The sequence below is a fragment of the Pseudophryne corroboree genome, chromosome 6 (assembly GCF_028390025.1).
Source record: "Pseudophryne corroboree isolate aPseCor3 chromosome 6, aPseCor3.hap2, whole genome shotgun sequence".
In the NCBI taxonomy this organism is placed as follows: domain Eukaryota; kingdom Metazoa; phylum Chordata; class Amphibia; order Anura; family Myobatrachidae; genus Pseudophryne; species Pseudophryne corroboree.
In genome coordinates, this window is record NC_086449.1 from 23,276,045 (window position 1) to 23,348,133 (window position 72,089).

General features: G+C 46.1%; 1 protein-coding gene across 1 annotated transcript; it reads left to right on the forward strand.

Moving 5' to 3' along the window:
- Positions 1–5,878: 5,878 nt before the first annotated feature.
- LOC134935911 (vitelline membrane outer layer protein 1-like) lies at positions 5,879–51,713 on the forward strand. The gene is made up of 3 exons (XM_063930763.1): positions 5,879–6,237; positions 50,583–50,707; positions 51,123–51,713. The coding sequence occupies exons 1-3, from the start codon at positions 6,079–6,081 to the stop codon at positions 51,415–51,417; spliced, it is 579 nt and encodes a 192-aa protein (XP_063786833.1). The 5' UTR covers positions 5,879–6,078; the 3' UTR covers positions 51,418–51,713.
- Positions 51,714–72,089: the final 20,376 nt, after the last annotated feature.

The window sequence follows — 72,089 nt, forward strand, 5'->3', positions numbered from 1 at the left end:
GCTCACACTGCTTTATTGTGGGGACTGGGGACCAGCAGTATTATATAGGAGGAGAACAGTGCAGAGTTTTGCTGACCAGTGACCACCAGTATTATACGTTGTCTGCCTGAAAAACGCTCCATATCTGTGCTCAGTGTGCTGCATATATCTGTGCTCACACTGCTTTATTGTGGGGACTGGGGACCAGCAGTATTATATAGCAGGAGTACAGTGCAGAGTTTTGCTGACCAGTGACCACCAGTATTATACGTTGTCAGCCTGAAAAACGCTCCATATCTGTGCTCAGTGTGCTGCATATATCTGTGCTCACACTGCTTTATTGTGGGGACTGGGGACCAGCAGTATTATATAGGAGGAGTACAGTGCAAAGTTTTGCTGACCAGTGACCACCAGTATTATACGTTCTCTGCCTGAAAAACGCTCCATATCTGTGCTGCATTGTAGTATAAAGTAGGAGTACAGTGCATCATTTTGCTGACCACCAGTATATAATATATAGGAGTACGGTACAGAAGGCCACTGCTCTACCTACCTCTGTGTCGTCAAGTATACTATCCATCCATACCTGTGGTGCATTTCAGTTTTGCACAGTTTGCTGACCACCAGTATATAATATATAGCAGAACGGTACAGTAGGCCACTGCTCTACCTACCTCTGTGTCGTCAAGTATACTATCCATCCATACCTGTGGTGCATTTCAGTTTTGCACAGTTTGCTGACCACCAGTATATAATATATAGCAGTACGGTACAGTAGGCCACTGCTCTACCTTCCTCTGTGTCGTCAAGTATACTGTCCATCCATACCTGTGGTGCATTTAAGTTTTGCACAGTTTGCTGACCACCAGTATATAATATATAGCAGTATGGTACAGTAGGCCACTGCTCTACCTACCTCTGTGTCGTCAAGTATACTATCCATCCATACCTGTGGTGCATTTAAGTTTTGCACAGTTTTCTGACCACCAGTATATAATATATCGCATTACGGTACAGTAGGCCACTGCTCTACCTACCTCTGTGTCGTCAAGTATACTATCCATCCATACCTGTGGTGCATTTAAGTTTTGCACAGTTTGCTGACCACCAGTATATAATATATAGCAGTACGGTACAGTAGGCCACTGCTCTACCTACCTCTGTGTCGTCAAGTATACTATCCATCCATACCTGTGGTGCATTTAAGTTTTGCACAGCTTGCTGACCACCAGTATATAATATATAGCAGTACGGTACAGTAGGCCACTGCTCTACCTACCTCTGTGTCGTCAAGTATACTATCCATCCATACCTGTGGTGCATTTCAGTTTTGCACAGTTTTCTGACCACCAGTATATAATATATAGCATTACGGTACAGTAGGCCACTGCTCTACCTACCTCTGTGTCGTCAAGTATACTATCCATCCATACCTGTGGTGCATTTCAGTTGTGCGCAGTATATATAGTAGTAGGCCATTGCTATTGATACTGGCATATAATTCCACACATTTAAAAATGGAGAACAAAAATGTGGAGGGTAAAATAGGGAAAGATCAAGATCCACTTCCACCTCGTGCTGAAGCTGCTGCCACTAGTCATGGCCGAGACGATGAAATGCCATCAACGTCGTCTGCCAAGGCCGATGCCCAATGTCATAGTAGAGAGCATGTAAAATCCAAAAAACAAAAGTTCAGTAAAATGACCCAAAAATCTAATTAAAAGCGTCTGAGGAGAAGCATAAACTTGCCAATGTGCCATTTACGACACGGAGTGGCAAGGAACGACTGAGGCCCTGGCCTTTGTTCATGGCTAGTGGTTCAGCTTCACATGAGGATGGAAGCACTCATCCTCTCACTAGAAAACTGCAGTGCCACTCCTAGATGGGCCAGGTGTTTGTATCGGCCATTCGGGTTGCTTAGCTTAGTCACACAGCTACCTCATTGCGCCTCTTTTTTTCTTTGCTTCATGTGCTGTTTGGTGACTTTTTTGAAGTGCCATCCTGCCTGACACTGCAGTGCCACTCCTAGATGGGCTAGGTGTTTGTGTCGGCCACTTGGGTCGCTTAGCTTAGTCACACAGCTACCTCATTGCGCCTCTTTTTTTTTTTTTTTTGCATCATGTGCTGTTTGGGGACTATTTTTTTGAAGTGCCATCCTGTCTGACACTGCAGTGCCACTCCTAGATGGGCCAGGTGTTTGTGTCGGCCACTTGGGTCGCTTAGCTTAGTCACACAGCTACCTCATTGCGCCTCTTTTTTTCTTTGCTTCATGTGCTTTTTGGGGACTAATTTTTTGAAGTGCCATCCTGCCTGACACTGCAGTGCCACTCCTAGATGGGCCAGGTGTTTGTGTCGGCCACTTGTGTCGCTTAGCTTAGCCATCCAGCGACCTAGGTGCACCTCTTTTTTTCTTTGCATCATGTGCTGTTTGGGGACTATTTTTTTGAATCTGCCATCCTGTCTGACACTGCAGTGCCACTCCTAGATGGGCCAGGTGTTTGTGTCGGCCACTTGGGTCGCTTAGCTTAGTCACACAGCTACCTCATTGCGCCTCTTTTTTTCTTTGCTTCATGTGCTGTTTGGGGACTAATTTTTTGAAGTGCCATCCTGCCTGACACTGCAGTGCCACTCCTAGATGGGCCAGGTGTTTGTGTCGGCCACTTGTGTCGCTTAGCTTAGCCATCCTGCGACCTTGGTGCACCTCTTTTTTTCTTTGCATCATGTGCTGTTTGGGGACAATTTTTAAATCTGCCATCCTGTCTGACACTGCAGTGCCACTCCTAGATGGGCCAGGTGTTTGTGTCGGCCACTTGGGTCGCTTAGCTTAGTCACACAGCTACCTCATTGCGCCTCTTTTTTTCTTTGCTTCATGTGCTTTTTGGGGACTAATTTTTTGAAGTGCCATCCTGCCTGACACTGCAGTGCCACTCCTAGATGGGCCAGGTGTTTGTGTCGGCCACTTGTGTCGCTTAGCTTAGCCATCCAGCGACCTAGGTGCACCTCTTTTTTTCTTTGCATCATGTGCTGTTTGGGGACTATTTTTTTGAATCTGCCATCCTGTCTGACACTGCAGTGCCACTCCTAAATGGGCCAGGTGTTTGTGTCGGCCACTTGGGTCGCTTAGCTTAGTCACACAGCTACCTCATTGCGCCTCTTTTTTTCTTTGCTTCATGTGCTGTTTGGGGACTAATTTTTTGAAGTGCCATCCTGCCTGACACTGCAGTGCCACTCCTAGATGGGCCAGGTGTTTGTGTCGGCCACTTGTGTCGCTTAGCTTAGCCATCCTGCGACCTTGGTGCACCTCTTTTTTTCTTTGCATCATGTGCTGTTTGGGGACAATTTTTAAATCTGCCATCCTGTCTGACACTGCAGTGCCACTCCTAGATGGGCCAGGTGTTTGTGTCGGCCACTTGTATCGCTTAGCTTAGTCACACAGCGACTTCGGTGCGCCTCTTTTTTTCTTTGCATCATGTGCTGTTTGGAGACTATTTTTTTGAAGTGCCATCCTGTCTGACACTGCAGTGCCACTCCTAGATGGGCAGGGTGTTTGTGTCGGCCACTTGGGTCGCTTAGCTTAGTCACACAGCTACCTCATTGTGCCTCTTTTTTTCTTTGCATCATGTGCTGTTTGGGGACTATTTTTCTGAAGTGCCATCCTGTCTGACACTGCAGTGCCGCTCCTAGATGGGCCAGGTGTTTAGTCATCCAGTGACCTCGGTGCAAATTTTAGGACTAAAAATAATATTGTGAGGTGTGAGATGTTCAGAATAGACTGAAAATGAGTGGAAATTATGGTTATTGAGGTTAATAATACTATGGGATCAAAATGACCCCCAAATTCTATGATTTAAGCTGTTTTTGAGGGTTTTTTGTTAAAAAACACCCGAATCCGACAAAAAATTTTCAGGGAGGTTTTGCCAAAACGCATCCGAATCCAAAACACGGCTGCGTAACCGAATCCAAAACCAAAACACAAAACCAGAAAAATTTCCAGTGCACATCACTAATTTTAATACTCACCTCTCCGGAGTCCAGCGTCGAAGCTGCAGCCACAGCCGTGGTGGAAAAAAAATCCCTTCCATAATGGCCGCTGCTCATGTGCATACAAATTTTGTCTCCGGAACATGGAGGAAGCCATGTTTCCGGAGACCTGTGCATGCGCAGTAAATTCTGGCTCAGTGCTGGAGCCTATGGCGCTGTGGAGAGGAGGGGGCCCATCCGTAGTGTGCACATGTTCCCACTCCTCTCTTAAGACACCCCTGGCTCCTGCCATATACCAATCAGAGTGCTGACAGCCATTCACTCTGTGGCTGCAGGCTGGGAGAATGCTGCATATAGAGAATGATGCACTATGATTGGTGGACAGCTCCAGATATCCACCAATCAGCATGATGACATCCATTCACTCAGTGGCTGAAGGCTGAGAGTCATATAGAGAATGCTGCTCTCTGATTGGTGGACAGCTCCAGACATCCACCAATCAACATGCTGACAGCCATTCACTCATCCATGCACTCTGATTGGTGGACAGCTCCAGACATCCACCAATCAGCATGCTGACAGCCATTCACTGTCTGAGTTCAGGCTGGAAAGCAGGTAGAGAATGCTGCACTCTGATTGATGGACAGCTCCAGCCATCCACCAATCAGCATGCTGACAACCATTCACTCAGTGGCTGCAGACTGGGAATCAGATAGAGAATGCTCTACTCTGATTGGTAGAAAGCTCCAGCCATCCACCAATCAGCATGCTGACAGCCAATCACTGGCTTCAGGCAGGAAAGCAGGTAGAGAATGCTGCACTCTTATTGGTAGACAGCTCCAGCCATCCAACAATCAGCATGCAACAGCCATTCACTGTCTTGCTGCAGACAGGAAAGCAGGTAGATAATGCTGATTGGCTGCTGTGATTGAGTGTAAATCACAATCTGATTGGCTGGGCAGCATTCTCTGCCTGACTCCCAATAGAAGTTCCAGAGATACTGTACCAGCCTGGGGGATCAGATGAATTGTGGGGCCCTGGGCAGATGCCCAGTTTGCCTATTCATTAAGATGGCCCTGGTCATGGGAATTTAGCTAAAGGTCCATACAACCAGGAGAGGGAAGCCTACTTCTGATGGACCTCTTGTACTGACCATGGGTTTAGTGCATGTGCAAATACTAATTATGTTATTTGCAGCAACAAGCGTAAAATTAATGGGCGGCACTGGTTTCTGCTTGTAGGAGCACGGACCCGCGCATTAGCCCTACGAATTATTGCATTAGCATAAGGTAGTACATTATGCTTCTTCAGCTGCCCCTAACTGCAGCCACATTCTATAGGGTTTACTTTCAACCCTATAGAAACTCATCTCCGATATGTGTCCAGTGTCCAGCTACGAGTCACGGATATCATGCCATCACGGTCAGCGTAACAGTGCAGTACTGCAGGGAGGAGACACAACGTGGGGCAGCTGACTGTGCTGTTTGCCAGATGGCAGAGGGTCATAGGGGAGCCCCCACAAACCTCAATCTGGCACTGGACGCCATTCTCTTCTGTTTTGTAGTTTCAAGTTAACACTGAGAACATAATACTTGGTTCCAGGAATAAGTCACCCCTGGACTCCAATGAGATTTTCCGATTCTAAGTCTGTCCGAAGTAAGACCCAGGAACGCCATTATGGGTCACGTCAATGCTGAGAACTTCAAAACCAGCATTCCTCCTGAAGAACAGTACCGAGTGCACAGAGTCTGGATATCCAGAGGTATACTAGATTGTTCTGTCTGTCCAAGCTGTATACTGCATACTCACATCTGAATTACTGTATCAGCGTGAACTGTGCCAAGTTCACCTGACATGACCAGTGAGTTTCGTAAATTTACAACAAATAAGTCCTGGATTTTTCCCTTGGTTCTTTGAGGTTTCTGGCAGAAGGTAATGCTGGAGGAATGCTCTGTGTTCGCCTTTTGACCGAGTTTTTAATAATTAAGAGACTTTCTGCAACCTGCAGTGAATTTAACATAGTCTCCCAAGTCCTGGTGTATAGAGAGGGTCTCTCTGTGTGCTGCACCAGTTTCACTGCCAACACTGGAAGCTCCTCACTAACCTCTGCTGCAGAAGATGTCTCCCATCACATTACCGGTCATTTTACTCTCTCTCTTCTCAGTATCCCTTGGAGAACATGCCACCATCAGTGTCCCCAATGGGGGACCATGGGGAGAATGGGGGCCAGTGGAGTGGTGTCCCTGCGGATATCACGCAAAGGGGTTCTCTGTAAAGGTGAGTGGAAAAAAATTCTAGAGGAATTTTATCAATATTGTGTAAAACCTATAATTATTCCTAAACAATAGATGTGTACAGGGTTTATACAGGTGAAACTCAGAAAATTAGAATATCGTGCAAAAGTTCATATATTTCAGTAATTCAATTTAAACGGTGAAACTGGTATATTATATAGACTCATTACATGCAAAGTGAGATATATCAAGCCTTTATTTGTTATAATTTTAATGATTGTGGCTTACGGCTTAAGAAACCCCCAAATCCAAAATCTCAGAAAATTTGAATATTGTGAAAAGATTCAATATTGTTGGCTCAAAGTGTCTCACCCTAATCAGCTAATTAATCCAAACACCTGCAAAGGGTTCCTGAGCCTTTAAATGGTCTCTCAGTCTGGTTCTGTACAATTCGCAATCATGGGGAAGATTGCTGACCTGACAGTTGTGCAGAAAACCATCATTGACACCCTCCACAAGGAGGGAAAGCCTCAAAAGGAAATTGCAAAAGAAGTTGGATGTTCTCAAAGTGCTGTATCAAAGCACATTAATAGAAAGTTAATTGGAAAGGAAAAGTGTGGAAGAAAAAGGTGCACAAGCAGCAGGGATGACCAAAGCCTGGAGAGGATTGTCAGGAAAAGGCCATTCAAAAGTGTTGTGGAGCTTCACAAGGAGTGGACTGAGGCTTGAGTTAGTGCATCAAGAGCCAACACACACAGACGGATCCTGGACATGGGCTTTAAATTAGAGATGAGCGCCTGAAATTTTTCGGGTTTTGTGTTTTGGTTTTGGGTTCGGTTCCGCGGCCGTGTTTTGGGTTCGAACGCGTTTTGGCAAAACCTCACCGAATTATTTTTGTCGGATTCGGGTGTGTTTTGGATTCGGGTGTTTTTTTCAAAAAACCCTAAAAAACAGCTTAAATCATAGAATTTGGGGGTAATTTTGATCCCAAAGTATTATTAACCTCAAAAAACATAATTTACACTCATTTTCAGCCTATTCTGAACACATCACACCTCACAATATTATTTTTAGTCCTAAAATTTGCACCGAGGTCGCTGTGTGAGTAAGATAAGCGACCCTAGTGGCCGACACAAACACCGGGCCCATCTAGGAGTGGCACTGCAGTGTCACGCAGGATGTCCCTTCCAAAAAACCCTCCCCAAACAGCACATGACGCAAAGAAAAAAAGAGGCGCAATGAGGTAGCTGTGTGAGTAAGATTAGCGACCCTAGTGGCCGACACAAACACCGGGCCCATCTAGGAGTGGCACTGCAGTGTCACGCAGGATGGCCCTTCCAAAAAACCCTCCCCAAACAGCACATGACGCAAAGAAAAAAAGAGGCGCAATGAGGTAGCTGACTGTGTGAGTAAGATTAGCGACCCTAGTGGCCGACACAAACACCGGGCACATCTAGGAGTGGCACTGCAGTGTCACGCAGGATGTCCCTTCCAAAAAACCCTCCCCAAACAGCACATGACGCAAAGAAAAAAAGAGGCGCAATGAGGTAGCTGTGTGAGTAAGATTAGCGACCCTAGTGGCCGACACAAACACCGGGCCCATCTAGGAGTGGCACTGCAGTGTCACGCAGGATGTCCCTTCCAAAAAACCCTCCCCAATCAGCACATGATGCAAAGAAAAAGAAAAGAAAAAAGAGGTGCAAGATGGAATTATCCTTGGGCCCTCCCACCCACCCTTATGTTGTATAAACAAAACAGGACATGCACACTTTAACCAACCCATCATTTCAGTGACAGGGTCTGCCACACGACTGTGACTGATATGACGGGTTGGTTTGGACCCCCCCCAAAAAAGAAGCAATTAATCTCTCCTTGCACAAACTGGCTCTACAGAGGCAAGATGTCCACCTCATCTTCACCCTCCGATATATCACCGTGTACATCCCCCTCCTCACAGATTATCAATTCGTCCCCACTGGAATCCACCATCTCAGCTCCCTGTGTACTTTGTGGAGGCAATTGCTGCTGGTCAATGTCTCCGCGGAGGAATTGATTATAATTCATTTTAATGAACATCATCTTCTCCACATTTTCTGGATGTAACCTCGTACGCCGATTGCTGACAAGGTGAGCGGCGGCACTAAACACTCTTTCGGAGTACACACTTGTGGGAGGGCAACTTAGGTAGAATAAAGCCAGTTTGTGCAAGGGCCTCCAAATTGCCTCTTTTTCCTGCCAGTATAAGTACGGACTGTGTGACGTGCCTACTTGGATGCGGTCACTCATATAATCCTCCACCATTCTATCAATGTTGAGAGAATCATATGCAGTGACAGTAGACGACATGTCCGTAATCGTTGTCAGGTCCTTCAGTCCGGACCAGATGTCAGCATCAGCAGTCGCTCCAGACTGCCCTGCATCACCGCCAGCGGGTGGGCTCGGAATTCTGAGCCTTTTCCTCGCACCCCCAGTTGCGGGAGAATGTGAAGGAGGAGATGTTGACAGGTCGCGTTCCGCTTGACTTGACAATTTTGTCACCAGCAGGTCTTTCAACCCCAGCAGACCTGTGTCTGCCGGAAAGAGAGATCCAAGGTAGGCTTTAAATCTAGGATCGAGCACGGTGGCCAAAATGTAGTGCTCTGATTTCAACAGATTGACCACCCGTGAATCCTTGTTAAGCGAATTAAGGGCTGCATCCACAAGTCCCACATGCCTAGCGGAATCGCTCCGTGTTAGCTCCTTCTTCAATGCCTCCAGCTTCTTCTGCAAAAGCCTGATGAGGGGAATGACCTGACTCAGGCTGGCAGTGTCTGAACTGACTTCACGTGTGGCAAGTTCAAAGGGCATCAGAACCTTGCACAACGTTGAAATCATTCTCCACTGCACTTGAGACAGGTGCATTCCACCTACTATATCGTGCTCAATTGTATAGGCTTGAATGGCCTTTTGCTGCTCCTCCAACCTCTGAAGCATATAGAGGGTTGAATTCCACCTCGTTACCACTTCTTGCTTCAGATGATGGCAGGGCAGGTTCAGTAGTTTTTGGTGGTGCTCCAGTTTTCTGTACGTGGTGCCTGTACGCCGAAAGTGTCCCGCAATTCTTCTGGCCACCGACAGCATCTCTTGCACGCCCCTGTCGTTTTTTAAAAAATTCTGCACCACCAAATTCAAGGTATGTGCAAAACATGGGACGTGCTGGAATTGGCCCAGATTTAATGCACACACAATATTGCTGGCGTTGTCCGATGCCACAAATCCACAGGAGAGTCCAATTGGGGTAAGCCATTCCGCGATGATCTTCCTCAGTTGCCGTAAGAGGTTTTCAGCTGTGTGCGTATTCTGGAAAGCGGTGATACAAAGCGTAGCCTGCCTAGGAAAGAGTTGGCGTTTGCGAGATGCTGCTACTGGTGCCGCCGCTGCTGTTCTTGCGGCGGGAGTCCATACATCTACCCAGTGGGCTGTCACAGTCATATAGTCCTGACCCTGCCCTGCTCCACTTGTCCACATGTCCGTGGTTAAGTGGACATTGGGTACAGCTGCATTTTTTAGGACACTGGTGACTCTTTTTCTGAGGTCTGTGTACATTTTCGGTATCGCCTGCCTAGAGAAATGGAACCTAGATGGTATTTGGTACCGGGGACACAGTACCTCCAACAAGTCTCTAGTTGGCTCTGCAGTAATGATGGATACCGGAACCACGTTTCTCACCACCCAGGATGCCAAGGCCTCAGTTATCCGCTTTGCAGTAGGATGACTGCTGTGATATTTCATCTTCCTCGCAAAGGACTGTTGAACAGTCAATTGCTTACTGGAAGTAGTACAAGTGGGCTTACGACTTCCCCTCTGGGATGACCATCGACTCCCAGCGGCAACAACAGCAGCGCCAGCAGCAGTAGGCGTTACACGCAAGGATGCATCGGAGGAATCCCAGGCAGGAGAGGACTCGTCAGACTTGCCAGTGACATGGCCTGCAGGACTATTGGCATTCCTGGGGAAGGAGGAAATTGACACTGAGGGAGTTGGTGGGGTGGTTTGCGTGAGCTTGGTTACAAGAGGAAGGGATTTACTGGTCAGTGGACTGCTTCCGCTGTCACCCAAAGTTTTTGAACTTGTCACTGACTTATTATGAATGCGCTGCAGGTGACGTATAAGGGAGGATGTTCCGAGGTGGTTAACGTCCTTACCCCTACTTATTACAGCTTGACAAAGGGAACACACGGCTTGACACCTGTTGTCCGCATTTCTGGTGAAATACCTCCACACCGAAGAGCTGATTTTTTTGGTATTTTCACCTGGCATGTCAACGGCCATATTCCTCCCACGGACAACAGGTGTCTCCCCGGGTGCCTGACTTAAACAAACCACCTCACCATCAGAATCCTCCTGGTCAATTTCCTCCCCAGCGCCAGCAACACCCATATCCTCCTCATCCTGGTGTACTTCAACACTGACATCTTCAATCTGACTATCAGGAACTGGACTGCGGGTGCTCCTTCCAGCACTTGCAGGGGGCGTGCAAATGGTGGAAGGCGCATGCTCTTCACCTCCAGTGTTGGGAAGGTCAGGCATCGCAACCGACACAATTGGACTCTCCTTGTGGATTTGGGATTTCGAAGAACGCACAGTTCTTTGCGGTGCTTTTGCCAGCTTGAGTCTTTTCAGTTTTCTAGCGAGAGGCTGAGTGCTTCCATCCTCATGTGAAGCTGAACCACTAGCCATGAACATAGGCCAGGGCCTCAGCCGTTCCTTGCCACTCCGTGTGGTAAATGGCATATTGGCAAGTTTACGCTTCTCCTCCGACAATTTTATTTTAGGTTTTGGAGTCCTTTTTTTTCTGATATTTGGTGTTTTGGATTTGACATGCTCTGTACTATAACATTGGGCATCGGCCTTGGCAGACGACGTTGCTGGCATTTCATCGTCTCGGCCATGACTAGTGGCAGCAGCTTCAGCACGAGGTGGAAGTGGATCTTGATCTTTCCCTAATTTTGGAACCTCAACTTTTTTGTTCTCCATATTTTATAGGCAGAACTAAAAGGCACCTCAGGTAAACAATGGAGATGGATGGATTGGATACTAGTATTGGATACCTGCCGACTGCCGACACAGAGGTAGCCACAGCCGTGAACTACCGCACTGTACACTGGTTGATAAAGAGATAGTAGTATACTCGTAACAACTAGTATGACACTATGACGACGGTATAAAGAATGAAAAAAAAACCATGGTTAGGTGGTATATATTATAATAATAATACAATTATGGATGGACGGACTGCCTGCCGACTGCCGACACAGAGGTAGCCACAGCCGTGAACTACCGCACTGTACACTGGTTGATAAAGAGATAGTAGTATACTCGTAACAACTAGTATGACACTATGACGACGGTATAAAGAATGAAAAAAAAACCACGGTTAGGTGGTATATATTATAATAATAATACAATTATGGATGGACGGACTGCCTGCCGACTGCCGACACAGAGGTAGCCACAGCCGTGAACTACCGCACTGTACACTGGTTGATAAAGAGATAGTAGTATACTCGTAACAACTAGTATGACACTATGACGACGGTATAAAGAATGAAAAAAAAACCACGGTTAGGTGGTATATATTATAATAATAATACAATTATGGATGGACGGACTGCCTGCCGACTGCCGACACAGAGGTAGCCACAGCCGTGAACTACCGCACTGTACACTGGTTGATAAAGAGATAGTAGTATACTCGTAACAACTAGTATGACACTATGACGACGGTATAAAGAATGAAAAAAAAACCACGGTTAGGTGGTATATATTATAATAATAATACAATTATGGATGGACGGACTGCCTGCCGACTGCCGACACAGAGGTAGCCACAGCCGTGAACTACCGCACTGTACACTGGTTGATAAAGAGATAGTAGTATACTCGTAACAACTAGTATGACACTATGACGACGGTATAAAGAATGAAAAAAAAACCACGGTTAGGTGGTATATATTATAATAATAATACAATTATGGATGGACGGACTGCCTGCCGACTGCCGACACAGAGGTAGCCACAGCCGTGAACTACCGCACTGTACACTGGTTGATAAAGAGATAGTAGTATACTCGTAACAACTAGTATGACACTATGACGACGGTATAAAGAATGAAAAAAAAACCACGGTTAGGTGGTATATATTATAATAATAATACAATTATGGATGGACGGACTGCCTGCCGACTGCCGACACAGAGGTAGCCACAGCCGTGAACTACCGCACTGTACACTGGTTGATAAAGAGATAGTAGTATACTCGTAACAACTAGTATGACACTATGACGACGGTATAAAGAATGAAAAAAAAACCACGGTTAGGTGGTATATATTATAATAATAATACAATTATGGATGGACGGACTGCCTGCCGACTGCCGACACAGAGGTAGCCACAGCCGTGAACTACCGCACTGTACACTGGTTGATAAAGAGATAGTAGTATACTCGTAACAACTAGTATGACACTATGACGACGGTATAAAGAATGAAAAAAAAACCACGGTTAGGTGGTATATATTATAATAATAATACAATTATGGATGGACGGACTGCCTGCCGACTGCCGACACAGAGGTAGCCACAGCCGTGAACTACCGCACTGTACACTGGTTGATAAAGAGATAGTAGTATACTCGTAACAACTAGTATGACACTATGACGACGGTATAAAGAATGAAAAAAAAACCACGGTTAGGTGGTATATATTATAATAATAATACAATTATGGATGGACGGACTGCCTGCCAACTGCCGACACAGAGGTAGCCACAGCCGTGAACTACCGCACTGTACACTGGTTGATAAAGAGATAGTAGTATACTCGTAACAACTAGTATGACACTATGACGACGGTATAAAGAAAGAAAAAAAAATACCACGGTTAGGTGGTATATATTGTAATACAATTATGGATGGACGGACTGCCTGCCGAGTTCCGACTGCCGACACAGAGGTAGCCACAGCCGTGAACTACCGCACTGTACTGTGTCTGCTGCTAATATAGACTGGTTGATAAAGAGATAGTATACAATACATACAACAATATACTACTATACTGGTGGTCAGGCACTGGTCACCACTAGTCACACTGGCAGTGGCACTCCTGCAGCAAAAGTGTGCACTGTTTAATTTTAAATTAATATAATATTATGTACTCCTGGGGGCTCCTGCTATAACAACCTGCAGTGCTCCCCAGTCTCCCCCACAATTATTATAAGCTTTGCCTTTTATACATTGATGTGCAGCACACTGGGCTGAGCTGAGTGCACACAGACTGAGTCACACTGTGTGACTGGCTGCTGCTGTGTATCGTTTTTTTTCAGGCAGAGAACGGATATAGCAGAGAACGGATATATTAAAATAAATAAAAGTTAACTAACAACAACTGCACTGGTCACTGTGGTAAACTCTGTCTGACTCTGCACAATCTCTCTCTCTCTTCTAATCTAATTTCTAATGGAGAGGACGCCAGCCACGTCCTCTCCCTATCAATCTCAATGCACGTGTGAAAATGGCGGCGACGCGCGGCTCCTTATATAGAATCCGAGTCTCGCGAGAATCCGACAGCGTCATGATGACGTTCGGGCGCGCTCGGGTTAACCGAGCAAGGCGGGAGGATCCGAGTCTGCTCGGACCCGTGAAAAAAACATGAAGTTCGTGCGGGTTCGGTTTCAGAGAAACCGAACCCGCTCATCTCTACTTTAAATATCGTATTACTCTTGTCAAGCTGCTCATGAACAACAAACAACATCAGAAGCGTCTTACTGGGCTAAAGAAAAATAGAACTGGTCTGTTGCTCAGTGGTCCAAAGTCCCCTTTTCTGATGAGAGCAAATATTGCATCTCATTTGGAAATCAAGGTCCCAGAGTATGGAGGAAGATTGGAGAGGCACACAATCCAAAATACTTACAGTATAGTCCAGTGTGAAGTTTCCACAGTCTGTGTTTATTTGGGGAGCCATGTCATCTGTTGGTGATGGTCCACTGTGCTTTATTAAGTCCAGAGTCAATGCAGCTGTCTACCAGGACATTTTAGAGCACTTCATGCTTCCTTCAGCAGACAATCTTTATGGAGATGCTGACTTCATTTTCCAGCAGGACTTGGCACCTGCCCACACTGACAGAAGTACTAAAACCTGGTTCAATGACCATGGGATTACTGTGATGAATTGGCCAGCAAACTCGCCTAACCTGAACCCCATAGAGAATCTGTGGGGTATTGCCAAGAGAAAGATCAGGGACATGAGATCGAACAATGCAGAAGAGCTGAAGGCCGCTATTGAAGCATCCGGGTCTTCCATAACACCTCAGCAGTGCCACAGGCTGATAGAATCCATGCAACGCCGTATTGAGGCAGTAATTCATGCAAAAGGGGCCCAAACCAAGCACTGAGTACACATGCATGATTATACTTTTCAGAGGGCTGACAGTTCTGTATTTAAAATCCTTTTTTTATTGATTTTATGTAATATTCTAATTTTCTGAGATTTTGGATTTGGGGTTTTCTTAAGCTGTAAACTGCAATGCTCAAAATTATAACACACTGTATAAAGGCTTGAAATATCTCACTTTGTATGTAATGAGTCTATATAAAACAGTATATAATTTTCACCTTTTAAGTTGAATTACTGAAATAAATGAACTTTGGCACGATATTCTAATTTTCTGAGTTTCACCTGTACTGTACTTTTAATTTATACTGGTACACCCGCACACCTACCCTACTCCCACCTGTACTACTCACACTGGTACACCCTCACACCTCCCCTACTCACACCTGTACTACTCACACTGGTACACCCTCACACCTATCCTACTCCCACCTGTACTACTCACACTGGTACACCCTCACACCTACCCTACTCCCACCTGTACTACTCACACTGGTACACCCTCCCACCTACCCTACTCCCACCTGTACTACTCACACTGGTACACCCTCACACCTACCCTACTCCCACCTGTACTACTCACACTGGTACACACTCACACCTCCCCTACTCCCACCTGTACTACTCACACTGGTACACCCTCACACCTATCCTACTCCCACCTGTACTACTCACACTGGTACACCCTCACACCTACCCTACTCCCACCTGTACTACTCAAACTGGTACACCCTCATACCTACCGTATTCCCACATATACTACTCAGACTGGTACACTCTCATACCTACCCTACTCCCACCTGTAGTACTCACACTAATACACCGTCATACCTCCCCTACTCCCACCTGTACTACTCACACTAATACACCCTCACACCTCCCCTACTCTCACCTTTACTACTTACACTAATGCCCCCTCACACCTACCCTACTCCAACTTGTACTACTCATACTGGTACACCCTCACACCTCCCCTACTCCCACTGATACTACTCACACTGGTACACCCTCACACATACCCTACTACCACCTGTACTACTCACATTGGTACACCATCACACCTACCCAACTCCCACCTGTACTACTCACACTGGTACACCCTCACACCTATCCTACTCCCACTTTTACTACTCAACTGGTACACCCTCACACCTACCCAACTCCCACATATAGCAATCATACTAGTACACTCTCACACTTACCCTACTCCCACCTGTACTACTCACACTGTTACACACTCACACCTACCCTACTCCCACATGTACTACTCACAGTGGTACACCCTCAATCCTACCCTATTCCCACCTGTACTACTCACACTGGTACACCATCACACCTCCGCTACACCAACCTGTACTACTCACACTGGTACACCCTCACACCTTCCCTACTCCAACTTTTACTACTCACACTGGTACACCAATACACCTCCCCTACTCCCACCTGTACTACTCACACTGGTACACCCTCACACCTATCCTACTTCCACCTGTACTACTCACACTGGTACACCCTCACACTCCCCCTACTCCAACCTGTACTACTCACATTGGTACACCCTCACACCTACCCTACTCCCACATATACTACTCACACTGGTACACTCTCACACCTACCCTACTCCCACCTGTACTACTCACACTGTACACTCTCACACCTACCCTACTCCCACATGTACTAATCACACTGGTACACCCTCACACCTCCCCTACTCCAACCTGTACTGCTCACACCGGTACACAATAATACCTCCCCTACTCCCACCTGTACTTCTCACACTAAAACACCCTCACACCTACCCTACTCCCACCTGTACTACTCACACTAATACACCCTCACACCAACCCTACTCCCTCCTGTACTACTCACTCTAATGCACCCTCACACCTACTCTACTCCCATCTGTACTATTCACACTGGTTCACCCTCACACCTACCCTACTCCCAACTATACTACCCATACTGGTACACCCTCACACCTCCCCTGCTCCCACCTGTACCACTCACACTAATACACCCTCACACCTCCCCGTCTCCCACCTGTACTACTCACACTAATACACCCTCACACCTCCCCTACTCCCACCTGTACTACTCACTCTAATACACCCTCACACCTACCCTACTCCCACCTGTACTACTCACACTGGTTCACCCTCACACCTACCCTATTCCCACCTGTACTACCCACACTGGTACACCCTCATACCTCCCCTACTCCCACCTGTACTACTTACACTGGTACACCCTCAAACATTCCCTACTCCCACCTGTACTACTCAAACTAATACACCCTCACACCTACCCTACTCCCACCTGTACTACTCACACTGGCACACCCTCACACCTACCCTACTTCCACCTGTACTACCCATACTGGAACACCATCATACGTCCCCTACTCCCACCTGTACTACTCACACTTGTACACCCTGACACCTGCCCTACACCAACCTGTATAACTCACACTGGTACACCAATTAACCTCCCCTACTCCCACCTGTAATACTAACACTGGTACACCCTCACACCTGCCCTACACCCACCTGTACTACTCACACTGGTACACCCTCACACCTCCCCTACTCCAACCTGTACTACTCATACTGGTACACCATCACACCTACCCTACTCCCACCTGTACTACTCAAACTGTTACACCCTCATACCTACCCTACTCCCACATATACTACTCACACTGGTACACTCTCCAACCTACCCTACTCCCATATATACTACTCACACTGGTACACCCTCACACCTACCCTACTACCATCTGTACTACTCACATTGGTACATACTCACACTTCCCCTACTACCACTTGTACTACTTAAACTGGTACACCCTCACACCTACCCTACTCCCACATGTACTACTCACAGTGGTACACCATCACATCTCCGCTACTCCAACCTGTACTACTCATACTCCAACCTGTATTTCTCACACTGGTACACCAATTAACCTCCCCTACTCCCACCTGTAATACTCACACTGGTACACCCTCACACCTCCCCTACTCCAACCTGTACAGCTCACACTGGTACACCATCACACCTAACCTACTCCCACCTGTACTACTCAAACTGGTGCACCCTCATACATACCCTACTTCCACATATACTACTCACACTGGTACACTCTCACACCTACCCTACTCCCACCTGTACTACTCACACTGGTACACTCTCACACCAACCCTACTCCAACCTGTACTACTCACACTGGCACACCCTCACACCTACCCTACTTCCACCTGTACTACTCACACCGGTACACCCTCACACCTCCCTTACTCCCACCTGTACTTCTCACACTAATACACTTTCACAACTACCCTTCTCCCACCTGTACTACTCACACTGGTACACCCTCACACCTCCCCTACTCCCACCTGTACTACTCACACTGGTGCACCCTCACACCTAACCTACTACCACCTGTACTACTCACACTAAAACACCCTAACACCTCCCCTACTCCCACCTGTACTACTCACACTAATGCACCCTCACACCTACCCAACTCCCACCTGTACTACTCACACTAATACACCCTCACACCTACCTTACTCCCACCTGTACTACTCACACTGGCACACCCTCACACCTACCCTACTTCCATCTGTACTACCCATACTAGTACACCATCATACCTCCTCTACTCCCACCTGTACTACTCACACTGGTACACCTTCACACCTCCCCTATTCCAACCTGTACTACTCACACTGGTACACCCTCACACCTACCCTACTCCAAACTGTATTACTCACACTGGTACACCAATTAACCTCCCCTACTCCAACCTGTAATACTCACACTGGTACACCCTCACACCTACCCTACTCCCACCTGTACTACTCACACTAATGCACCCTCACACCTACCCTACTCCCACCTGCACTACTCACACTAATACACCCTCACACCTACCCTACTCCCACCTGTAATACTCACACTGGCACACCCTCACACCTACCCTACTCCCACATAAACTACTCACCCTGATACACTCTCACACCTACCCTACTCCCACCTTTGCTACTCACACTGGTACACCCTCACACCTACCCTACTCCCACCTGTACTACTCACACTGGTACACCCTCACACCTACCCTACTCCCACCTGTACTACTCACACTGGTACACCCTCACACCTACCCTACTCCCACATGTACTACTCACAGTGGTACACCCTCACTCCTACTCTATTCCCACCTGTACTATTCACACTGGTACACCCTCACACCTCTGCTACTCCAACCTGTACTACTCACACTGGTACACCCTCACACCTGCCCTACTCCTACCTATACTACTCACACTGGTACACCCTGACTCCTGCCCTACTCCAACCTGTATTACTCACACTGGTACACCAATTAACCTCCCCTACTCCCACCTGTACTACTCACACTGGTACACCCTCACACCTGCCCTACTCCTACCTATACTACTCACACTGGTACACCCTGACTCCTGCCCTACTCCAACCTGTATTACTGACACTGGTACACCAATTAACCTCCCCTACTCCCACCTGTAATACTCACACTGGTAAACCCTCACACCTACCCTACTCCCACCAGTACTACTCACACTGGAACACCCTCACACCTCCCCTACTCCAACCTGTACTACTCACACTGGTACACCATCACACCTACCCTACTCCCACCTATACTACTCAATCTGGTACACCCTCATGCCTACCCTACTCCCACATAAACTACTCACCCTGATACACCCTCACACCTACCCTTCTCCCACCTTTGCTACTCACACTGGTACACCCTCACACCTACCCTACTACCACCTGTACTACTCACATTGGTACACACTCACACTTCCTCTATTCCCACCTGTACTACTCACACTGGTACACACTCACACCTACTCTACTACCACATGTACTACTCACAGTGGTACAACCTCATTCCTACCCTATTCCCACCTGTACTATTCACACTGGTACACCCTCACACCTCCGCTACTCCAACCTGTACTACTCACACTGGTACACCCTCACACCTGCCCTACTCCAACCTGTATTACTCACACTGGTACACCAATTAACCTCCCCTACTCCCACCTGTAATACTCACACTGGTACACCCTCACACCTACCCTACTCCCACCTGTACTTCTCACACTAATGCACCCTCACACCTACCCAACTCCCACCTGTACTACTCACACTAATACACCCTCACACCTACCCTACTCCCACATAAACTACTCACCCTGATACACTCTCACACCTACCCTACTCCCACCTTTGCTACTCACACTGGTACACCCTCACACCTACCCTACTCCCACCTGTACTACTCACACTGGTACACCCTCACACCTACCCTACTCCCACCTGTACTACTCACACTGGTACACCCTCACACCTACCCTACTCCCACATGTACTACTCACAGTGGTACACCCTCACTCCTACTCTATTCCCACCTGTACTATTCACACTGGTACACCCTCACACCTCTGCTACTCCAACCTGTACTACTCACACTGGTACACCCTCACACCTGCCCTACTCCTACCTATACTACTCACACTGGTACACCCTGACTCCTGCCCTACTCCAACCTGTATTACTCACACTGGTACACCAATTAACCTCACCTACTCCCACCTGTACTACTCACACTGGTACACCCTCACACCTGCCCTACTCCTACCTATACTACTCACACTGGTACACCCTGACTCCTGCCCTACTCCAACCTGTATTACTCACACTGGTACACCAATTAACCTCCCCTACTCCCACCTGTAATACTCACACTGGTAAACCCTCACACCTACCCTACTCCCACCTGTACTACTCACACTGGAACACCCTCACACCTCCCTTACTCCAACCTGTACTACTCACACTGGTACACCATCACACCTACCCTACTCCCACCTATACTACTCAATCTGGTACACCCTCATGCCTACCCTACTCCCACATAAACTACTCACCCTGATACACCCTCACACCTACCCTACTCCCACCTTTGCTACTCACACTGGTACACCCTCACACCTACCCTACTACCACCTGTACTACTCACATTGGTACACACTCACACTTCCCCTATTCCCACCTGTACTACTCACACTGGTACACACTCACACCTACTCTACTACCACATGTACTACTCACAGTGGTACAACCTCATTCCTACCCTATTCCCACCTGTACTATTCACACTGGTACACCCTCACACCTCCGCTACTCCAACCTGTACTACTCACACTGGTACACCCTCACACCTGCCCTACTCCAACCTGTATTACTCACACTTGTACACCAATTAACCTAACCGACTCCCACCTGTACTACTCTCACTGGTACACCCTCACACCTCCCCTACTCCAACCTGTACTTCTCAAACTAGTACACTCTCATACCTACCAAACTCCCACATTTACTACTCACACTGGTACACTCACACATCTACCCTACTCCCACCTGTACTACTCACACTGGTACACAATTACACCTACCCTACTCCCACCTGTACTACCTATACTGGTACACCCTCACACCTCCCCTGTTCCCACCTGTACTACTCACACTAATACACCCGCACACCTCCCCTACTTCAACCTGTACTATTCACACTAATGCCCCCTCACACCTACCCTACTCCAACCTGTACTACTCACACTAATACACCCTCACACCTCCCCTACTCCCACCTGTACTACTCCCACTGGAACACCCTCACACCTACCTTATTCCCACCTGTAGTACTCACACTGGTACACCCTCATACCTACCCTACTCCCACCTGTACTACTCACAATTTTACACCCTCACACCTCCCCTACTCCAACCTGTACTACTCACAATGGTACAACAATACACCTCCCCTACTCCCACCTGTGCTATTCATACTAGTACACCTCACACCTACCCTACTCCCACCTGTACTACTCACACTGGTACACCCTCACACCTACCCTACTCCCAGCTGTACTACTCACACTGGTACACCCTCACACCTACCCTACTCCCTCCTGTACTACTCACACTGGTACACCCTCACACCTACCCTACTCCCTCCTGTACTACTCACACTGGTACATCCTCACACCTAACCTATTCCCACCTGTACTACTCACACTGGTACACCATCACACCTACCCTACTCCCACCTTTACCACTTACACTGGTACACCCTCACACCTACGAAACTCCCAACTATATATCTCACACTGGTATATCCTCACACCTCTCCTACTCCCAACTATACTACTCACAGTGGTACACCCTCACACCTTCCCTACTCCCACCTGTACTACTCCGACTGGTACACTCTCACACTTCCCCTACTCCCACCTGTACTACTCACACTAGTACACCCTCACACCAACCCTACTCCCACATGTACTTCTCACAGTGGTACCCCCTCACACCTCCGCTACTCCCATCTGTACTACTCACACTGGTACACCCTCACACCTACCCTACTCCCACCTTTACTACTCACACTGGTACACCATCACACCTACCCTACTACCACCTGTACTACTCACACTGGTACACCCTCACACCTACCCTACTCCCACCTTTACTACTCACACTGGTACACCATCACACCTCCCCTACTCCCACCTGTAATACTCAAACTGGTATAGCCTCATAACTACCCTACTCCCACATACACTATTCACACTGGTACACCCTCACAACTCCCCTGTTACCACCTGTACTTCTCATACTTTTTACACCCTCACCCCTCCCCTACTGCCACCTGTACTACTCACACTAATACACCCTCACACCTCCACTACTCTCACCTTTACTACTCACACTAATGCCCCCTCATACCTACCCTACTCCAACCTGTACTACTCACACTGGAACACCCTCACACCTACCTTACTCCCACCTGTACTACTCATACTGGTACACCCTCACACCTCTCCTACTCCCATCTGTACTACTTCCACTGGTACAGCCTCACACCTCCCCTACTCCAATCTGTACTACTCACACTGGTACACCAATACACCTCCCCTACTCCCACCTGTACTATTCACACTGGTACACCTTCATACCTCCCCTACTCCCACCTGTACTACTCGCACTGGTACATCCTCACACCTACCCTATTCCCACCTGTACTACTCACACTGGTACACTATCACACCTACCCTACTCCCACCTTTACCACTTTCACTGGTACACCCTCACACCTACCCTACTCCCACCTGTACTACTCACACTGGTACACCCTTACACCTTCCCTACTCCAACCTGTACTACTCACACTGGTACACCCTCACACCTGCCCTACTCCAACCTGTATTACTCACACTGCTACACCAATTAACCTCCCCTACTCCCACCTGTACTACTCACACTGGTACACTCTCACACCTACCCTACTTCCACATGTACTACTCACACTGGTACACCCTCACACCTACCCTACTACCACCTGTACTAATCACATTGGTACACACTCACACTTCCCCTACTCCCACCTGTACTACTCACACTGGTACACCCTCACACCTACCCTACTCCCACATGTACTACTCACACTAGTACACCCTCACTCCTACCCTATTCCCACCTGTACTACTCACAATGGTACACCCTCACACCTCCGCTACTACAAACCTGTACTACTCACACTAGTACACCCTCAAACCTCCCCTACTCCCACCTGTACTACCCATACTGGTACACCCTCACACCTCCCCTACTCCAACCTGTACTACTCACACTCGTACACCATCACACCTACCTTACTCCCACCTGTACTACTCAAACTGGTACACCCTCATACCTACCCTATTCCCACATATACTATTCAGACTGGTACACTCTCATACCTACCCTACTCCCACCTGTAGTACTCACACTAATACACCGTCACACCTCCCCTACTCCCACCTGTACTACTCACACTAATACACCCTCACACCTCCCCTACTCTCACCTGTACTACTCACACTAATGCCCCCTCACACCTACCCTACTCCAACTTGTACTACTCATACTGGTACACCCTCACACCTCCCCTACTCCCACCGATACTACTCACACTGGTACACCCTCACACATACCCTACTACCACCTGTACTACTCACATTGGTACACCATCACACCTACCCAACTCCCACCTGTACTACTCACACTGGTACACCCTCACACCTATCCTACTCCCACCTGTACTACTCAACTGGTACACCCTCACACCTACCCAACTCCCACATATAGTACTCATACTAGTACACTCTCACACTTACCCTACTCCCACCTGTACTACTCACACTGTTACACACTCACACCTACCCTACTCCCACATGTACTACTCACAGTGGTACACCCTCAATCCTACCCTATTCCCACCTGTACTACTCACACTGGTACACCATCACACCTCCGCTACACCAACCTGTACTACTCACGCTGGTACACCCTCACACCTTCCCTACTCCAACTTTTACTACTCACACTGGTACACCAATACAACTCCCCTACTCCCACCTGTACTACTCACACTGGTACACCCTCACACCTATCCTACTACAACCTGTACTACTCACACTGGTACACCCTCACACTTCCCCTACTCCAACCTGTACTACTCACATTGGTACACCCTCACACCTACCCTACTCCCACATATACTACTCACACTGGTACACTCTCACACCTACCCTACTCCCACCTGTACTACTCACACTGTACACTCTCACACCTACCCTACTCCCACATGTACTACTCACACTGGTACACCCTCACACCTCCCCTACTCCAACCTGTATTACTAACACTGGTACACAATAATACCTCCCCTACTCCCACCTGTACTTCTCACACTAAAACACCCTCACACCTACCCTACTCCCACCTGTACTACTCACACTAATACACCCTCACACCAACCCTACTCCCTCCTGTACTACTCACTCTAATGCACCATCACACCTACTCTACTCCCACCTGTACTATTCACACTGGTTCACCCTCACACCTACCCTACTCCCAACTATACTACTCATACTGGTACACCCTCACACCTCCCCTGCTCCCACCTGTACCACTCACACTAATACACCCTCACACCTCCCCTTCTCCCACCTGTACTACTCACACTAATACACCCTCACACCTCCCCTACTCCCACCTGTACTACTCACTCTAATACACCCTCACACCTACCCTACTCCCACCTGTACTACTCACACTGGTTCACCCTCACACCTACCCTATTCCCACCTGTACTACCCACACTGGTACACCCTCATACCTCCCCTACTCCAACCTGTACTACTTACACTGGTACACCCTCATACATTCCCTACTCCCACCTGTACTACTCAAACTAATACACCCTCACACCTACCCTACTCCCACCTGTACTACTCACACTGGCACACCCTCACACCTACCCTACTTCCACCTGTGCTACCCATACTGGAACACCATCATACGTCCCCTACTCCCACCTGTACTACTCACACTGGTACACCCTGACACCTGCCCTACTCCAACCTGTATAAATCACACTGGTACACCAATTAACCTCCCCTACTCCCACCTGTAATACTAACACTGGTACACCCTCACACCTACCCTACACCCACCTGTACTACTCACACTGGTACACCCTCACACCTCCCCTACTCCAACCTGTACTACTCACACTGGTACACCATCACACCTACCCTACTCCCACCTGTACTACTCAAACTGTTACACCCTCATACCTACCCTACTCCCACATATACTACTCACACTTTTACACTCTCCAACCTACCCTACTCCCATCTATACTACTCATACTGGTACACCCTCACACCTACCCTACTACCATCTGTACTACTCACATTGGTACATACTCACACTTCCCCTACTCCCACTTGTACTACTTAAACTGGTACACCCTCACACCTACCCTACTCCCACATGTACTACTCACAGTGGTACACCATCACATCTCCGCTACTCCAACCTGTACTACTCATACTCCAACCTGTATTTCTCACACTGGTACACCAATTAACCTCCCCTACTCCCACCTGTAATACTCACACTTGTACACCCTCACACCTCCCCTACTCCAACCTGTACAGCTCACACTGGTACACCATCACACCTAACCTACTCCCACCTGTACTACTCAAACTGGTGCACCCTCATACCTACCCTACTTCCACATATACTACTCACACTGGTACACTCTCACACCTACCCTACTCCCACCTGTACTACTCACACTGGTACACTCTCACACCAACCCTACTCCAACCTGTACTACTCACACTGGCACACCCTCACACCAACCCTACTTCCACCTGTACTACTCACACCGGTACACCCTCACACCTCACTTACTCCCACCTGTACTTCTCACACTAATACACTTTCACAACTACCCTTCTCCCACCTGTACTACTCACACTGGTACACCCTCACACCTCCCCTACTCCCACCTGTACTACTCACACTGGTGCACCCTCACACCTAACCTACTACCACCTGTACTACTCACACTAAAACACCTTCACACCTCCCCTACTCCCACCTGTACTACTTACACTAATGCACCCTCACACCTACCCAACTCCCACCTGTACTACTCACACTAATACACCCTCACACCTACCCTACTCCCACCTGTACTACTCACACTGGCACACCCTCACACCTACCCTACTTCCATCTGTACTACCCATACTAGTACACCATCATACCTCCTCTACTCCCACCTGTACTACTCACACTGGTACACCTTCACACCTCCCCTATTCCAACCTGTACTACTCACACTGGTACACCCTCACACCTGCCCTACTTCAACCTGTATTACTCACACTGGTACACCAATTAACCTCCCCTACTCCCACCTGTAATACTCACACTGGTACACCCTCACACCTACCCTACTCCCACCTGTACTACTCACACTAATGCACCCTCACACCTACCCTACTCCCACCTGTACTACTCACACTGGCACACCCTCACACCTACCCTACTCCCACATAAACTACTCACCCTGATACACTCTCACACCTACCCTACTCCCACCTTTGCTACTCACACTGGTACACCCTCACACCTACCCTACTCCCACCTGTACTACTCACACTGGTACACCCTCACACCTACCCTACTCCCACCTGTACTACTCTCACTGGTACACCCTCACACCTACCCTACTCCCACATGTACTACTCACAGTGGTACACCCTCACTCCTACTCTATTCCCACCTGTACTATTCACACTGGTACACCCTCACACCTCTGCTACTCCAACCTGTACTACTCACACTGGTACACCCTCACACCTGCCCTACTCCTACCTATACTACTCACACTGGTACACCCTGGCTCCTGCCCTACTCCAACCTATATTACTCACACTGGTACACCAATTAACCTCCCCTACTCCCACCTGTACTACTCACACTGGTACACCCTCACACCTGCCCTACTCCTACCTATACTACTCACACTGGTACACCCTGATTCCTGCCCTACTCCAACCTGTATTACTCACACTGGTACACCAATTAACCTCCCCTACTCCCACCTGTAATACTCACACTGGAAAAACCTCACACCTACCCTACTCCCACCTGTACTACTCACACTGGAACACCCTCACACCTCCCCTACTCCAACCTGTACTACTCACACTGGTACACCATCACACCTACCCTACTCCCACCTACACTACTCAATCTGGTACACCCTCATGCCTACCCTACTCCCACATAAACTACTCACCCTGATACACCCTCACACCTACCCTACTCCCACCTTTGCTACTCACACTGGTACACCCTCACACCTACCCTACTACCACCTGTACTACTCACATTGGTACACACTCGCACTTCCCCTATTCCCACCTGTACTACTCACACTGGTACACACTCACACCAACTCTACTACCACATGTACTACTCACAGTGGTACAACCTCATTCCTACCCTATTCCCACCTGTACTATTCACACTGGTACACCCTCACACCTCCGCTACTCCAACCTGTACTACTCACACTGGTACACCCTCACACCTGCCCTACTCCAACCTGTATTACTCACACTTGTACACCAATTAACCTAACCGACTCCCACCTGTACTACTCACACTGGTACACCCTCACACCTCCCCTACTCCAACCTGTACTTCTCAAACTAGTACACTCTCATACCTACCAAACTCCCACATATACTACTCACACTGGTACACTCTCACACCTACCCTACTCCCACCTGTACTACTCACACTGGTACACAATTACACCTACCCTACTCCCACCTGTACTACCTATACTGGTACACCCTCACACCTCACCTGTTCCCACCTGTACTACTCACACTAATACACCCGCACACCTCCCCTACGTCAACCTGTACTACTCACACTAATGCCCCCTCACACCTACCCTACTCCAACCTGTACTACTTACACTGGTACACCCTCACAACTACCCTACTCCCACCTGTTCTACCCACACTGGTACACCCTCATACCTCCCCTACTCCCACCTGTACTACTCACACTGGTACTCCCTCATACCTCCCCTGCTGCCACCTGTACTACTCACACTAATACACCCTCACACCTCCCCTACTCCCACCTGTACTACTCCCACTGGAACACCCTCACACCTACATTATTCCCACCTGTAGTACTCACACTGGTACACCCTCATACCTACCCTACTCCCACCTGTACTACTCACACTTTTACACCCTCAAACCTCCCCTACTCCAACCTGTACTACTCACAATGGTACAACAATACACCTCCCCTACTCCCACCTGTGCTATTCATACTAGTACACCTAACACCTACTCTACTCCCACCTGTACTACTCACACTGGTACATCCTCACACCTAACCTATTCCCTCCTGTACTACTCACACTGGTACACCATCACACCTACCCTACTCCCACCTTTACCACTTACGCTGGTACACCCTCACACCTACGAAACTCCCAACTATATTACTCACACTGGTATATCCTCACACCTCTCCTACTCCCAACTATACTACTCACAGTGGTACACCCTCACACCTTCCCTACTCCCACCTGTACTACTCCGACTGGTACACTCTCACACTTCCCTTACTCCCACCTGTACTACTCACACTAGTACACCCTCACACCTACCCTACTCCCACCTGTACTACTCACACTTGTACACCCTCACACCTACCCTACTCCCACCTTTACTACTCACACTGGTACACCATCACACCTACCCTACTCCCACCTGTAATACTCAAACTGGTATAGCCTCATAACTACCCTACTCCCACATATACTATTCACACTGGTACACCCTCACAACTCCCCTGTTCCCACCTGTACTTCTCATACTTTTTACACCATCACCCCTCCCCTACTCTCACCTTTACTACTCACACTAATGCCCCCTCACACCTACCCTACTCCCACCTGTACTACTCATACTGGTACACCCTCACACCTCCACTACTCTCACCTTTACTACTCACACTAATGCCCCCTCACACCTACCCTACTCCCACCTGTACTACTTCCACTGGTACACCAATACACCTCCCCTACTCCCACCTGTACTATTCACACTGGTACACCTTCATACCTCCCCTACTCCCACCTGTACTACTCGCACTGGTACACCCTCACACCAACCCTACTCCCACCTTTACCACTTTCACTGGTACACCCTCACATCTACGCTACTCCTAACTCTACCACTCACACTGTTAGATCCTCACACCTCTCCTACTCCCACCTGTACTTCTCACAGTGGTACACCCTCACACCTCCCCTACTCCCACCTGTACTACTCACACTGGTACACCCTCACACCTCCCCTACTCCCACCTGTACTACTCACACTGGTACACCCTCACACCTACCCTACTCCCACCTGTACTACTCACACTGGTACACCCTCACACCTACCCTACTACCACCTGTACTACTCACATTGGTACACACTAACACTTCCCCTACTCCCACCTGTACTACTCACACTGGTACACCCTCACACCTCCCTTACTCCCATCTGTACTACTCACACTGGTACAACCTCATACCTCCTCTACTCCCAACTGTACTACTCACACTGGTACATCCTCATACCTCCTCTACTCCCACCTGTACTACCCACACTGGTACACCCTTACACCTACCCTACTCCCACCTGTACTACTCACACTGGTACAACCTCATACCTCCTCTACTCCCAACTGTACTACTCACACTGGTACATCCTCACATCTACCCTACGCCCACCTGAATCACTCACACTGGTACACCCTCACACCTCCCCTACTCCCACCTGTACTACTCACACTGGTACATCCTCACACCTACCCTACTCCCACATGTACTACTCGCACTGGTACACTATCACACCTACCCTACTCCCACCTTTACCACTTTCACTGGTACACCCTCACACCTACGCTACTCCTAACTCTACCACTCACACTGTTAGATCCTCACACCTCTCCTACTCCCACCTGTACTTCTCACAGTGGTACACCCTCACACCTACCCTACTCCCACCTGTACTTCCCAGACTGGTACTCTCTCACACTTCCCCTACTCCCACCTGTACTACTCACACTGGTACACCCTCACACCTACCCTACTCCCACCTGTACTACTCACACTGGTACACCCTCACACCTACCCTACTACCACCTGTACTACTCACATTGGTACACACTAACACTTCCCCTACTCCCACCTGTACTACTCACACTGGTACACCCTCACACCTACCCTACTCCCACATGTACTACTCACAGTGGTACACCCTCACTCCTACCCTATTCCCACCTGTACTATTCACACTGGTACACCCTCACACCTATACTACTCCCATCTGCACTACTCACACTGGTACACCCTCACACCTCCGCTACTCCAACCTGTACTACTCACACTGGTACACCCTCACACCTGCCCTACTCCAACCTGTATTACTCGCACTGGTACACCAATTAACCTACCCTACTCCCACCTGTACTACTCACACTGGTACACCCTCACACCTCCCCTACTCCAACCTGTACTACTCAAACTAGTACACTCTCATACCTACCAAACTCCCACATATACTACTCACACTGGTGCACTCTCACACCTTCCCTACTCCTACCTGTACTACTCACACTGGTACACAATTACACCTACCCTACTATTACCTGTACTACCTATACTGCTACACCCTCACATCTCCCCTACTCTCACCTGTACTACTCACACTAATGCCCCCTCACACCTACCCTACTCCAACCTGTACTACTCACACTGGTACACCCTCACACCTCTCCTACTCCCACCTGTTCTACCCACACTGATACACCTTTATACCTCCCCTACTCCCACCTGTACTACTCACACTGGTACACCCTCATACCTCCCCTGCTGCCACCTGTACTACTCACACTAATACACCCTCACACCTCCCCTCTCCCACCTGTACTACTCACACTGGTACATCCTCACACCTAACTGTCACTGGCCTAGACTGAGGGTGTTGTGAACTCGGGGATTCTTCCGATGGTTGGGAAGAGGAACCACAACTGAGCCGGAAAAGGGGAGGCCTAATATAGGACTTCCTCATATTGGACGCTGACAGTGGAGTTTGATGAAATACTGAAGAGTCTTATTGCAGGGAAAAAACAACTTAAAGTCAAATGATAAACGGAATAAATGTGGGAAATGTCCAGACCCACTGAGGGGTTTAATGAGCAGGATCAGAGATGCTGGTAACTGAGGAAACTGTGGGTGATGTTCAAAAGTCACTGATAACTTATAAAGGCACAAATGGATATAGAACTTTTGAGCGGTGACAGAGACGCTGATGATGTGAAGAACTAGAGTGCAGGGGTTTTAAACGCTGTTGTTTTGTAGAACTTGAGAACGGTGACTGAGACGCTGATGATGTGAGGAACTGAAGTGCAGGGGTTTTAGACGCTGTTATTCTGTAGAACTTGAGAACGGTGACTGAGACGCTGATGATGTGAGGAACTGAAGTGCAGGGGCTTTAGACGCTGTTATTCTGTAGAACTTGTGAATGGTGACTTAGACGCTGATGATGTGAGGAACTGAAGTGCAGGGGTTTTTTACGCTGTTATTCTGTGGAACTGGAGAACGGTGGTTAAGGCCCGCAGCCACGCTGATTCCTAGGAGTACTGGTGACTGGACCGTGGAGAGATATACCGGCCACTGAGTACACTGGAACTGGTGCAGCGAACTGACAGACTGGAAATGCCGGAGACACTGGAGTACAATTGCAGAGATCCTTGCCAGGAACGAGAGCGCTGGCATCTACGTCTGGGTAAGACGATACTCAGGCATTGAGGCTCCGTCCGGCGTCAGACTTTGAATTCCCCGCCACCGCTGGATTGGCGGAGCAGTCAGATGACGTCACCCGCCCCCCATCCACGTGAAGCTGGGTGTCATGGCGGCGCCCATGCCCCAGAGAACCGCCGGGAGCCGCGCCAGACAGACGCCGGAGCCCGTGGCCCACCGAAGGCAGAGACTGCAACACCGACCAGCAGACACGCAGGGGTAAGCACGGCGAACGCCGCCTCTGGTGTGTGACAGTACCCCCTCCTCCAGGAGTAGCCCCTGGACACTTTCCAGGTTTTGTTGGATGTCTGGAATGGAACATCCGCACCAGTCGGGGAGCCGTATCTTCAGTAGCTTTGACCCAGCTCCTTTCCTCGGGGCCAAAACCTTTCCATTCCACCAAATACTGTAGCTTCTTGTGAAGATAGCGAGAATCAAGAATAGCTTTGATCTCAAAGTCCGTACCCTCTTCAGCCTCTGCAGAGATTGGCCTTGGGGACTTGGAATGAAACCGGTTCAAAACAAGAGGGCGAAGAAGAGAGACATGGATTGAATTTGGTATCCGGAGATGGGAAGGCAATCCCAATTTGCAGACAACCGGATTCAAAACTTGTAACACGGGATAAGGACCAATGAACCTTGGAGCGAACTTCATAGTGGGCACCTTTAAACGAAGATTGCGGGTAGAGAGCCATACCCTGTCACCAACCTTGTATTGAGGAGCTGCCCGTCGCTTCCTATCCACAAAGAACTTGTAGCGACCGGAAACTCTCTTGAGATTGGCATGGACTCGACTCCAGATTTGACCAAAATGCCAAAGAGTAGAGGCTGCAGCTGGAACTTCTTCGGGAGGGCAAATGGGTAATTAAGGAACTTGGGGATGAAATCCGTAATTAATGAAAAATGGAGATTCACCAGTCGAGGAGTGATATAAATGATTGTGGGCAAACTCGGCCCAAGGCAACAACTCCATCCAATTATCTTGTGAGGGTGAGAGGTAAACACGGAGAAAAGTCTTTAGATCTTGATTGACGCGTTCGGTTTGCCCATTGGTCTGTGGATGGTAAGCAGATGAAAACTTGAGTTTTATTTGTAGGGCCGTGCAGAGGGCTCTCCAGAATCTCGCCGTAAACTGTACACCTCGATCCGAGACTATTTCCAGAGTCAACCCGTGCAGGCGGAAGTGTTCCCGAATGAATAACAAAGCCAACTTAGAAGCTGATGGTAATCCGGTCAACGGAACAAAATGTGCCATCTTAGAGAATCGGTCGATAATCACCCAGATGGTGTTATGACCCTTAAAGAGAGGCAGTTCAGTAACAAAATCCATAGAGATATGAGTCCAAGGCCTCTTAGGAATGGACAATGGGTGCAACAACCCCTCAGGAGGCAGACGAAGAATTTTGTGCTGAGAACATTGAGGACACGAGTTGACATATTCTTGAACGTCCTTCTTCATAGTGTCCCACCAGTAAGATCTTCGTAGAAATTCACACATCTTTTGAACTCCCGGATGGCCAGAAAACTTGGAAATGTGAGCCCACTGCAACAATCTTGGTCGAAATTTAGCTGGCACGGACATTCTTCCAGGAGGAGGACCCAACGCAGTGGGAGCCGCAGAAATAGAGACAGGACTGAGGATCAACGCCTTTTCAACGGAATTCTCCTCATCCGAAGCCATTAAGGAACGGGATAGAGCATCCGCCTTGGTGTTAAGAGTTCAGCCCGGTACTTAATGACAAATGAAAATCGAGCAAAGAAAAGCGCCCATCTTGCTTGACGGGGATTCAAGCACTCGGCCGTCTTAAGATACAGTAAATTCTTGTGATCCGTGAAAATCGTAATTAGGTGTTTAGCCCCCTCCAAAAGATATCTCCATTCTTCTAAGGCAGATTTTATTGCCAACAGCTCTTTGTCTCCAATGGTGTAATTTAATTCAGCAGGGGAGAACTTGCGAGAATGGAAACCACATGGATGTAACTTCCCATCTGAAGCATACTGCAAAAGTACGGCACCTATGCCTACCGTAGAAGCATCCACCTCCAGAGAGAATGGTTTTAGAAAGTCTGGTTGCTGAAGCACCGGAGCGGTCATAAAGGCTGCCTTCAACTGGGTGAACGCTGCTACAGCTTCAGAGGACCAATGGCTTGGGTCAGCCCCTTTTTTGGTTAGGGCAGTAATAGGCGCCACAATAGTAGAGAAACCCCTTATGAATTTCCGGTAGTAATTTGCGAACCCTAGAAACCGTTGTACTGCTTTCAAGGAAAAAGGCTGAGTCCAGTCCCGAATAGCAGAAAGTTTCTCCTGATCCATACGCAACTCCGTGCCTGAAATAATGTAGCCCAGAAATGGAATAGAGGAGACGTCAAAGGTGCTCTTGGAAATCTTGCCGTAAAGATGGTTCTCTCGTAACCGAAGGAGTACCTCCTTAACTTGTATTCTGTGCTCAGTGAGGTTCTTCGAAAATATCAGGATATCATCCAAATATACCACCACATTTAGGTATAACATGTCCCGAAAGACTTCATTAATGAATCCCTGAAAAACAGCGGGGGCGTTGCTGAGGCCAAACGGCATTACCAGGTACTCATAATGCCCGTCCCTAGTATTGAAGGCCGTCTTCCATTCATCTCCTTGCGGGATACGTATCAAGTTATAAGCTCCCCTTAAGTCGAGCTTAGTGAAGACTCGAGCCCCGCGAACTCTATCGAAAAGCTCCGTGACGAGCGGCAGAGGATACTTGTTCTTAATGGTGACTTCATTTAGACCACGATAATCGATACATGGCCTCAGGCCTCCGTCTTTCTTCTTCACAAAGAAGAAGCCTGCTCCCGCTGGGGAAGTAGAGGGGCGGATGAATCCCTTCTGCAGATTAGACTTGATATATTCTGACATGGCTTGAGTCTCAGGTACTGACAAAGGATAGGTACGACCTCGAGGTGGCATTTTCCCCGGAATGAGCTCAATAGGACAGTCCCAAGGTCTATGCGGTGGTAACTTATCGGCCGCCTGTTCCGAGAAAACATCTGTAAACTCCCGATAAGCCTCTGGGATAAGCTCTACATCCGACTTGGACGATGCACGAAGCGGGTAGACAGGAGTAAGACAATTCGAATGACAGAATGAACTCCAAGAAATTATCTGTGTCGACCTCCAGTCGACGTGAGGGTTGTGTAACTTGAGCCAGGGAAGACCAAGGACGAGATCGTGAGACATCTCCTGAATCACAAGAAACTCCAGATGTTCTTGGTGCAAAGCTCCCACTTCAGCTTGATTGGCATTGTATGAGTTGTAATCAGAGCATTAGGAATTTGGGTACCATTAATAGCAGTTATCGTAATAGGTCGTTCGACCGACTGTAACTTCAAACCCAGATTCTGGGCACAAGAAAGGGAAATAAAATTCCCCGCAGCTCCTGAATCCAACAGAGCCTTAACGGTTTTGACTTCAGACTCAGAAAACAGAGATACAGAAAGCAGACAGTCCACTGCCGGAGAAGATTGAGAAACAACCCCTAGCTTAACTTCTCCAGAACAAGCTAGGACTGCCCGTTTCCCGGGCGAGACTTGCAAGACTTGAGGAAATGATCCGCGGCTCCACAGTAGAGGCAAAGTCTACCCTCACGCCGACGCTGACGCTCCTCTGGGGACAGCCGAGACCGATTAATCTGCATGGGTTCGTCTGGACTGGAATTAACTGTTTGCTTAGAAGGAAGAGATCGGAGTCTCAACCGATCTGACCGACTACGTTCACCACCTCGTTCCTGCATACGAAGATCCACCTTTACACAGAGTGAGATCAACTGTTCCAAGGAATCTGGGAGATCTCTAGTAATCAATTCGTCTTTTAAACGATCCGAAAGCCCGTTCCAAAAAGCAGCCCGAAGGGCATCATTATTCCAGCTCAGTTCAGAAGCTATAGTTTGAAAGTGAATTACATACTGTCCCACTGTACGAGAGCCTTGTCGAACTCGGAGCAAGTCAGCTGAGGCAGCAGTCGTCCGGCCAGGCTCGTCAAAGATCCTTTGGAACGACGTAATGAAGTTGGTATAACTAGAGACTAACGGATCTGATCACTCCCACAACGGTGACACCCACTCCAACGCTGAACCCTCAAGCAAAGAGATAATGTATGCCACTTTAGACCGATCAGTAGGGAAGTTATGTGAGAGGAGTTCGAAGTGTACCTCACACTGATTGAGGAATCCACGGCAATTTTTCGGATTCCCGTTATAACGAGGAGGAGTGGGAAGCTGAAGGCGTGACCTGGTTCCAGACAAGGAGGTAACATTGCCAGATACAACCACTGGAGCGGATACTGGAACTGGAGCTGAGACCACTGAAGCCAGCGAAGTCTGGATTTGATCCAGCCGGCCAGATAACTCCTGGAGATAATGCATCACTTGATTTTGCGCTGCTTCCTGACTCTGTACTCGGGAAACCAGGTCCTGCATGGCGCTTGCCTCTGGGTTCCGATTCCCCGGGTCCATGGGGCCTGAGTATACTGTCACTGGCCTAGACTGAGGGTGTTGTGAACTCGGGGATTCTTCCGATGGTTGGGAAGAGGAACCACAACTGAGCCGGAAAAGGGGAGGCCTAATATAGGACTTCCTCATATAGGACGCTGACAGTGGAGTTTGATGAAATACTGAAGAGTTTTATTGCAGGGAAAAAACAACTTAAAGTCAAATGATAAACGGAATAAATGTGGGAAATGTCCAGACCCACTGAGGGGTTTAATGAGCAGGATCAGAGATGCTGGTAACTGAGGAAACTGTGGGTGATGTTCAAAAGTCACTGATAACTTATAAAGGCACAAATGGATATAGAACTTTTGAGCGGAGACAGAGACGCTGATGATGTGAAGAACTAGAGTGCAGGGGTTTTAGACGCTGTTGTTTTGTAGAACTTGAGAACGGTGACTGAGATGCTGATAATATGAGGAACTGAAGTGCAGGGGCTTTAGACGCTGTTATTCTGTAGAACTTGTGAACGGTGACTGAGACGCTGATGATGTGAGGAACTGAAGTGCAGGGGTTTTTGACGCTGTTATTCTGTGGAACTGGAGAACGGTGGTTAAGGCCCGCAGCCACGCTGATTCCTAGGAGTACTGGTGACTGGACCGCGGAGAGATATACCGGCCGCTGAGTACACTGGAACTGGTGCAGCGAACTGACAGACTGGAAATGCCGGAGACACTGGAGTACAATTGCAGAGATCCTTGCTGGGAACGAGAGCGCTGGCATCTATGTCTGGGTAAGACGATACTCAAGCACTGAGGCTCCGTCCGGCGTTAGACTTTGAATTCCCCGCCACCGCTGGATTGGCGGAGCAGTCAGATGACGTCACCCGCCCCCCATCCACGTGAAGCCGGGTGTCATGGCGGCGCCCATGCCCCGGAGAACCGCCGGGAGCCACGCCAGCCAGACGCCGGAGCCCGTGGCCGACCGAAGGCAGAGACCGCAACACCGACCAGCCGGCACGCAGGGGTAAGCGCGGCGAACGCCGCCTCTGGTGTGTGACACTAACCTATTCCCACCTGTACTACTCACACTGGTACACCATCACACCTAACCTATTCCCACCTTTACCACTTACACTGGTACGCCCTCACACCTAAGCTACTCCCAACTATATTACTCACACTGGTATATCTTCACACCTCTCCTACTCCCACCTATACTACTCATACTGGTACACCCTCACACCTCCGCTACTCCAACCTGTACTACTCACACTGGTACACCCTCACACCTGCCTTACTCCAACCTGTATTACTCACACAGGTACACCAACTAACCTCACCTACTCCCACCTGTAATGCTCACACTGGTACACCCTCACACCTACCCTACTCCCACATGTACTACTCACAGTGGTACACCCTCACACCTACCCTACTACCACCTGTACTACACACACTGGTACACCCTCACACCTCCCCTACTCCAACCTGTACTACTCACACTGGTATACCCTCATACCTACCCTACTCCCACATATACTATTCACACTGGTACACCCTCACACCTCCCTTGTTCCCACCTGTACTACTCACACTGGTACACCCTCACACCTCCCTTGTTCCCACCTTTACTACTCAAACTAATACACCCTCACACCTCCCCTACTCTCACCTTTACTACTCACACTGGTACACACACGTACCCGACTCCCACCTTTACCACTTACACTGGTACACCCTCTCACCTACGCTACTCCCAACTCTACTACTCACACTGGTATATCCTCACACCTCTCCTATTCCCACCTATACTACTCACAGTGGAACACCCTCATACCTTCCCTACTCTCACCTGTACTTCTCAGACTGGTACTCTCTCACACTTCCCCTACTCCCACCTGTACTACTCACACTGGTACACCCTCACACCTACCCTACTACCACCTGTACTACTCACATTGGTACACACTCACACTTCCCCTACTCCCACCTGTACTACTCACAGTGGTACACCCTCACACCTACCCTACAACCACATGTACTACTCAAAGTGGTACATCCTCACTCCTACCCTATTCCCACCAGTACCATTCACACTGGTACACCCTCACACTTCCGCTACTCCAACCTGTACTACTCACACTGGTACACCCTCACACCTGCCCTACTCCAACCAGTATTACTCACACTGGTAAGACAAATTAACCTACCCTACTCCCACCTGTACTACTGACACTGGTACACCCTCACACCTCCCCTACTCTCACCTGTACTACTCACACTAATGCCCCCTCACACCTACCCTACTCCAACCTGTACTACTCACACTGGTACACCCTCACACCTACCCTACTCCCACCTGTTCTACCCACACTGGTACATCCTCATACCTCCCCTACTCCCACCTGTACTACTCACACTGGTACACCCTCATACCTCCCCTGCTGCCACCTGTACTACTCACACTAATACACCCTCACACCTCCCCTACTCCCACCTATACTATTCACACTGGAACACCCTCACACCTACCTTATTCCCACCTGTAGTACTCACACTGGTACACCCTCATACCTACCCTACTCCCACCTGTACTACTCACACTGTTACACCCTTACACCTCCCCTACTCCCACTGGTACACCCTCACACCTCCCCTACTCCAACCTGTACTACTCACAATGGTACACCAATACACCTCCCCTACTTCCACCTGTGCTATTCATACTGGTACACTCTCACACCTACCCTACTCCCACCTGTACTACTCACATTGATACATCCTCACACCTAACCTATTCCCACCTGTACTACTCACACTGGTACACCATCACACCTACCCTACTACCACCTTTACCACTTACACTGGTACACCCTCACACCTACGCTACTCCCAACTATATTACTCACACTGGTATATCCTCACACCTCTCCTACTCCCACCTATACTACTCACAGTGGTACAACCTCACACCTCCGCTACTATTACCTATACTACTCACACTGGTACACCCTCACACCTCCCCTAGTCCCAAACATACTACTCACACTGGTACACCCTCACACCTATCCTACTCCCACCTGTACAACTCACACTAATACACCGTCACACCTCCCCTACTCCCACCTGTACTACTCACACTGGTACACCCTCACACCTCTGCTACTATCACCTATACTACTCACACTGGTAGACCCTCACACCTCCCCTACTCTCACCAATACTATTGACACTGGTACACCCTCACACCTCCCCTATTCTCACTTATATTACTCACACTGGTACACCCTCACACCTCCCCTACTCTCACCTATATTACTCACACTGGTACACCCTCACACTTATCCTACTCCCACCTGTACTACTCACACTGGTACACCCTCACACCTACCCTACTCCCACATGTACTACTCACAGTGGTACACCCTCACTCCTACCCTATTCCCACCTGTACTACTCACACTGGTACACCCTCAAACCTCCGCTACTCCAACCTGTACTACTCACACTGGTACACCCTCACACCTGCCCTACTCCAACCTGTATTACTCACACTGGTACACCAACTAACCTCCCCTACTCCCACCTGTAATACTCACACTGGTACACCCTCACACCTACCCTACTCCCACCTGTACTACTCACACTGGTACACCCTCACACCTACTCTACTCCCACCTGTACTACTCAAACTGGTATACCCTCATACCTACCCTACTCCCACATATACTATTAACACTGGTACACCCTCACACCTACCCTGCTCCCACCTGTACTACTCACACTTTTTACACCCTCACACCTCCCCTACTCCCACCTGTACTACTCACACTAATACACCCTCACACCTACCCTACTCCCGCCTGTACTACTCACACTGGTACACCATCACACCTACCCTACTCCCACCTGTACTACTCACACTGGTACACCCTCACACCTCCCCTACTACCACCTGTACTACTCACACTGGTACACCCTCACACCTCCCCTACTCCCACCTGTACTACTCACACTGGTACACCCTCACACCTATCCTACTCTCACCTGTACTACTCACACTGGTACACACTCACACCTACCCTACTCCCACCTGTACTACTCACACTGGTACCCCCTCACACCTACCCTACTCCCACCTGTACTACTCACACTAGTACACCCTCACACCTCCCCTACTCCCACCTGTACTACTCACACTAATACACCCTCACACCTACCCTACTCCCACCTGTACTACTCACACTGGTACACCCTCACACCTCCCCTACTCCCACCTGTTCTACTCACACTGGTACACCCTCACACCTATCCTACTCTCACCTGTACTACTCACACTGGTACACACTCACACCTACCCTACTCCTACCTGTACTACTCACACTGGTACACCCTCACACCTACCCTACTCCCACCTGTACTACTCACACTGGTACACCCTCACACCTCCCCTACTCCCACCTGTACTACTCACACTGGTACACCCTCACACCTATCCTACTCTCACCTGTACTACTCACACTGGTACACACTCACACCTACCCTACTCCTACCTGTACTACTCACACTGGTACCCCCTCACACCTACCCTACTCCCACCTGTACTACTCACACTGGTACACCCTCACACCTCCCCTACTCCCACCTGTACTACTCACACTGGTACACCCTCACACCTATCCTACTCTCACCTGTACTACTCACACTGGTACACACTCACACCTACCCTACTCCCACCTGTACTACTCACACTGGTACCCCCTCACACCTACCCTACTCCCACCTGTACTACTCACACTGGTACACCCTCACACCTCCCCTACTCCCACCTGTACTACTCACACTAATACACCCTCACACCTACCCTACTCCCACCTGTACTACTCACACTGGTACACACTCACACCTACCCTACTCCCACCTGTACTACTCCCACTGGTACACCCTCACACCTCCCCTACTCCCACCTGTACTACTCACACTAATACACCCTCACACCTACCCTACTCCCACCTGTACTACTCAGACTGGTACACCCTCACACCTATCCTACTCTCACCTGTACTACTCACACTGGTACACACTCACACCTACCCTACTCCCACCTGTACTACTCACACTGGTACACCCTCACACCAGTGACGTGCGGTGAGGTCAGGGCCTGGGGAGGCACTGCAGCCAAACACACCCCCCCCCCCAGAAAAAAAAAGTGCAGTCCCCCCCACACCACTAAAACCAGCACCAGGCAGAACCAGCCAGGGGGGATAATGCCATAGCAGGGGAGACACTCAGTGTGGGGTCCCCCTGCCATGCCATTAAACATCCCCCAAACCAGTCAGCCCAGGGCTGGAATTCCTCGGAAAGTGGGGCCCCCCAAAAATCTAAATGGGGTCCCCCCTCCCGAGCAACAACCAGCACTGGGCTGATAGCCCAGTGCTATACCCCGCACCCCTGGTGGCGGTGGGTGCGGGGTTCATTGTATGTTCTGTTCTTTACAGGTGGCCTACAGATCCCAGCAAGCCTGCCCCAGCATGCTGGCACTTGGAGAACCACAAGTGCCAGCATGCCCGGACATAAAGGGCCCGCTGGCACCTGTAGTCCACCTGCAAAGAATAGTAATATTGTTCTTTACAGGTGGCCTACAGGTCCCAGGAAGCCTGCCCCAGCATGCTGGCACTTGGAGAACCACAAGTGCCAGCATGACCGGACATAAAGGGCCCGCTGGCACCTGTAGTCCACCTGTAAAGAAAATATTGAAAAAAAACCACGACACATTCTTTAAAAAATCCTTTATTAAACGGGGTCTTCACCTGGGGGCGGCGGCCTTTAAGCTCTTTTGCATGGCCGCCGCCTTCCCAGGGCTTCCGGCGTCTTCACCTGGGGGGGCGCCACCTCCCCAGGGCTTCTGGGGTCTTGCTCCGGCGTCTTCACCTGGTGGGCGGCGGCTGCAAAGCTCTTTTGCATAGCCGCCGCCCATCCAGGACTTCCACGACGTCTTCACCTGGGAGGCGGCGGCAATTAAGCTCTTTTGCATGGCCGCCGCCCATCCAGGACTTCCACGGCGTTTTCAGTCTTCAGGAGCTCTTCTCCGCTCCTCCTCCGCCGTCGGACTGACAGCCGCTGCCTCGCGCTGACTTATATAAGTCAGCGGGAGGGGGCGGGGCGATGACGCGGCAAGCCATGATTGGCTCGCGGCGGCCATCTTGAATTTCAAAAATGACGCTGAGGCGCCATTTTTGAAATGGGTACCGCTTCCGCTGCCAAACTCTGCACAAGGGGCCTGAATGCTGCGTCCCGCCGCCGCTACCCGCCGCCCGCCTCTCCGCCGCCAGCACCTCCGCCACCTGGCCCGCCGCATCCCGCACCTCCGCCGCCCGCACCTCCGCTGGTACCGATGCCCACACAGTGATTGATAGCGGATCCAGTGACGGATCCGCTGGCCAATCACTGTGGCTTCACTCACAGGGACGTGCTTTCATAGGTTGAAAGCACGTCCCTGTAGGAAAGCGGCACCGCTAATGGTGCCGCTTTCCCATGTTATTTCAATGGGCTTTTCCTGCCCATTGCTAGGCCCCGCCCGCGCCCGCCCCCCGCTCCCCATACCTTTCCCAATCACTACGGGAGGCACCACGATCGGTGCCTCCCAAACTGATTTTCACACATTAATGATAGGTAAAATAATAAAGAAGATACTTATGTGTCATAAGTATCTTCTTTGTATTATTTTACTCATTAATGACAGGGGAGGCACTGCCTCCCCTGCCTCCCCTGACTGCACGTCCCTGTCTCACACCTCTCCTACTCCCACCTGTACTACTCACACTGGTACACCCTCACACCTTTCCTACTCCCACCTGTACTACTCACATTGGTACACCCTCACACCTACCATACTCCCACCTGTACTACAATAAAGAAATCATGTCAGTGACCATTATACAGCAGAGAGAGCATTCTGGAGACCACTATACAACACATAGGGCATTGTGGAGACCAATGTGCAATATAGAGCTCAGTTTACTGAACACCATATGATACAGAGTATTCCACTGATTGCTATAAAATACAGACATCTATATATTGACAAGTATACAATACAGATAGCATTGCAGTGACCAATACATTACAGAGAATAGTCTACTGACATCTACACAATGCAGTTACCAAAATGTAATGCAGGGAACATTCTGGAGACAACTATCCACTATCAGGGTTGGACTGGTCCACAGGGGTACAGGAGAAACCCTTGGTGGGCCCCACTGCCTGGGGGCCCACCTCCTGTAGGGAACATGTTCCAGATTGTGCACTAGAAATATACATTATACATATGTTACCTTATACTGCACAGGACTGTGGTGTCTTTTCTACAGTACATTACTCTTATTAATCTGGTACATTGGGGGTAATTCCAAGTTGATCGCAGCAGGATTTTTGATAGCAATTGGGCAAAACCATGTGCACTGCAGGGGAGGCAGATATAACATGTGCAGAGAGAGTTAGATTTGGGTGTGGTGTGTTCAATCTGCAATCTAATTTGCAGTGTAAAAATAAAGCAGCCAGTATTTACCCTGCACAGAAATAAAATAACCCACCCAAATCTAACTCTCTCTGCAAATGTTATATCTGCCTCCCCTGCAGTGCACATGGTTTTGCCCAATTGCTATCAAAAATCCTGCTGCAATCAACTTGGAATTACCCCCATTATCATGTATGCACTAGCAGTATTTACTATATGTATTTATCAAGGAGGCCAGCCCATGCACACTCTAATGGGTAGCCAAACCTCTGTGCTGGCTGGCCTCACCTCATCTGAAACTGGCCACACCCCTAAGCATGGGCGCCTACCACTGCATTTCCCCGGTGTGCCCTTTATTCCCCAGTCCGACAATGTCCACTATTCAATACAGAGAGCATTCTAGGGACCACTATACAATACAGAGATGAGTATGGTGACCAGTATACAATACAGAGATTTGATTAGTGACCATTATACAAAACAGAGATTTGTCTAGTGACCACTGTAGAACATAGATCTGTCTAATGACTATCATACAATACAGAGAGCATTCCTCTGATGAGAATACATTACAGATATCAGTATAGTGACTACTGTCCAATAATAAGAAGCATTTTGGTGACACTACAATACAGAGAGCATTCTGGTTAACCAAATATAGCACAGCAAACATTATAGTGACAAATTTACGATGCAGAGAAAATTATCATGACTTCAGCACAATAAAGAGAGTGACATACAGAGCCAAACCTGTTCTGATGGCCACATTCCAGTGTAGATCAACAATTCTCTGGTAGCTGTACGTGCAGCCTTCACAAATCTTTCATGTATTTGAAAATTAGACCAAGCTCTTCTAGATCCTTTTAATCCAAAGTCCCCACCACCACCACCACCATTTCAATATTGTCTCCTCAAATGTCTTGTGTCTATAAGATGCAGCACTCCCCACCCCACCTCCATCTCTGGTGATGACACTACTTATGCCTTCTGTGGTCATGTGTTGTCTCTTGACATTTGGTTGTTCTGTTCATGGTCAGTAGCTAGCTCTTGGCACCTTGACTAGTGACTGGCAGCTTGCCACTTGCACATACTGGTAGCTGAAACCTTTGACCATTGGACGCATTTGACCTGCAGCATCATTAATAGCTACACATAGGCAGATAGATAGTGGACAACGGATGTTTTCTAAACGTCTTTTTGGGTTTACAAGAAAACCAGTGAGTTTGATTATAATTATATACAGAATGTTGCAGCGATGAACCAAAAAATGTAAACATAGATTATTACTCCAGTGTTGCAATTGCTACATCTGCTTCCACTTCCATTTAGAAATGATTTTAAAATGTAACTTGTGTGTTGTAAGTCTCTGCGTGGCTTGTGTCCAATATATATATCTCAGAGATATTGGCCCTAAAACGTTCAGGAAGGTCTCGTAGATGATCAGATTCTATGGGGCAGATTTATCAAAGTTTTAAGAGAGACAACGTACCAGCCAATCAGCTCCTGTCATTTTTTCAAATACAAAAAAGAAAGAACCCTTTGTGGGCGCACTCATTAAAAAAGAAAAAAATGTAAACTTTAAAACTTTACTTTTAATTAGAACCATATATATATATATATAGAGAGAGAGAGAGAGAGAGAGAGAGAGAGAGAGAGAGAGAGAGGAAAAACAAGAAACCAAAAAACAATTTCCCAATTTTTTTTAATATACTCCCTCTTGTCCACTAAAGCAGCCAGTATTTACTCTGCACAGAAACAATATAACCCACCCAAATCTAACTCTCTCTGCACATGTTACATCTGCCCCACCTGCAGTGCACATGGTTTTGCCCATTATTGTGCTTTTTTGGTTTGCTAACGAACATGAATAACCCCCAATATCCACAATGGTAAGAAAAGGACATGACAGAATACTGCCAGTAGGGGGCACTCAAATGCCATATGCAGATTTTATTATATTTAACATTATTGACAAAATGCTAAAATTCATATAATGTACTATAACCTGGCAAAGCGTTACAACATAAATGAATAATATTACTGGAAGTTGGTACATGTGCAATGAGACAAGGGTTCCTTTGTCAGTGAGAGTGTTTAATGTTATATATCACACAGTTCTATGGATAAATCTATTGAGATTAACCCTAACCCTTCCAGGTGGCGCCTAAACCTATGCATTATGTGGAAATGGGATTTTTAAACCCCTCTCCTGCACCTGACTTTCTGCTGTCTCTGGGTGAGCTGGAAAACCCGGACCTCTGTTTCTCCAGCTACAGCTGTGCAATTTAGAAAACCTGGAATTATAAACTTCCACTACAGGTGCAGAATGTGCAGACCTTGTTTTCTTCTCCCTTGGAGGGAGCTGATTACACCAGAATGTGGGCAGTTGTGGTGAGACACAAGCCCTCTCACCACAATATACTGTATACATGCTAGTGGCGGGATTATTAACTAAAGACATGCAACCTCATGTGCGGCACTTAGGTGCTTATAAAGGGACTAATTCAGTCCTAATCGTTCCTCTGTGAATTTGAAGAGTTTCTGCAATCGGATAGTCGCCGCCCAGACAGAGTGAATACCCCGTGCCAGTCTGCGTACGCCGTGCGAAAAGCTTTGATTACGCCAGCTGCAAATCCGTTCACAACTCACTCATCATCGAATGATTTTTTCCAGTCTCTGCATTGTGTGTGCAGCCCAGGACTTACTCCACCAGTGCGATACAAACAGGCTGATCGGGGCCGGAGCTGACGTCACACATCCTCCCTGAAAACTCTTGGACACGCCTGCGCTTTTCCTGACACTCCCAGAACACGGCCAGTTACCACCCCCCAAACATCCGCTTTTGGTCAATCAACCGGCGTATGCCTAGTAATAAAAAAAGCAGCTGATTTATGAGTGATGAAAGCAAATTAATTCTGCATAGGAATGAGGATGTATAAGAATCCTGGGTTTTTTCCTGATTGGTTGAGTGTGACAGCCTTGTTGCCGGGCAGAATTTTGTGGTCTGGTGTTTGTCAGTCAAAAGTGTATCAGCCTATTAGGGCTGAAAGTGGGGTGGTCTGGCTAATGTTATTTAGGGGAGGCTGTTTCTGAGGACAGCCTCATTTCTGCATTAGGAGTCCCGCCCTCCCTCCCGCCCAGAACCTAGTTTGTCACAGCGTGTTTGTTGCTTCTTTTCCATCCAGGGGAGGCGCAGCTTGGCGGGAGAACCCTGAAGTCTTGGTGGCCTTCTGTGGTGCAAGATGTCATCCTGGGCAACTACCGTCTGATTACTTGGGGAGTTTGTCCTGCTCTGTGTGGGGAACCTGGGGGCTCTTCGTTCGGGAGTGCTTGGCCCAGGATGTGTGGTGAGCTCTCCCGACGCCAGTGCGTCATTACAGGTGGGGATGTGTTAGTCATCCATTAGGGCTTGTACTGAGATTGCAGCGTCTCCTGGCCACCTGTACCTCATAGGTCAATCACAACTGGGATAAATAGCTGTGACCTTTAAGGCAAGCCGTTTTGTGTGTCAGTGTTGTTATTTATAGCAAAAAATAAACTGGTAGGTCAATTGGATCCCAACACAAATTAACCCTAGTGTGACTGTGTGTGTGTGTGTGTGTGTGTGTGTGTGTGTGTGTGTGTGTGTGTGTGTGTGTGTGTGTGTGTGTGTGTGTGTGTGTGTGTACATGTGGGGATCCGGTCTGAAGATCGACAGTGTCTAGGTCGACAATGTTTAGGTCGACCACTATAGGTCGACAGTCACTAGGTCGACATGGATGGAAGGTCGACAGGGTTTCTAGGTCGACATGTGCTAGGTCGACAGGTCTAAAGGTCGACATGAGTTTTTCACATTTTTTTTCTTTTTTTGAATTTTTTCATACTTAACGATCCACATGGACTACGATTGGAACGGTAAAGTGTGCCGAGCGAAGCGAAGGCACCATGCCCGAAGCATGGCGAGCGAAGCGAGCCATGCGAGGGGACGCGGTGCACTAATTTGGGATCCCGGTCACTCTACGAAGAAAACGACACCAGAAAAAAAAAATCCTCATGTCGACCTTTAGACCTGTCGACCTAGCACATGTCGACCTAGAAACCCTGTCGACCTTCCATCCATGTCGACCTAGTGACTGTCGACCTATAGTGGTCGACCTAAACATTGTCGACCTAGACACTGTCGATTTGATGAACCACACCCGTACATGTGGTAAGGAATATAGATTGTAAGCTCCACTGGGGCGCTGTATAAATAACTGGTAATAAATAAATAAATAACGTATAGGATTAATGATCTATTTACTAAGCCTTGGACGGAGATAAAGTGAAAGGTGATAAAGGACCAGCCTATCAGGTCCTAACTGTCATGTTACAGGTTGGGTTTGTAAAATAAGAGTTAGGAGCCGATTGGCTGGTACTTTATCTCTGTCCACATTACTGTATCTCAATCCAAAGCTTAGTAAATAGACCCTTAAGTCTTATCTTTAATATCTGTGATAAAAGGGGTTAATTGTTATGGGTGTTATATAAACAATTAGTTACGATGGGTTAACGATAGTCACGGGGTATGAGGCTTTAATGATGTTTTAGGAATAAACCAATGGAGCTCTTAAGAGGAGAGAGATATAGTTCCAGCCAATCAGGTTACAGGCTGTATGTGAAAAACAGTAGTAATATAGTTGTGTGTCCGTACAAAAAAAAAACAACAATTAATTATAATCAGAATTATCAATGAATTTTAATGAAACCAACTTATGATGTTCTAAATGCTGGGATTGCCGGTTATAATTAGTTGGTGGTGCACTCGGGTTACGGTAGACCCCCACTGAATAGTCAATAAGTTAGAAACAAAAAAGAAAGAACCCTTTGTGGGCGCACTCGTTGAAAGAGAAAAAATTATAAACTTTAAAACGTAACTTTTAATTAGAACCATATATATATAGAGAGAGAGAGAGAGAGAGGGGAAAAAAACAAAAACAAGAAACCGAAAAACGATTTCCCACTTTTTTGGAATTATACTCCCTCTTGTCCACTAAACTATGCAAATTGCGTAGTTAAATCATATAAATATGCATAACGGGTAGACAATCGAAAAGAAAAAACGAGGGGAGCAGGGGAAATAATATGTAAGATTATTAAGGCATACGGTATTAGCCTATTAGAATTGGGAATAAGACAATGGCGTCTTTAGAGTGTAATCAGGGCGTGATCTATAAACAGTACTGGAAAATAATTTTGTGTTCAAAATTCTCAACTGGACCAATTTTCCCATATTCCCATGGGACGGTAATTTCAATCCACTTCACCGTTAGTGTACCAGCTTGTGATGTGGTAATAAGTTCTCCAGTGTATCTGCAGTATGGGAAAACCATCAGCAGTGGGAGTCTGACCGCGTAAAAGCGATCCTAATGAGGTCATACCAGAGGGAACTCCAGATAATCTGCGTTCTGGGTAAAGCACCAGCAGAGAGAGCCTGATCGCTGGATCGATACAAGCAACATATAATGTGGAGGTGGCACAATAGCAAATTCCATATGGTAACTACAAGTATATTTTATCGGTGTGTGCACACATCCAAAACAGAAAATAATGGAAAGTGGGACTCGGGAGTATAAAAAGCTCTTTAAAAAGCCTCGCTTTGTCCATCATTTAATTTAATAACGCTATCGGACATTATCAAGTACTGGTCATATATATTAGATTAAGTCAAATAGCCTCAAATCATGAATCCCTATTTATAAAATCAACAATGGACATTTCTGAATATTCATGGCACACGTTGGACATCTTTAATTGTCCAATACATGTGTTGGAGTAAAAGCCATATGTGATGTGTGGTAAAAGGCCTCGTTAATGTAAATGAATGAAATTAAACCTAAAATGATGTCTAAATGTGTTGATTAATGTATTTTATGGTATGCTGCGGCATTACATTTTTTTATGAGATTATTCATTGAATAAAACATATGAATTGTTTTTTAATGGTAATAATAGTATTGAGTTGTCTCCAGTAATTGGTTAAGCAGTGCTCCTATTCTTTGCAGGGAGTTATTTCCCTGCGATTATTGTTTTATTATGTATCAACTTCCAATAATATTATTCATTTATATTGTAACGCTTTGCCAGGTTATAGTACATTATATGAATTTTTGCATTTTGTCAATAAAGTTAAATATAATAAAATCTGCATATGGCATTTGAGTGCCCCCTACTGGCAGTATTCTGCCATGTCCTTTTCTTACCATTGTGGATATGGGGGTTATTCAGGTTTGTTAGAAAACCAAAAAAGCACAATAATGGGCAAAATCATGTGCACTGCAGGTGGGGCAGATATAACATGTGCAGAGAGAGTTACTTTTGGGTGGGTTATATTGTTTCTGTGCGGGGTAAATACTGGCTGCTTTATTTCTACACTGCAATTTATATTTCAGTTTTTGACACACCCCACCCAAATCTAACTCTCTCTGCACATGTTACATCTGCCCCACCTGCACAGCACATGGTTTTGCCCAATTGCTAACTTTTTTTGGTTTGCTAACCGCTCTGAATACCCCCCATAATATTACTCTGTATAACAGGAGAATGTTACATACTGTAGGGTATCATTCACTTTCCAGTGTGGACGTTTTTGTCTCTTGTTAGGTAGAAATAAAACAGAAAGTGGAAGATGATACAGCCGTGAACGGAGTACGTCTGCACTGCCTAAACCGCACCGACACTGAAAAGGACAGCAGCACTGAATTCACTATTCAATCCGCAGAAGGACCGTAAGTAATGTATCACTGGTGATCTGAATATCCCGAGTGTCTGTGGCTGGAGAGAGTGATGTGTAGGGTCAGACTGACCAGCTGGAGCACAGGGAAAATTCCTGGTGGGTCCCACTTCCTGAAGGCCCCACCCTCTCCTCTAGAGGTCCAGCTGTGTACTCAAATTATACATTGTTACCTACTAAGTATAAAATATATACAAGCGCTCTTATATGGTTTGAGTAACAGTGTACAAATATTGAAAAGTAGATGCACTGGTCTAAGGGGACTAAGATATCTGGGGTCCAAGAAAATAAAAAAGTAAAACAAAAAAAGATCATATCTAGCAAAACCTTTAAAAAAACCTTCCTCAACCTACAACCCCACACATAACATTAGCGTGAGTTTAGCTCTAACCAGCTCCTTTTCTCCACAGCTGGGGTGAATGGGGTCCCACCTTGTGGTGTCCTGAAGGATATCTCCTCAGCTTCAGCATGCAGGTGGAGCCACCAAGGAAAGGGGTGGATGATACCGCAGCCAACAACTTCATGTTCCAGTGCTCCGACTACCACGTACTGTTTGGAAACGGGCACAATTGGGGACAGTTTGGGCGTTGGAGTGGCATCTGCAAGCATGGGATTTGTGGCATGAAGACCAAGGTGGAACCACCACAAGGGAGCGGAGATGACACGGCCCTGAATGACGTCCAGTTTGTGTGCTGTAAGAATTAGGGGTCATCGCTGAGATAAAACCTGGGATGATATATTGCTTTAACTGTATCTGAATGTGATTGTCGCATTGATCAAAGGTCAAATTACTGTAGGATGTTCAATAAATTGCCATGAAATTATACAGTAGCACAAATTATACAGTATGGGCTGGATTCAGCGGTGGATGCAGAATCGCAGCAGCGTCTACCGGCAGTCGGCCATCTACGACCTTAAGCTACAAAGCTTATGCATATATCAGCACAGTCCACCGGTTCTAGGAATCTTCTGAAATAAACTTTATCTCCAGGTTCTTGTCACTCATTAACTTCATGTTTTACCGTATATTTAGGTGTACTATGCTATTTCACCACTAGATGTCTCACTACTGTCACATCATTTTACTCATAGAAGCACAGAACCAGAATGTGGCGGCAGATGAGAACTGCTTGGCCCATTTACTCTGCCCATGTACACACAGACACTTATTATTATTATATTTTATTTATAAGGCGCCACAAGTGTTTTGCAGCGCCGTATAAAGGACAGTACAGGGAGACAAAACTTAACATTACAGTAAATAAATAACAAAAATAGAATACAGGTAACAAAGAGCACCACACATTCTCATACATAATACAGCTAAGATGTAAGTAGTGAGGGAGTGATCAGCGTACTACTTGGGGCTGGCGGCCATAGATGGAGATGAGCCTTTACCAGCAGGAGAAAAAGCGGTAAAGATGGTCGCTGAGTAGGGGAGAGCTGCGAGTGAAATGTGTTGAGAAGTGGGCTTAGGCAACAAAAGGAAAGAGGGCCCTGCTCTGGAGAGCTAACAATCTAGTGGGAAGGGTCGACAGACAGATGACATGAGGTGCAAGCAAGCGGGAGGTAGCCTGATGGCAGAATGTAAGGAAAGCAGAGATGGTCAAGGCATGAGGCAGAGGGATGGAGGAGCGGCCTCAGGACTAGGTTATGCATCGGAAGGGTATGCTTTGATAAATAGGTGGGTTTTTAGTGCCCGTTTGAAGCTTTGCAAGGTCGGGGAGAGTCTAATGGACTGGGGGAGCGCGTTCCACTGAAGGGCTGCAGCACGGGCATAGTCTTGAACTCGAGCATGGGAAGTAGTGGCTAGGGCGGTGGAGAGGCGACGGTCATTGGTCGACCGTAGGGGGCGGGAGGTAGTATGAGGGGAGAGGAGGTTGGAGATGTAGGGAGCAGTGGAATTAGAGATGGCCTTGTATGTGAGGGTGAGGAGTGTGAAGAGGATTCTGTAGGGGAATGGGAGCCAGTGCAGGTATTGGGGAAGGGGAGTGGCAGATGTGGAGCGGTGGGAGAGGAATATAAGCCTAGCTGCGGAGTTCAGGACAGATTGGAGGGTAGCAAGATGGGATCAAGTGAAGTGCACTTACACACTAGGGTTTACTTTTGTTGAGAGCCAATTATATATTTGGATTGTGGGAGGAAACCGTAGCAGACATGCACGAATGGGGAGAACATGCAAACTCCACCCAATTAGGGCCATGGTGGGAATCCAACCCATGCCCTCAGTGCTGTGAGTAGTAATGCAATATATGGTAATCATCCTCTTTTTTTCTTTTTGAGGGGGGGGGGGTACAGTGAAATAATATCCACTGGTAACCCCCAAATCAAATGTTACTTTGTTAAATGAAACACAGAAGGTGGGATGTACTAAGCTGAAAATGCGGTAAACCCCCTGTTTACCGCATTTCCCTAATATACAAACCCCCGGCCGACAGGTCAGCGCCGCGGCGGAGTTCGCCACCTTTTGCTGGTGATACCCCATAGAAGCCTATGGACTTCTCTCCGCAGCGCTGTGTGAGAGATCTGATCGCTCCTAGCATGTCCCGCCCCCACCTCTGTCACCCTGTGCATGCGCAGGCTGACTCCCGGGGCCGAATCCCGAAAGTCAGGCAGCCGCTGCGCATCGCAGATGACAGCTCTTGTCGGAAGAGCCGTCCTCCGCAATGCTGATCGCATATGTAAGTACATATGAGATTAGCATGGCGAAAGACGGCTCTTCCGATAAGAGCTGTCCTTCGCCATCCCCAGCGGCTCCCTGACTTCCGGGTTTCGGGCTCGGGAGTTAGTCTGCACATGCGCAGAGTTTCTTTGGTGGCTGCAGGGCATGCTGGGAGGAATGCGATCGGATCCCTCACGCCAGCTCTGCGGAGAGAAGCCCATAGGCTTCTATGGGGTATCACCGGCAAAAGCTGGCGATCCCCTCCGCTGCGCTGTCTTGGCGGCCAGGGGTCAGTACATTCGGAAGATGCGGTAAACGGAGGTTTACCACATTTTTGGTTTAGTACATCCCGCCCATAGAATTTGATGGCAGATAAGAACCGCTTGGCCCATCTAGTCTGCCCTAGACACATGCACACACTTACACAATAGGGTTCATTTTTTTGTCATGAGCCAAGTAAGCTATCAGTATATTTTTGGATTGTGAGAGGAAACCAGAGTACCTGGAGGAAACCCACGCAAGTATGGGGAGAACATACAAACTCCATACAGTTAGTGCCATGGTGGGATGGAACCTATGACCTCAGTGCTGTGAGGCGGTAATGCTAACCGTTACATCATCCGTACTGTCCAAGGGCCGTATTAAAAGCCACATGGGCCTGGGGCAGATAATGATGAAGAGCCTATTGTGAGTAAGTGAGGAGCTGAGACCGGAGTGTGGATGTGGTCGGTACCATCTACACCCCCTAAACCATCAGCACCAATGTCACATCATATATGTAAAAGTAGAAAAATTCTATCATTTAGTGACGAAAGTAGAAATACAATTGTAATACTTATGGACGACTATGTGGCCAACTGGGCACGACCAGGCAGCGGCTCAGCATCATGCTGTCATGGCGATGGGCTTATTTGTATGTGGCGGCCTGGGGCTGCTGCCCCACTATCACCATTGTTAATCTGGCCTTGATCACATTCTTAAAGGAGATGTTCTTCCATGGACCAAGCTGTCAGATTGCCGGTGGCCATAAATCCCTACTACCAGGAGCTACCGGGAGGCTGAATATCTCTCAAATCAAGGGATTATTTTACCAAAATGTTTATAAATGAAAGGAAATAACAAGAGCCTAATAGTGTAGGATGTCTGAAGAATAACACAATATGTATAATGTGTCAAGTGCCCCCGTACCAAAGTGACACGTCAGGCTTGTGTGTTATTTGTGTAGCCGCAGTACTGGCTCTACTACAAATCGATTGTTTCCAGATAAAACATCCAGAATGAATCTTTCTAATAAGAAAGTGAAGAGTAGTGTAAGACTGTAGGTTAGTATTATGTGTAGAAGGATTGCTAAACTGCGTACCAAAAACAAACAAACAGTATAGTAGTGTTCATTCTAGCACCCTGCACATTTCAAATCCGGTGTAGTTCCTCTTTACTGCCTGGGGTGTCGCTCTTTGCTCTGGTGCTTAGCACACACAGGTTTGTATCACAACACTGAGTAACAGATTAGAGTGTGCTGAGAAGCATCGTAGCAGAGAGCGACACCCCAGGCAGGAAAGAGGAACTGCACTGATTTTGAAAGGTGAAGGTGCTAGAATGAACACTAGTATAATATTCACATTCCCACATTGGTGGTCATTCCGAGTTGCTCGCTCTTTGCCGATTTTCGCTACGGAGCGATTAAGGCAAAAATGCGCATGCTCATGGTACGCAGTGTGCATGCGCTTAGTTATTTTACTAAGAACTTAATAGATTTACTCACGGCAGAACGAAGATTTTTCATCGTTGAAGTGATCGTAGTGTGATTGACAGGAAGTGGGTGTTTCTGGGCGGAAACTGGGCGTTTTCTGGGAGTGTGCGGAAAAACGCAGGCGTGTCAGGGAAAAACACAGGAGTGTCTGGAGAAACGAGGGAGTGGTTGGCCGGACGCTGGGCGTCTGTGTGACGTCAAACCAGGAACGAAACGGCCTGAGCTGATCGCTATTTGTGAGTAGGTCTGGAGCTACTCAGAAACTGCTAAGAAATTTATTTTTGCTATTTTGCAAATCGTTCGTTCGCTATTCTGCTAAGCTAAGATTCACTCCCAGAGGGCGGCGGCTTAGCGTGTGCAATGCTGCTAAAAGCAGCTAACGAGCGAACAACTCGGAATGAGGGCCATTGTACATTTGAGACGGAAAATTGCGTGACACTTTTTTGTTGTAATTTCCGGCTGTCATACAGACAGTGCTACTCAGTGTTACCCCCTATTCCACCGGGAATCCTGTCACAATGGAGGCTTGGACCATGCCCTGCCTTAGACAGAAGAGACAGACACTTACTTCAGCAGACATTAACATTTGGGGAGACTTGCTGCATTCCTCTGTGCTGCTATTAACGTGTAGATGCTCAGGTTGGCGAAAGGTTGCTCTAGCTCTACCCACTTGTCTACTTTCTGTCATTCTGTTCAAAGTAAGCAAATGCAACACGGGCGGGAGGTATCATGTAGAGATATGCGCAGACCCCGTGTTTTGGTTCTAATTCATCGTCTTGTTTTGGTTTTGGCAAAACCACCCTCAGGTGTTTTGGTTCGGGTTTGGTTTTTTGTACCTTTAAAAATCGATAAAAATCGGCAATCAATATTGATTAAAATTGATATAAACAGCTAAAATCATGTAATTTGCACTCGCAATCCAAAACCTGAGATCATTTTCTAAATCCAAGTTCCATACTGGCAACAGATCCGAGTCGGGACTTGGTTCCACTCATAACCACAAAGGTATTCCGATCTGGAACTTGATACAACGCAGAACCTCCAAGTTCGGGTGTGTTCATATTTCAGGAAAACTGACCCACACATCTCATTACGGTATGCAAATAATCCAAACTACGGAAAAGTCTGATATCCACATCTGTTTGGATATGGAAGACTCAGGTTCCGGATGATAGGTCAACAGTAATTAGGTTGACAGTCAATAGTTCAACCTTATATGGTCGACATGCATTAGGTCGACAGGTACAAAAGGTTGACATGTGAAAGATACACAGTGCTTCAGGTCTACAGGTTCAAAGGGTTGACAGTTTGAAATGGTCGACGTGGCGATGGTCGACACATATGGTTGACACACATTTGGTTTATTTTTTACTTTTTCATTATTTACCACCTATGTGGACTACGATTGGGAATAGTAACCTGTGCCGAGTGCAGCGGCAGATGAGCGAGGCACCTTCCCCGAAGCATGGCGAGCAAAGCGAGCCCACGAGGGTACACCTTTATACTAATTTACCTTAAACATACAAAATGACGTAAAAATCTTGTGTCAACCCTTTTTGTGTTGACCATTTCATTGTTGACCTTTCGCACCTGTTGACCTTTATGTCGACAGCAATGTAGGAACCTGTGCTGGCTAAAAACACCTGAGGATAGATGGGAGGGGTGCTAAGTCCAAACTGAAGGAGTCTCTACCTTCCAGTGTACAAGACTACAAATATAGAGAAAGTGGGGGGGGGTATTTTCAGGAGGGTCCTTCAGATACGTTCAGTTTAACTTTGAATGATTAAGCGCTGTTAAACCTTTTTCTTGGCTGTAAGCAACATGCCCGCACCTGGCTAGCCTCCCCCACCCCATGTTGCCTCCCTGAAACACCCCCGCCCACAAATCCACTCTCCCTGTGTTTCGTTCTGTGTCCCCAAGCTCTTACAATCGGTATGCATACATGACGTAAAACATTGGCCACTACGTTGCATCAGAATTAGACCCCTTGAGAGCAATGGTATGATCTATATGGACTATCGGTATATCCCGCTAGCTGAGCAAGTACGAGCCACTGCAAACATGGTAGCATTGTGCATCGCTGGGTTACGTAACAGACAGATTTACTAAGAATCGTATTTAACTGCATTGTGCTTCTCGATGGTCTATGCAGTCATGTTAGGTCGTGTGCGAGTTCAGTCGTATCAGGCAGAAGTCAATAGGCCTGCCTGTGAGCTGCAAGTCTTGCTGAAGCCTGCACAGACAGAGGTGAATCTATAAGAGGTGCAGGGTTCGTACGGTGGGCCCCCATATTTCCATGAACCAGCCCCTGGCTCAACCAGCAGGGGTACACACACCACAGGGTACCCTGGCCAAAACAACCTTCTCTCAACAAGTCAGTCCACGCCGTGGATTCCTCGGAAGTGGGGAACCGCCATAAAGGGGTTTCCTCCTCCTGAATATACCCCAGGCCTGGGCTGAAGCCCGGGGCTATCCCTTGCAACCCTGGGCGGTGGGTGCAAAGTTGAATGTGTAAAAATAGAATAAAATATTGTCCATTACAGTGGAATTACAGGTCCATTAATCTTGTGCTGTGGAAAACCACAAGTGGCAGCATGCCCAGGCAGTAAGAGCCTGGTGGTACCTGGACACTTACTATAAAGCAAATATAATGGGTGAGCAATCGCATATACCACCCCCACCACCCCCAGCAGCTGTTCCCTACACCCCCATGTCCTGTGCGTGCGCCCGCTTCGTAGCTGCACACAAACTTTATTTTTAAATATTTTTAAAGAAGGGGGGCTGGCCACACCTCCCTGCATTGACCACATCCCTTCAGATGGGGCTCAGCACAGCTGTCAGCCTCCCTGTCCAGGTGTCTTGGCAAAATAAAAAAGTGCTTACCTGATCCAGCTGTCATGGAAGCCGCGTCCCCGATTCTGAGTCACTCCTCTCTCAGCCAATCAGCAGGCAGTATCTATGGCGGTATCATATATAACACCTACTGTATATACATTAGAGTTGAGCGGGTTCAGCTCTCACAGATCCGAACCATACCGAACTTCACTCTCTGAACCCGGTTCTGAGTCAGGCTCGGGTTTTCCTGCCTGACTCGGAAACCCGAACGAGGCAAAACATCATCGGATTCTCGCAGGATTGGGATTCCATATAAGGAGCCGCGCGTCGCAGCCATTTTCACTCCAGTCTCGGGGAGTGTAGTGAGAGGACATGTCTCTGTCCTCAGTGTCTGTGTGGGGGCGGGAAAGTGGGGTGGCGAGTCTAGTGCTGTGTTGTGCTGCTCAGTCCAGTGTAGTGTCTTATGCTGCATCAGTCCAGCCAGTCACAGTGGTGGTGTCCTCTGCTGCTATATGTCCCCAGTGCTGCTGTATAAGTCCCTTGCATTTTAGCTGTGTTGTCTTGCATCAGACCAGGGGAAGTGTCTTGTGCAGCATCAGTCCAGTGACCAGTCACAGTGGTGGTGTCCTCTGCTGCCATATATCCAGTGAAACTGCCGTATAATTCCCGTGATACTGGCGAATAATTCCCGTGATATTGCCGTATAATTCCCGTGATACTGGCGTATAATTCCTATGATATTGCCGTATAATTCCTGTGATATTGCCGTATAATTCTCGGAATACTGGCGTACAATTCCTGTGACATTGCCGTATAATTCTCGGAATACTGGTGTATAATTCCTATGATATTGCCGTATAATTCCCGTGATACTGGCGTACATTTCCTGTGACATTGCCGTATAATTTTCGGAATACTGTCATATAATTCCTATGATATTGCCGTATAATTCCTGTGATATTGCCGTATAATTCTCGGAATACTGGCGTATAATTCCTGTGACATTGCCGTATAATTTTCGGAATACTGGTGTATAATTCCTATGATATTGGTGTATAATTCCTGTGATATTGCCGTATAATTCTCAGAATACTGGGGTATAATTCCTATGATATTGGTGTATAATTCCTATGATATTGCCGTATAATTCCTGTGACATTGCCGTATAATTCTCGGAATACTGGCATATAATTCCGGTGACATTGCCGTATAATTCCCGTGATACTGGCGTATAATTCCTGTGACATTGCCGTATAATTCCCGTGATACTGGCGTATAATTCCTGTGACATTGCCGTATAATTCTCGGAATACTGGTGCATAATTCCTATGATATTGCCGTATAATTCCTGTGACATTGCCGTATAATTCTCGGAATACTGTCGTATAATTCCTATGATATTGCTGCATAATTCCTGTGACATTTCCGTATAATTCTCGGAATACTGGTGTATAATTCCTATGATATTGCCGTATAATTCCCGTGATACTGGCGTACATTTCCTGTGACATTGCCGTATAATTTTCGGAATACTGTCATATAATTCCTATGATATTGCCGTATAATTCCTGTGATATTGCCGTATAATTCTCGGAATACTGGCGTATAATTCCTGTGACATTGCCGTATAATTTTCGGAATACTGGTGTATAATTCCTATGATATTGGTGTATAATTCCTGTGATATTGCCGTATAATTCTCAGAATACTGGGGTATAATTCCTATGATATTGGTGTATAATTCCTATGATATTGCCGTATAATTCCTGTGACATTGCCGTATAATTCTCGGAATACTGGCATATAATTCCTGTGACATTGCCGTATAATTCCCGTGATACTGGCGTATAATTCCTGTGACATTGCCGTATAATTCCCGTGATACTGGCGTATAATTCCTGTGACATTGCCGTATAATTCTCGGAATACTGGTGCATAATTCCTATGATATTGCCGTATAATTCCTGTGACATTGCCGTATAATTCTCGGAATACTGTCGTATAATTCCTATGATATTGCTGCATAATTCCTGTGACATTGCCGTATAATTCTCTGAATACTGGCGTATAATTCCTATGATATTGCCGTACAATTCCTATGATATTGCCGTATAATTCTCGGAATACTGGGGTATAATTCCTGTGATACTGGCGTATAATTCCTCTGATACTGGCGTATAATTCCTATGATATTGCCGTATAATTCCTGTGATATTGCCGTATAATTCTCGGAATACTGTCGTATAATTCCTCTGATACTGGCGTATAATTCCCATGATATTGCCGTATAATTCCCGTGATACTGGCGTACATTTCCTGTGACATTGCCGTAAAATTCTCGGAATACTGGCGTATAATTCCAATGATATTTCCGTATAATTCCTGTGATATTGCCGTATAATTCTCGGAATACTGGCGTATAATTCCTGTGACACTGACATATAATTCTCGGAATACTGGCGTATAATTCCTGTGACATTGCCGTTTAATTCCTATGACATTGCCGTATAATTCTCGGAATACTGGCGTATAATTCCTGTGATATTGCCATATAATTCCTGTGATATTGCCGTATAATTCTCGGTATACTGGCGTATAATTCCTGTGACATTGCCGTATAATTCTCGGAATTCTGGCGTATAATTCCTGTGACATTGCCGTATAATTCTCGGAATACTGGCGTATAATTCCTATGATATTGCTGTATAATTCCTGTGACATTTCGGTATAATTCTCGGAATACTGGCGTACAATTCCTGTGATATTGGCGTATAATTCCTGTGACATTGCCGTATAATTCTCGAAATACTGGAGTATAATTCATGTGACATTGCCGTTTAATTCTCGGAATACTGGCGTATAATTCCTCTGATACTGGCGTATAATTCCCATGATATTGCCGTATAATTCCCGTGATACTGGCGTACAATTCCTGTGACATTGCCGTATAATTCTCGGAATACTGGCGTATAATTCCTCTGATACTGGCGTATAATTCCCATGATATTGCCATATAATTCCCGTGATACTGGCGTACAGTTCCTGTGACATTGCCATATAATTCTCGGAATACTGGCGTATAATTCCTGTGACATTGCCATATAATTCTCTGAATACTGGCGTATAATTCCTGTGACATTGCCGTTTAATTCTCGGAATACTGGCGTATAATTCCTATGATATTGCAGTATAATTCCTGTGACATTGCCGAATAATTCTCTGAATACTGGCGTATAATTCCTGTGTCATTGCCGTATAATTCTCGGAATACTGGCGTATAATTCCTATGATATTGCCGTATAATTCCTATGACATTGCCGTATTATTCTCGGAATACTGGCGTATAATTCCTGTGACATTGCCGTATAATTCTCGGAATACTGGCGTATAATTCCTATGATATTGCCGCATAATTCCTATGACATTGCCGTATAATTCTCAGAATACTGGCATATAATTCCTGTGATATTGCCGTATAATTCCTGTGATATTGCCGTATAGTTCTCGGAATACTGGCGTATAATTTTTGTGACATTGCCGTATTGGAATACTGCCCTATAATTCCTATGATATTGCCATATATTTCTTGCCGTATAATTCTCGGAATACTGGCGTATAATTCCTGTGATATTGCAGTATAATTCCTGTGATACTGGCGTATAATTTCTGTGATATTGCCGTATAATTCCCGTGATACTGGCGTATAATTCCTGTGACATTGCCGTATAATTCTCGGAATACTGGTGTTTAATTCCTATGAAATTGGCATATAATTCCTGTGATATTGCCGTATAATTCTCGGAATACTGGCGTATAATTCCTATGATATTGCCGTATAATTCCTGTGACATTGCCGTATAATTCTCGGAATATTGGCATATTATTCCTGTGACATTGCCGTATAATTCCCGTAATACTGGCGTATAATTCCTGTGACATTGCTGTATAATTCTCGGAATACTGGTGTATAATTCCTATGATATTGCTGTACAATTCCTGTGACATTGCCGTATAATTCTCGGAATACTGTCGTATAATTCCTATGATATTGCTGCATAATTCCTGTGACATTTCCGTATAATTCTCGGAATACTGGCGTACAATTCCTGTGACATTGCCGTATAATTCTCTGAATACTGGCGTATAATTCCTATGATATTGCCGTATAATTCCTGTGATATTGCCGTATAATTCTCGGAATACTGGGGTATAATTCCTGTGATACTGGCGTATAATTCCTCTGATACTGGCGTATAATTCCTATGATATTGCCGTATAATTCCTGTGATATTGCCGTATAATTCTCGGAATACTGTCGTATAATTCCTCTGATACTGGCGTATAATTCCCATGATATTGCCGTATAATTCCCGTGATACTGGCGTACATTTCCTCTGACATTGCCGTAAAATTCTCGTAATACTGGCGTATAATTCCAATGATATTTCCGTATAATTCCTGTGATATTGCCGTATAATTCTCGGAATACTGGCGTATAATTCCTGTGACACTGACATATAATTCTCGGAATACTGGCGTATAATTCCTGTGACATTGCCGTTTAATTCCTATGACATTGCCGTATAATTCTCGGAATACTGGCGTATAATTCCTCTGATACTGGCGTATAATTCCCATGATATTGCCGTATTATTCTCGGTATACTGGCGTATAATTCCTGTGACATTGCCGTATAATTCTCGGAATATTGGCATATTATTCCTGTGACATTGCCGTATAATTCCCGTAATACTGGCGTATAATTCCTGTGACATTGCTGTATAATTCTCGGAATACTGGTGTATAATTCCTATGATATTGCAGTACAATTCCTGTGACATTGCCGTATAATTCTCGGAATACTGTCGTATAATTCCTATGATATTGCTGCATAATTCCTGTGACATTTCCGTATAATTCTCGGAATACTGGCGTACAATTCCTGTGACATTGCCGTATAATTCTCTGAATACTGGCGTATAATTCCTATGATATTGCCGTATAATTCCTGTGATATTGCCGTATAATTCTCGGAATACTGGGGTATAATTCCTGTGATACTGGCGTATAATTCCTCTGATACTGGCGTATAATTCCTATGATATTGCCATATAATTCCTGTGATATTGCCGTATAATTCTCGGAATACTGTCGTATAATTCCTCTGATACTGGCGTATAATTCCCATGATATTGCCGTATAATTCCCGTGATACTGGCGTACATTTCCTCTGACATTGCCGTAAAATTCTCGTAATACTGGCGTATAATTCCAATGATATTTCCGTATGATTCCTGTGATATTGCCGTATAATTCTCGGAATACTGGCGTATAATTCCTGTGACACTGACATATAATTCTCGGAATACTGGCGTATAATTCCTGTGACATTGCCGTTTAATTCCTATGACATTGCCGTATAATTCTCGGAATACTGGCGTATAATTCCTCTGATACTGGCGTATAATTCCCATGATATTGCCGTATAATTCTCGGTATACTGGCGTATAATTCCTGTGACATTGCCGTATAATTCTCGGAATTCTGGCGTATAATTCCTGTGACATTGCCCTATAATTCTCGGAATACTGGCGTATAATTCCTATGATATTGCTGTATAATTCCTGTGACATTTCGGTATAATTCTCGGAATACTGGCGTACAATTCCTGTGATATTGGCGTATAATTCCTGTGACATTGCCGTATAATTCTCGAAATACTGGCGTATAATTCATGTGACATTGCCGTTTAATTCTCGGAATACTGGCGTATAATTCCTCTGATACTGGCTTATAATTCCCATGATATTGCCGTATAATTCCCGTGATACTGGCGTACAATTCCTGTGACATTGCCGTATAATTCTCGGAATACTGGCGTATAATTCCTCTGATACTGGCGTATAATTCCCATGATATTGCCATATAATTCCCGTGATACTGGCGTACAATTCCTGTGACATTGCCGTATAATTCTCGGAATACTGGCGTATAATTCCAATTATATTTCCGTATAATTCCTGTGATATTGCCGTATAATTCTCGGAATACTGGCGTATAATTCCTGTGACACTGACATATAATTCTCGGAATACTGGCGTATAATTCCTGTGACATTGCCGTTTAATTCCTATGACATTGCCGTATAATTCTCGGAATACTGGCGTATAATTCCTGTGATATTGCCATATAATTCCTGTGATATTGCCGTATAATTCTCGGAATACTGGCGTATAATTCCTGTGACATTGCCGTATAATTCTCGGAAATCTGGCGTATAATTCCTGTGACATTGCCGTATAATTCTCGGAATACTGGCGTATAATTCCTATGATATTGCTGTATAATTCCTGTGACATTTCGGTATAATTCTCGGAATACTGGCGTACAATTCCTGTGATATTGCCGTATAATTCCTGTGACATTGCCGTATAATTCTCGAAATACTGGCGTATAATTCATGTGACATTGCCGTTTAATTCTCGGAATACTGGCGTATAATTCCTCTGATACTGGCGTATAATTCCCATGATATTGCCGTATAATTCCCGTGATACTGGCGTACAATTCCTGTGACATTGCCGTATAATTCTCGGAATACTGGCGTATAATTCCTCTGATACTGGCGTATAATTCCCATGATATTGCCATATAATTCCCGTGATACTGGCGTACAATTCCTGTGACATTGCCGTATAATTCACGGAATACTGGCGTATAATTCCAATGATATTTCCGTATAATTCCTGTGATATTGCCGTATAATTCTCGGAATACTGGCGTATAATTCCTGTGACATTGCCATATAATTCTCTGAATACTGGCGTATAATTCCTGTGACATTGCCGTTTAATTCCTATGACATTGCCGTATAATTCTCGGAATACTGGCGTATAATTCCTGTGATATTGCCATATAATTTCTGTGATATTGCCGTATAATTCTCGGTATACTGGCGTATAATTCCTGTGACATTGCCGTATAATTCTCGGAATTCTGGCGTATAATTCCTGTGACATTGCCGTATAATTCTCGGAATACTGGCGTACAATTCCTATGATATTGCTGTATAATTCCTGTGACATTTCGGTATAATTCTCGGAATACTGGCGTACAATTCCTGTGATATTGGCGTATAATTCCTGTGACATTGCCGTATAATTCTCGAAATACTGGCGTATAATTCATGTGACATTGCCGTTTAATTCTCGGAATACTGGCGTATAATTCCTCTGATACTGGCGTATAATTCCCATGATATTGCCGTATAATTCCCGTGATACTGGCGTACAATTCCTGTGACATTGCCGTATAATTCTCGGAATACTGGCGTATAATTCCTCTGATACTGGCGTATAATTCCCATGATATTGCCATATAATTCCCGTGATACTGGCGTACAATTCCTGTGACATTGCCGTATAATTCTCGGAATACTGGCGTATAATTCCAATGATATTTCCGTATAATTCCTGTGATATTGCCGTATAATTCTCGGAATACTGGCGTATAATTCCTGTGACATTGCCATATAATTCTCTGAATACTGGCGTATAATTCCTGTGACATTGCCGTTTAATTCTCGGAATACTGGCGTATAATTCCTATGATATTGCAGTATAATTCCTGTGACATTGGCGAATAATTCTCTGAATACTGGCGTATAATTCCTGTGTCATTGCCGTATAATTCTCGGAATACTGGCGTATAATTCCTATGATATTGCCGTATAATTCCTATGACATTGCCGTATTATTCTCGGAATACTGGCGTATAATTCCTGTGACATTGCCGTATAATTCTCGAAATACTGGCGTATAATTCATGTGACATTGCCGTTTAATTCTCGGAATACTGGCGTATAATTCCTCTGATACTGGCGTATAATTCCCATGATATTGCCGTATAATTCCCGTGATACTGGCGTACAATTCCTGTGACATTGCCGTATAATTCTCGGAATACTGGCGTATAATTCCTCTGATACTGGCGTATAATTCCCATGATATTGCCATATAATTCCCGTGATACTGGCGTACAATTCCTGTGACATTGCCGTATAATTCTCGGAATAATGGCGTATAATTCCTGTGACATTGCCATATAATTCTCTGAATACTGGCGTATAATTCCTGTGACATTGCCGTTTAATTCTCGGAATACTGGCGTATAATTCCTATGATATTGCAGTATAATTCCTGTGACATTGCCGAATAATTCTCTGAATACTGGCGTATAATTCCTGTGTCATTGCCGTATAATTCTCGGAATACTGGCGTATAATTCCTATGATATTGCCGTATAATTCCTATGACATTGCCGTATTATTCTCGGAATACTGGCGTATAATTCCTGTGACATTGCCGTATAATTCTCGGAATACTGGCGTATAATTCCTATGATATTGCCGCATAATTCCTATGACATTGCCGTATAATTCTCAGAATACTGGCATATAATTCCTGTGATATTGCCGTATAATTCCTGTGATATTGCCGTATAGTTCTCGGAATACTGGCGTATAATTTTTGTGACATTGCCGTATTGGAATACTGCCCTATAATTCCTATGATATTGCCATATATTTCTTGCCGTATAATTCTCGGAATACTAGCGTATAATTCCTGTGATATTGCAGTATAATTCCTGTGATACTGGCGTATAATTTCTGTGATATTGCCGTATAATTCCCGTGATACTGGCGTATAATTCCTGTGACATTGCCGTATAATTCTCGGAATACTGGTGTTTAATTCCTATGAAATTGGCATATAATTCCTGTGATATTGCCGTATAATTCTCGGAATACTGGCGTATAATTCCTATGATATTGCCGTATAATTCCTGTGACATTGCCGTATAATTCTCGGAATATTGGCATATTATTCCTGTGACATTGCCGTATAATTCCCGTAATACTGGCGTATAATTCCTGTGACATTGCTGTATAATTCTCGGAATACTGGTGTATAATTCCTATGATATTGCTGTACAATTCCTGTGACATTGCCGTATAATTCTCGGAATACTGTCGTATAATTCCTATGATATTGCTGCATAATTCCTGTGACATTTCCGTATAATTCTCGGAATACTGGCGTACAATTCCTGTGACATTGCCGTATAATTCTCTGAATACTGGCGTATAATTCCTATGATATTGCCGTATAATTCCTGTGATATTGCCGTATAATTCTCGGAATACTGGGGTATAATTCCTGTGATACTGGCGTATAATTCCTCTGATACTGGCGTATAATTCCTATGATATTGCCGTATAATTCCTGTGATATTGCCGTATAATTCTCGGAATACTGTCGTATAATTCCTCTGATACTGGCGTATAATTCCCATGATATTGCCGTATAATTCCCGTGATACTGGCGTACATTTCCTCTGACATTGCCGTAAAATTCTCGTAATACTGGCGTATAATTCCAATGATATTTCCGTATAATTCCTGTGATATTGCCGTATAATTCTCGGAATACTGGCGTATAATTCCTGTGACACTGACATATAATTCTCGGAATACTGGCGTATAATTCCTGTGACATTGCCGTTTAATTCCTATGACATTGCCGTATAATTCTCGGAATACTGGCGTATAATTCCTCTGATACTGGCGTATAATTCCCATGATATTGCCGTATAATTCTCGGTATACTGGCGTATAATTCCTGTGACATTGCCGTATAATTCTCGGAATATTGGCATATTATTCCTGTGACATTGCCGTATAATTCCCGTAATACTGGCGTATAATTCCTGTGACATTGCTGTATAATTCTCGGAATACTGGTGTATAATTCCTATGATATTGCAGTACAATTCCTGTGACATTGCCGTATAATTCTCGGAATACTGTCGTATAATTCCTATGATATTGCTGCATAATTCCTGTGACATTTCCGTATAATTCTCGGAATACTGGCGTACAATTCCTGTGACATTGCCGTATAATTCTCTGAATACTGGCGTATAATTCCTATGATATTGCCGTATAATTCCTGTGATATTGCCGTATAATTCTCGGAATACTGGGGTATAATTCCTGTGATACTGGCGTATAATTCCTCTGATACTGGCGTATAATTCCTATGATATTGCCATATAATTCCTGTGATATTGCCGTATAATTCTCGGAATACTGTCGTATAATTCCTCTGATACTGGCGTATAATTCCCATGATATTGCCGTATAATTCCCGTGATACTGGCGTACATTTCCTCTGACATTGCCGTAAAATTCTCGTAATACTGGCGTATAATTCCAATGATATTTCCGTATGATTCCTGTGATATTGCCGTATAATTCTCGGAATACTGGCGTATAATTCCTGTGACACTGACATATAATTCTCGGAATACTGGCGTATAATTCCTGTGACATTGCCGTTTAATTCCTATGACATTGCCGTATAATTCTCGGAATACTGGCGTATAATTCCTCTGATACTGGCGTATAATTCCCATGATATTGCCGTATAATTCTCGGTATACTGGCGTATAATTCCTGTGACATTGCCGTATAATTCTCGGAATTCTGGCGTATAATTCCTGTGACATTGCCCTATAATTCTCGGAATACTGGCGTATAATTCCTATGATATTGCTGTATAATTCCTGTGACATTTCGGTATAATTCTCGGAATACTGGCGTACAATTCCTGTGATATTGGCGTATAATTCCTGTGACATTGCCGTATAATTCTCGAAATACTGGCGTATAATTCATGTGACATTGCCGTTTAATTCTCGGAATACTGGCGTATAATTCCTCTGATACTGGCTTATAATTCCCATGATATTGCCGTATAATTCCCGTGATACTGGCGTACAATTCCTGTGACATTGCCGTATAATTCTCGGAATACTGGCGTATAATTCCTCTGATACTGGCGTATAATTCCCATGATATTGCCATATAATTCCCGTGATACTGGCGTACAATTCCTGTGACATTGCCGTATAATTCTCGGAATACTGGCGTATAATTCCAATGATATTTCCGTATAATTCCTGTGATATTGCCGTATAATTCTCGGAATACTGGCGTATAATTCCTGTGACACTGACATATAATTCTCGGAATACTGGCGTATAATTCCTGTGACATTGCCGTTTAATTCCTATGACATTGCCGTATAATTCTCGGAATACTGGCGTATAATTCCTGTGATATTGCCATATAATTCCTGTGATATTGCCGTATAATTCTCGGTATACTGGCGTATAATTCCTGTGACATTGCCGTATAATTCTCGGAAATCTGGCGTATAATTCCTGTGACATTGCCGTATAATTCTCGGAATACTGGCGTATAATTCCTATGATATTGCTGTATAATTCCTGTGACATTTCGGTATAATTCTCGGAATACTGGCGTACAATTCCTGTGATATTGGCGTATAATTCCTGTGACATTGCCGTATAATTCTCGAAATACTGGCGTATAATTCATGTGACATTGCCGTTTAATTCTCGGAATACTGGCGTATAATTCCTCTGATACTGGCGTATAATTCCCATGATATTGCCGTATAATTCCCGTGATACTGGCGTACAATTCCTGTGACATTGCCGTATAATTCTCGGAATACTGGCGTATAATTCCTCTGATACTGGCGTATAATTCCCATGATATTGCCATATAATTCCCGTGATACTGGCGTACAATTCCTGTGACATTGCCGTATAATTCACGGAATACTGGCGTATAATTCCAATGATATTTCCGTATAATTCCTGTGATATTGCCGTATAATTCTCGGAATACTGGCGTATAATTCCTGTGACATTGCCATATAATTCTCTGAATACTGGCGTATAATTCCTGTGACATTGCCGTTTAATTCCTATGACATTGCCGTATAATTCTCGGAATACTGGCGTATAATTCCTGTGATATTGCCATATAATTCCTGTGATATTGCCGTATAATTCTCGGTATACTGGCGTATAATTCCTGTGACATTGCCGTATAATTCTCGGAATTCTGGCGTATAATTCCTGTGACATTGCCGTATAATTCTCGGAATACTGGCGTACAATTCCTATGATATTGCTGTATAATTCCTGTGACATTTCGGTATAATTCTCGGAATACTGGCGTACAATTCCTGTGATATTGGCGTATAATTCCTGTGACATTGCCGTATAATTCTCGAAATACTGGCGTATAATTCATGTGACATTGCCGTTTAATTCTCGGAATACTGGCGTATAATTCCTCTGATACTGGCGTATAATTCCCATGATATTGCCGTATAATTCCCGTGATACTGGCGTACAATTCCTGTGACATTGCCGTATAATTCTCGGAATACTGGCGTATAATTCCTCTGATACTGGCGTATAATTCCCATGATATTGCCATATAATTCCCGTGATACTGGCGTACAATTCCTGTGACATTGCCGTATAATTCTCGGAATACTGGCGTATAATTCCAATGATATTTCCGTATAATTCCTGTGATATTGCCGTATAATTCTCGGAATACTGGCGTATAATTCCTGTGACATTGCCATATAATTCTCTGAATACTGGCGTATAATTCCTGTGACATTGCCGTTTAATTCTCGGAATACTGGCGTATAATTCCTATGATATTGCAGTATAATTCCTGTGACATTGGCGAATAATTCTCTGAATACTGGCGTATAATTCCTGTGTCATTGCCGTATAATTCTCGGAATACTGGCGTATAATTCCTATGATATTGCCGTATAATTCCTATTACATTGCCGTATTATTCTCGGAATACTGGCGTATAATTCCTGTGACATTGCCGTATAATTCTCGAAATACTGGCGTATAATTCATGTGACATTGCCGTTTAATTCTCGGAATACTGGCGTATAATTCCTCTGATACTGGCGTATAATTCCCATGATATTGCCGTATAATTCCCGTGATACTGGCGTACAATTCCTGTGACATTGCCGTATAATTCTCGGAATACTGGCGTATAATTCCTCTGATACTGGCGTATAATTCCCATGATATTGCCATATAATTCCCGTGATACTGGCGTACAATTCCTGTGACATTGCCGTATAATTCTCGGAATAATGGCGTATAATTCCTGTGACATTGCCATATAATTCTCTGAATACTGGCGTATAATTCCTGTGACATTGCCGTTTAATTCTCGGAATACTGGCGTATAATTCCTATGATATTGCAGTATAATTCCTGTGACATTGCCGAATAATTCTCTGAATACTGGCGTATAATTCCTGTGTCATTGCCGTATAATTCTCGGAATACTGGCGTATAATTCCTATGATATTGCCGTATAATTCCTATGACATTGCCGTATTATTCTCGGAATACTGGCGTATAATTCCTGTGACATTGCCGTATAATTCTCGGAATACTGGCGTATAATTCCTATGATATTGCCGCATAATTCCTATGACATTGCCGTATAATTCTCAGAATACTGGCATATAATTCCTGTGATATTGCCGTATAATTCCTGTGATATTGCCGTATAGTTCTCGGAATACTGGCGTATAATTTTTGTGACATTGCCGTATTGGAATACTGCCCTATAATTCCTATGATATTGCCATATATTTCTTGCCGTATAATTCTCGGAATACTAGCGTATAATTCCTGTGATATTGCAGTATAATTCCTGTGATACTGGCGTATAATTTCTGTGATATTGCCGTATAATTCCCGTGATACTGGCGTATAATTCCTGTGACATTGCCGTATAATTCTCGGAATACTGGTGTTTAATTCCTATGAAATTGGCATATAATTCCTGCGATATTGCCGTATAATTCTCGGAATACTGGCGTATAATTCCTATGATATTGCCGTATAATTCCTGTGACATTGCCGTATAATTCTCGGAATATTGGCATATTATTCCTGTGACATTGCCGTATAATTCCCGTAATACTGGCGTATAATTCCTGTGACATTGCTGTATAATTCTCGGAATACTGGTGTATAATTCCTATGATATTGCTGTACAATTCCTGTGACATTGCCGTATAATTCTCGGAATACTGTCGTATAATTCCTATGATATTGCTGCATAATTCCTGTGACATTTCCGTATAATTCTCGTAATACTGGCGTACAATTCCTGTGACATTGCCGTATAAT

Coding starts and splice junctions, on each gene's coding strand:
- LOC134935911 (XM_063930763.1), top strand. CDS start 6,079: ATGTCTCCCATCACATTACCGGTCATTTTACTCTCTCTCTTCTCAGTA. Junction 6,238..50,582: donor CAAAGGGGTTCTCTGTAAAG/GTGAGTGGAAAA, acceptor GTCTCTTGTTAG/GTAGAAATAAAACAGAAAGT. Junction 50,708..51,122: donor ATTCAATCCGCAGAAGGACC/GTAAGTAATGTA, acceptor TTTTCTCCACAG/CTGGGGTGAATGGGGTCCCA.